Source organism: Vigna umbellata, chromosome 1, assembly GCF_029865625.1.
Source record: "Vigna umbellata cultivar VRB3 chromosome 1, Vumbellata_1.0, whole genome shotgun sequence".
Lineage (NCBI taxonomy): Eukaryota > Viridiplantae > Streptophyta > Magnoliopsida > Fabales > Fabaceae > Vigna > Vigna umbellata.
Window position 1 is genome coordinate 80856391 of NC_142165.1, and position 72089 is coordinate 80928479.

The window sequence follows — 72089 nt, forward strand, 5'->3', positions numbered from 1 at the left end:
TTGTTTTTGACAAAATCAATAGGGAGAGTACCGTTTGGGTCTCTTGAGGAGCTTAACTCTGGGTAATAGGCTTATTCCTTTTGTAGCTGCCTTGATTTCAATGAAACAGGATCAATGATCCTTTCTTAATTCCCTTTTCTTCTTATTTCATTACTTATCATTGTGGTTTCTTAGGCCTCACAAGTTATTACAAGAAATTTGTGCAGAATTATGGAAACATTGCGCGCCCCTTAACAGAACTAATTAAGAAAGATAATGTTAGTTGGAATGAAGATGCCTAAAAGGCTTTTGATGAGTTGAAGAGATTCATAAGAACTGCTCCATGTTTGTGTTTGCCTAACTTTGAGAAGGAATTTGAACTTGAGTATGATGCATCAGGTACTGGTGTTGGGGCCATTTTGATGCAGGGCAGACAACCTATCTCTTATTACAACTCTAAGCCCCAGAAATCTGTCCAAGTCAGCATATGAGAAAGAGTTGATGATTGTAGATTTATCCATCCAACATTGGAGGCCATATTTGCTTGGGCAAAAATTTAAGGTTTTTCTGATCAGAGAAGCCTCAAACAACTTTTGCAGCATCACATCACAACTGGGAGTGAACAGAATTGGGTGGCAAAATTATTGGGGTATAACTTTGAAATAGTTTATAAGCCAGGTTGTGAAAACAAAGGTGTCAATGCCCTGTCTCGAAGTAAGGATGTTGTAGAGTTAAGAAAAGTTGTCACTAAGCGAATCTGGATAGATTATCCTGCGATAGTTGATGAGCTGCATAAGGTTGGGGATTTATTGGAGATCATTACAACACTGGAGGGAAGAGTTGAGGGTAAGTATGCAAGGTTTAGTTATCAACAAGGTGTACAGTATAAAGGTAGGTTAGTTATTTCGTCTCAATCACCTTGGATTCCTGAATTGTTGAAAGAGTTGCATGCATCTCCCCAATCAGGACATTATGGCTTCTACTAAACCTATAGGAGAGTTACATCAAACTTATATTGGAAGGGAATTGAACGGAGATATCATGAAATTTGTTCAAGAATGTGACACATGTCAACGTCAGAAATATGTAACTGTTGTCCTAGGAGGATTGTTAAAGTCGATGCCAATTCTGAAACAGGTATGGGAGGACATTAGCTTATACTTTATTACAAGCTAGCCAAAATCAAAGGGTTTTGATACTGTATTGGTGGTGGTTGACAAACTTACAAAATATAGTCATTTAATTCCAGTAAAACATCCATATATGGCTAAAAGTATTGCTGAGATTTTTATCAGAGAGGTGGTTCGTTTACATGGGGTACTGAAGTCAGTGGTAAGTGACAAAGACCCAACGTTTATAAGTACGTTTTTGAGGAAATTGTTCAGGCTACAGGGGACCGAGTTAAGGACGAGTTTAGCGTATCACCCACAGACAGATGATCAAAAACAAAAGTGACCAATCGATGCTTGGAAACATACCTTCGTTGTTTCATCGCTGATAAGTTGAAAGTGCGGATTAATTGGTTGCCATGGCCAGAATTGTGGTTTAACACCACTTACCATGAATCTATAGGGACTACACCCTTTGAGGCAATTTGTGGAAGGCCTCCTCCAAAATTATTCAAGTTGTAAGAGGAAAGGTGAAAGTAGAGGCGGTTCAGTGTGAACTGATTGACATATATGAAGCCATTCATCAGTTGAAAAGACATTTGGTGCGTTCCCAAGATCGTATGAATACACAAGCGAATAAACACCGACATGAGAGAAGTTTTGAGATAGGGGACATGGTGTTTCTTAAACTGAAACCACACAGGCAACATTCCGTTATATCTCACATCAGTCCTAAGCTTAGTGCAAGATATTATGGACCTTTTGAAGTCATCGAAAGGGTGGGAGAAGTAGGTTGAAGTTACCACCAAATTCGAAAATACACCATGTGTTTCATGTTTCTTTGCTCAAGAAGGCCATTGGGGAGTATAAAACAGTAGAAGGGCTACCAATAGGTCTGGAAGAGGACCAATCAAATATGTTGATACCCCTTAATGTGTTGGCTACTCGAAGCATACTCAAGGAGGAAGAAAGGGTTAACCAATGGCTAGTGCATTGGCTGGGAAAAACAATAGAAGAAGCAACGTGGGAGGATGAGATGTAAACGAAGGCTCAATTTTCAACCTTTAGTCTTGAGGACAAGACTATCTTTCAAGAGGCTTTCAAGAGGGCGGTATTGATACAACCCAAATATCTGATGGGCCAGAAAATACGTTAGGCCAAGAAATGAAGGAGCAAAGGAAATGGAGACAAGTTTAGTTAGGAGGAAAAGTAAGGGGACTGAGGTGGACACAAATTAGTAGCATATTAGTTACGGAGAGAGAAATCGGAGGATCTTAGAAGATTTCCCTTTTTGTGAGATTTTCCGTTTTTGCATTTATAGTGTCAGAGGAGTGTATGTGTGGACATTCTGTTTTTGACAAAATCAATAGGGAGAGTACTGTTTGGGTCTCTTGAGGAGCTTAGCTCTGGGCAACATGCTTATTCCTTATGTGGTTGCCTTGATTTCAATGAAACAGGATCAATGAAACAGGACCAATGATCCTTTCTTAATTCCCCTTTCTTCTTATTTCATTACTTATCATTGTGGTTTCCTAACAACATGGATATGGAGTTTTGAAGGGGGAAGAGAAACACAAATTAGTTTCCAAATAGTAGAAAATTTGTAGCATCTGGCTTATATTTATGATATGCATGAGTGGGCCGAATATATAAACCTTCAAGATAGATTGCTATACTCATATTATATTCACTTACATCTTTGCGTTTAGTTTTCATGAAAGTTACATAAAAAAATATGCTATTAATGTTAAAGCCTAGATTAGATACTCACATGTTGTTCCAAGTGTAATAAACTGACTATAAAAGCTAGCAATCATTACTAATAAGTCATTTAATACACAATTGATAACCTTCTTATCACAGCCTTTGTCTCGATACGTGCTATATCCATCAAGATACACTACTATGTGCACAAAGACACAAAACACTGAAATCAACCAGTAAACAAAAGATAAACATCAAGTAGTTGAAATTAACAGCACCAACTGCTACGAGGGTTGCCTTAAAAAGCTCCTAAAGATGTTTCCCCTTTCATCTTGTCATAGACTGTGATGTTACAGGTGATATTATAGCTCCTTGCCCTTGCCTTTCCCTGTTGGCTTCCCAACCTATATTTCAGTTCATTGCCCTCACAACAAGTTAGTTTTATCTCTTATCCTTTGAAATGGGAGAGGATTGCTAAGAACACAAAGGTGAAGTTTTATGCTTTAGTTTTCAGCATAATAAGGAAAATTATACATTGATTATCAAAACTTTTAGAGTAAACAATCACACCACAGCCTTGAACTTAGATGTAAAATTAGAATTCATTTATATTTTAAACTTTGATATATTTTGGTCTCAAAACCTAAAAATTGTGGATGCAGTTTGTCCAAATGAAAATCCTACAATATCATACTGATTTCAAACGCATTATTTAGCAGAAAACCCATATGGTGTCTGACAATTCACTAATATTCTTACCCTCAATACATCGAAATCAAATTTTGAGTGGACATGAGATAAACAAAGAGATCTTAAAGATGATGAGATGCAAAGTATATTTGTTAGCCAAAGTTAAAGATAGCATTACCTATGCTCAAATCAAATCCACGGTTTTTAAGTTCTCTATACTCTTGACATAGAGCACAGGTTTCACAGCAGAAATGAACTAAGCAATCCATACATGGAGCCTCTGGCAAGTCATATTGTGCCCTCATTTTGGACCTATAATAGCATGAGTACAAGCATGCAAGCCCGCTCAGAGATAGCAGGGTAGCATAAATAGCCCCATTACAAGTGCAAGCTGCATATATAAAAAGAAAAAGACAAGAGAAATAGCAGTACATATATCCATTATGAGTCATCACCTTGAATATATATTGTACTCATGATTAATGCAGAAAAACTTACTTCTATTGCCTTTATCTATTATTTCTGCTATCAATCCGAATGTAACACAAGGGCAGAAGCAAGTAACCAAACCTTAGACAACAACAAACAACCATACTATGTCAATTGCTTGATGTTTGTACACTAAAGAAAACAAAAATAATGAACCCACATGATTGATTCATGAGCTCTTAGTCTTACAGTTTCCAGGATCATCAAGACAACGACAAAGACCAGTTGACCATCGCTGTGTCCTGATCACAGGACCCCTAACACTGTTGCTGATATATGGAGGTGCATAAGATGGTATATGGGGACGGCCATAAGTTGGAGGAACCACCACTGGAACAATATAGCTTGGATGGCTGTGTTGAACTTGATATGCCTCGTCATGTTCATCCACTGCAGGATACATTTTTCTCAGACTTAGCTAGATTTACGTTACTGCAATGACACTCTAAGGAAGGCAAACTTTTATGGCTTATGTTAGTGTATATATAAATGGGAGGAACTTAATTTAAAGAGGGTACTCCTCATTTTACTTACTAGCTTTGGGGAATAGTTTTTTGTTGTGTTTATTTTAATAATCAGAAGTTGCAAAGAAAAGTAGCAACTAGTTATGAGCATTGAATATCAGCATAAATAATTGAACTTTATAACGTAGGTGCTTCCTCGAAAGTCTTACTGCAAAACGATAGGATGGTAACATGATACATCGTGACTTGGACATGGTCAAGAACATCATATTCATTTTTATACAAGTGTGAATACAAAATATTTTATCATTTGCTATGATGCAAGCTTTAAATTTAGGCACCAATGATTACTTGGCACTGGTAGCATACGTATCAAAAGGGATTGCAAGACAAAGATAGTGATTTAAAATAAATAACAAGTCAATTCAAAATAAGTTATTTAACAACCAAAAATGTTATAGTATGCTCAACAACCGAAGGTTGTAATCTTACAGTGTTTTCTGTTCAACCAGACGAAATTATAATATCTGCAACATGTGCAAGAGGAGAAAAAACAAAGCAAAAGAAACAAATTACGATGTTGAGGGTGGAATATAATCTTTGCGCCTTAGACCAACTCGGTCATCTCAACTTTACTATGTTTACTATCGTTAAATCGTAAGATATCTCAAACAATCTTACATTTTTAATATTTTCTTTTTGGCCTTTTCTAATATCGGTGAAACCTGAGGAATAGTTTACACATTGACTTCAATATACATTTCTAATAAATTCTAACTGGTATGTAAAACGGTATACCATAAAGTTTCACACCAAGAGATATATTCAATTAGATTTCAAAAAGATTTTAAGAATTTTTTTTATAAAAATATATTATCTTATCCAATCAAGATTTTTAGTTTTAAACATTAAAAATAAAGTTTTATGATATTTAATCAAAGATTGTCATTAGAAACAACAAAATTTAGATATATTTAATTGATATCAACACTAATAATCAGATATCAAAACTATACAAATCAGTAGATTATTTTATTTATTGCATTACTATGAATTTCACGTCGTTTTTCCTTTTGTATGTATAAATGTCATTATCATTAAACAATCTGGCTTAATTATTTTTTTCAAAATAGTGATAACGTATTACAATATTTTTTAATAAAATTTAAATATTCTCTTAAGAAATAATCCTAACCTTTTTACTTACGATAACTTTTAGAAATAACCTTTTTAATTATAGATAAATATTTAAAAATTACCCAAGTTGTTTTTATATCCAAATATGAAGGTTATATATATATATATATATATATATATATATATATATATATATATATATATATATATATATATATATTATCAAGTCGAGCTATGAAGAATTTTTAAACTTCTTGTAGCAAAAAGATTTTTACTCTTCAAACCGATATGGTATAGGTTTATGTGTTTTTAAGACTAGAAGGGGTATGTATGTAGAAGACACTCTAATATCCAAGTTGGTTATATGTGTCAGATAACTATAACTGTTAATAGGCCTAGGTGATGTAGAAGACACTCTATTTACCTCGATGATGTATTATTTATAGGGTAATTATGACATTTGTAGATCCTCGTCTATATAGGCCTAGGTGGGTCCAATGATCCATTTACCTCATGATCTAGTTGTTTGATTAAAATTTTGCCAAGTTACAAAGTAATACGCCATCAACTTTATTAGTCCGAAAGGTTGTCGGACAAACCGACTATACAGGTTGGCATGTGGCCGAGTCGAAGAAGTCAGACAGGTCGAAGTAGTCAAATCATGTATATTCTTTTATCTCTTTTATCAAGTAAAAAGTTAATTAACCAAAGTACATTCTTGATTAATTGTTGCTAAAGTTTTTACCACTAATCAAAGTACATTCTCAATTATTAGCAAAAGCTCATTCAATCACATGAAAGCTTCTAACTTTAATCAAAGTAAATTCTCAATTAAAAATAAAAATCGTTGGACTCATATGATTGATATGTTATGTAGATTTAACATCATGCTAACTTGCTATACTACAATAAAAATGTGAATTACCGAAGGCTTATAACCGACAACCTTTAGGCCTTCGGAAATGTATTGGTGAAATTAAATACCGAAATTATGTGAACCACATCTTCGTCCAGCCATTCTCGAGAGATCCACCCGCACACAACTCTTTTACTCTCGAACCTCCCCTTGTCTCCGATCCATATTTTGAGCTTTCGCCTCAAATCTTCATATGTCATCCATGGTTAGTCTCTAGATCTTCATTCTCCCGTACATTTCTCCCTTACCTTAGCCTAATCCACCATAGAATCCACTTTTCATCGATTAAATAACCTATCCTCACCGTTCTATCTTCACTTTTGCCCGAAAACCTCTTTTCGTTCCATTCCATCGATTCAATCGTGGAATCCTTTCTCTCCACCGATAAAACATCCCAAATCCCCAACCGTAGAATATACACCGATCAAACACTCAATCTAGGGTTTGCCTTCGTTGTTTGTCATCCGCTGTTCTTCTTCTTCTATTAGCTCAACCTGTGCCAGTTCCATGGTTCCTCGTCGATCCGCCTCGACCTAGAGCTATCAAGTGGTATTCAAAGCCTAGGTTAGGCGCGTCTGCACAGAGCTAAGTATTTTCTTTGCCTTTCCATGTTGTCTTTGATTAATTATCTTGATCTGTTTTAGTCTTATATTGAAACTTTAGCAGATTGAAAAATACAATTTTTTTCTTATTATTGTCAATACCCTGTATGAACTTTCTGTTATGCTCATGTGAAAAGAATTATTTTGAGTGCAGTTTCTCATCTTGGTTTCTTTATTTTTCTTGTGTTTTGGCCGATGAATTTCCTGTATGAAATAAAAAGAAAATCGTTGGCTTTATTTGCTTCTTTCAAACATGATTTTTGTCCTAAAGTTAGTAAGAAAAAATGTTTTAATCTCTTTGATTTGGAAAATTCTTCTGAATTTTGAACTGGTTCATAAGTTTCGATGGCAAGGATGCTTATTATGGATTATGGTTCCCACTGTACTACAATAATCATCAGTATAAATCATATCTCATTGTTCATTTTACATTTGTTTTATTGACAACTTGCTTATTATTGATGATTTTTTATTGTGTCTAATAGAACTAATTCTAGTTGTATATTGCACCTTCAGTAGATGTAGATGAAGGGTCAACAGAGTTTTCAGGAGGTGAAGAATGTGTGAGTAAGAAGAAAATGGTGAAGGTGAAGAAGATGCGAAAGAAAGGGGAAGTGGGAGGGTTTGTTGTGTGGCAGAAGAAGCCAAAACTATGGTGTTTGAAGCTGGTTGTTTCTGGGTACAAAATCAGTGCCAGGAGTGATGGGAAAGTGGCATGGAGGCAAACACCTTGGCACCATTCTCATGCTTCTCGTGGCCCACCAAGACCACTCAGGCGTTTACTTCAGGTAATTTCACTTTAAATTTCACCGTTATCTTTATCCTTTTCTTTTTCAGTTTTTTCCCCTTTAATTTGAGTTCTTAATCATGATTATGTTTTGATATGTTATATTCTAAATTGTGTTCTTGCAGTAATACTTGTTTCATCTTTGATTGTATTAAATTTGATTTCCTAAGTCACTCAAGTGTGAATCTGAATTGAATGTGTTCCCAAATACGTTGCATTCCCACTTCACATGCTTTCTTTTTCTTCTAGCAATTAGAATAAAGGTTTAGCCCTCCCAGAATGCAATGGAGTCTACATTTATTAACAAAAGTCAACAATTTAATATGTAATGCAAAACCAACATTGAAGAAGGAGAAGAAATGCATGTCTATCAATATGTACAAAGATTGTTACCAAGAGAAGTACAAGAAGATAGACTAAAACTCTGTTAAACCCTGTCATGTTTTTTCTCTTCCGAAAACCAACTCTCCAACAAGGATAACACACTTTTGTGTCAAAATGATGTTGTGTTGGTTAGAAGAAGTAGAGAGATCACATATGTGAAGAGTTTTTAAGCTTCAACAGGGACTTATATACTGAAATGACAAATAATAAAATATTAATCAAATAATGTTAAAAGAATTAAATGCCCATTAAATAACTTATTTATTTATTATATATGATTATAGCAGTTTGCTTAACTTCCTAAGATATTTTCCTATTTTAATTTGTATATTGTATGATGAATTATATTTCTCTATAAATAATTAATTGCATTAATTGTGATGCACTATTTTGTGTGTGTTAAGATTATTTTATTAAAGGAGGTAATTGTAAGTATGAATTTAGTATTTGCATATTAATTAGATGGAATGAAATTCATAATTATAACAACAAAAATGATTCCTTTGTAATTAATAATTTGATGTGTCATTTAATTTTTTGATGATTTCCTTTGTAAAATGAGTCCTTTGTAAGTATGGCTATTACCTTGTTTTGTGTATGTTTACTACAGTGATGGTTGAGAAGTATTCTCAGTGTGTTCCATGAAAATGGGTCGTAGATGACATGTCATCTCTCTTCTTTTTTGGTATTGAGAATTTCATTAATAAAAAAATGACCTTGCATCCCTCATCAATTTATGACTCATGTTTTTCATTTGGTGTTTCGATGTTAAAACCTTAAAAAGTGTAGAAAAATTTTGTTGTTGATATTCTGGAAGTGTTTGAATTGGTTGTGTAAGTGTTGATGGATGTATGAGTTGTCTAACAATATTAGGCTATTGGTTTTTACAGTTTTACTTGATATTTTGGAAGTCATTGAACTTGATTCTTTTGGCTCTTCAAGACTGGGAGATATGTTCTATTTTGATTTAGGCTTTGTAGAGCTGATTGGGAAGGGGAAATATTCTATCATCTTGTCCAATTCAACTTTTTGATATTTTCCACCCAGTACTTTTTAATTTTTAATTAACAATTGTAATTAAATTTTGTAGTAGGTCGTGGCTGTGGCAGGGCGGATATCGTGGAAGGGATTTATATATCAAATGGACCAATTCAAGCAGCTACATGAGGCAACTAGTTGGTTGGCATGAGTGTAGTGCAATTGACTTGTTTAGGGAAGCAAAGCCATGTCTAATTTTATGTATTCTTTTTTTTGTTCAATTTTCTTCATTTCTCCCCTTCTTTTTCTCTAGGGCCTGAAGAACTGTAGGGCATTTTCTTCTTAAAGTTTTATGTAGACGTTTAGTTTTGAGACTGCTGCCACATAAGACACTCTTTGTTTTAGACTTTGGTCAATTGTACTTCTGTTTTGGACCTGAATCTCATTCTTTAATTTTTATTTTCTAGAGAAGTGTTTAAATTCATGCATTTTCCTTTTCTGATATACTTTTGCTTGTCTTTTAAAAAAATATAATGTTCCAGGGGTGTGTGTTTTGATTTACCTGGACGACTTTCTTAGTTTGTCTCTGCCCTTCGGTAATTACCGAAGGGCAAAAACCGTTGGTAATGGTTAGCGACAAATGATTTATCGGCGACTAGCTGACCGTCACTAATCCGTCGGTAATAGGCATTACCGACGGCTTTTTTGTTGTTTCCGACAAACTCGGGCCGTCGAAAATGCCTCCATTTTTGTAGTATAATGTAAAAATCATTACTTTTACTTGATTAAGAAGCAAAAGACATAGATAAAAATAAATCACAACAAGAACAAAAAAGAACAAACAAATTTATTCATTTAACCTTAGAATCCATTTAAGAAATTACAATAGAATCAACCTAGAGGCTTAATAATCCTTAGAGTGTAGAAAAAACATGAAAACTGAAAAAGAGAAGGTGAAAAACATGAGAGAAGAGAAAGAGAAAGAAATTTGAACCCCCAAAGGGTTTCTAAGCTCCACTAATGTGTTTCCTTAAGTCTCTATATAGAAACTAGATTGGACTTTGTTTTAAACTTTTCTGTTGTTGTAATCTTCTTTATGATATTTTTGATTGTTGTGGAGATCTAAATATATTTCAGAAGATATTTACTAGATTAAAAGAGATTTGGCATGTACGACTCAAGAAAATTATGGTATTAAGAAATGACATGATTGTGAGACTTGAAGCACTATTTGGTAATTGGGTTTAATGTTTAGATAAAGATTTAGGTTTGGCCAAGGTATGAGAAAACTTACCATTGTTTGTTTTCTTATTTGTTTGTATGATGAATAGGGTTTGTTTTTTATTATCTTGAAAGGTAATGTATTGATGCATGTGGATGTATGAGAATATGTTCTGCATGGTGATAGGGGTTATATTAAAGTTGTCAAAATGAGTCACAACCCGTGGGTCAACTCGGCCCACCACGGGTTTGAGCCAAGTTGAGTTTGAAAAAATTGTATTTTTTTTATGCGGGTCAGATTTCAACCCGGCTCATTTAAACCCGACTTATGCAGGTTGAACTCGTGGTGGGCCGGGTTGGCCCACCTACCTAATATTTATTATTTTTTTTTACTTGAAAAAATTATTTAAATTTCTTATTTTCAAAATTAATTAAACACCCATGGTGGGAGTGAAATTTGGGTGTGAAATTTGTTTAGATTTGAACTATAGAAAGTTTGTAATTTTTTTATTTAAAAATATTGTAATTAAGTGAGCTAGTGAGCCAAACCGTTTACCCACCAACCCGTGGTGAGTCAGGCCGGGTTCAAATTTTTCTGACTCGCTAATAAATGAGCTGGGTTGGGTTGGCTCACTAAGTGACCACTCGTGGTGGACCGGGCCGGATCGAGCTGAATTTCCCGTTTTGACAGCTCTAGGTTATATCATGTTTATGTTGAATTTTCCCCATGAAAGTATGTATGTTTTTGTTGGATTATCCCATAATAGGGTTTGATGCTAAGGGGGAACACAATTATGTTAATTGAGGTTTTATCATGCAAATATATGTCATAAAGATAATAGGTTTAATACATTATTTGGTCCCAACTTGTAGGGGTTTGGTTCAAAATGATCCTACCTTTTAGAAAAGTTCAGTAACGTCCCATATTTCGTTAAAAAATGTTCAAGTCGATCCTTTTCGCTCACACCGTTAAAAACATAACAGTGCAAATGCTACAGTGGCCAAACCTGAGTGAATTGTGCGGTTTGATGAATAGGTGGCTGAAAGAATTAAATGCCGAGAGAGAAACGTAAATGGTTGTTTGAAAAATTAAATGTAGAGAGAGAAACGAAAATGGCTTTATCACTCAATATATTATTCCACCCTATATCACCATATATCACCCAACAATGCACCAGTTTTATACACCCACCTCCAGATCACATCCTATATCATCCTATATCATCCTATATACTATTACACTCAATAATAACTCAAAAATGATATAATTTTCGAAACCCATAAAACTAGATATTTCACTGTTAGGACGACATCAATATAACTAAAACAAAGATCATTGCTTATTAACAACAAAACCGTGACCATTAGATAACCTCTGCACCTCTTTCATCAATCTTTATATCTTCAAAGAAAATTCCTTTAGCTTCCCTAGACCTATTTTATATACCCAAAATTTAAAATTTGCACAACGAAAACCTTAGCCTATAACCCTTCACCATTCTTATAATCCACCCATGCAATCCCAGGAATATCATTTGCGTACTTTACTTATCAACAAGGGACGTAGCAGCACATGCACAACAACAATTTCATGCACTTGGTATTAACCATATTATGATTTCCCTCCCAAGATAGGTACCACGAAAACCATTAAATGCCAATATCAAGAACCCCTTCTAGCTCTCTGGATTCCAACGTCTACACTATATAGGAAGAAAATATAATATTTTTCTTCATCTTACCATGGCCCCCACAGGCATTGAAACTCTTCACTTGCAAAAAGAAAACATGCACTTTGTAGAAATTTTTGAACAATAAATATATGTTCTCATGGTATCAACTCGTAGTATAATATCTGAGAAATATATACTCTTTGTATTTTTTCTGAATTACTTTCCAGAACACACAAATAAACAGACAACACTTTAAATTCTCAAACTTACACAACATGCAACTCACAAAGTACAACCCATTTTCTCTCTTTCTCTCACGGTGATGCATAACTCACAAACAAACACATGACTCAATAATACATGCAGCAACTCCACTCTTTCTCTGGTTTCTCACGGTGGTGAACCTTTCTCTCTTTCTCACACAAATATTTAAAGTTTACCCAACACACTCATACCATCATGTGATGACAGTACATTACTCCACATTTATACTACTTCCATACATTTAATACCCATCAAACATTCCATGCAATTACAAAATAATAATTTATTATACCCATAAACCCATGTTGGTATCTCTATTGAGAACACAACCCATCATCAACGCACTCTATTGTCATATTTCACTCATACAACACGTTAACACTTCCTACTCTTATTTACATTCTTAACCTAGCCAACCTATGGCTACCCTCCAAAGATTCACGATATGCACTTTTCCCTTACTACAAAACCACATGCACTATAATCCTTCAACTCGTGCATTCATATTTTGAGAATAACATCCCAAACCATTTTTTTCCTTAGCAACCCACAACCTTCCAATTGGGTATACTATCTATCCACATAGCTTCTCAAGATTAATAAGTTTCAAAAGAAACACATCATGCTCAATCAATACATCAAAAAGTTAACTCCCCTTACTTGGGTTTTCTAGTGAATTCTTTAAAGGCCCCTTGGTTCCTAGAAAATCCTGTGACTACAACAAGGGCCCCTGGACAACTCCTTGGTACTCACAATCTTCTCCCTATTACTTATTACGCTCATAGTGGAGGACAAAAAGTGGTGGTTTCTCTCTTGCACACTCTCTCGAGTTGTTCTAGAATGTAACTTAGGGTTGTTTCTTATTTCGCACACAAGCCGCCGGAGGCCGCACATTCTTCCTCCCCCGCTACCGTCGTCGTTGAGGATACCCAGCTAGTGGCTCCCCCACGCTCTTAGGTATCGCCGGATTCCCTCCACTACCCACCGAATTCTCATTTAAGATTCGTGGAGCTTATAATATGATGGCAAAACTTCCCAGGAAGTTGTTGGAAACGGGAGTTATCTGCTCTGCGGTGATTGTTATGTGAAGAGGGTTAATCCAAAGGTGAGGATTATTGAGGTTGACCCTCTGATGCAAATGCAATGGCATTGTCATTCCATCATGATCAGAGAGTGATTTTGGACCAGGTTGGAGGATTTGCAGATGGTGTGGCTGTTGAGATTTGTACCTAACATATCATTTTTATTTTTTTTAAATATTTACACAGTGCAACCTCTTCAAACGTGCCACGTATTCATAATGCCACATTGCACCGTTATGTTTTTAACGACGTGAGCGAAAAGGACCGGATTGAACATTTTTTAACGAAATATGGGGCCTTATTGAACTTTTTTAAAAGGTAGGATCACTTTGAGCCAAACCCCTAAAGTAGAGACCAAATGATGTATTAAACCAAGATAATATGATAATCATATGTAGAATATTGGGTTTGTTTGGATTATAATTTGCATAATGAAGGGTTTTGGATGATTCAAGTGATGTAATGTATGTATTAGGGTTTGTTCATAAAGGTATGTAAGGCTTGAATGCACTCATGAGGTCTTGGGGGATTTTCCCTCATGATTTAAGGTTAATGTATATGTGTTTGAACACTTGAATTTTGTCCAGATGGGTTTCAATTTAGCAATAATCGATTATCACTAGTGATTATTTGTGCATTGGTTTTGAGTATGATTTCGGAAATAATCGATTATCATGGATGATAATCGATTATCCCTTCATGCGTGATGAATTTTGGTGATTTACTGTGAAGAATGAATGTGGAACAAGCTTAAGGAGTTATGGATTTTGATGATAATCAGAGAATAAGATTAATAATTGTGTTTAAGGTTAGTTTTGACTTGTGATTGAGATTAGAGCATGAGTAAGCGTTGGGGTGTACCGAGTATGTGGTTGATGAACATAAGAGTAGAGGATAAGTCTACTAGTTGTACCCAGTAAATCCTGGTGCTATCTGCGAATAGGTGCTTCATTTTGCCTTGTGTGCATCGGAAGGGTTGTTTGGATATTGAGTCTTCCTTGTGTGGAGGTGATGGTGTGTTCCTTTTTTGTGGTAGGACTACATGTTCCTTAACTGGATTGCAGGACTACTCGGACGTATTTGTAGGGAAAACTACATATTGGTTTGTAGGAGAGACTACAGGTGGGTGAGGTAAGGTACAAGTGAGACTGATTCTTTCCACTATAGTGTTATGGTACAATGATGCTCATGGTGTTGTTCATGACTAGGATAGTCATGATGGCGGTGTATCTATGATGATGATCCTGGTATTTGAGACGCCCAAAGTGATGTTATGTTGATAGTGGTGTTACTATAATGATTATAGTAAGTAGATAGCTTAGACGCTAATCAGTGGATAAACCAATGGTCTATGTGTGAGATGTTAGTGATAACATCAATGTTCAAGGGTCAAGGATCGATGATCGAGGATTGAAGATCGAAGATCGAGAATTGAGTAATTCATTATGATTAAGTTGTTATGTTAGAGGATTAAGAATCTTGTTGTTATAACTATTAGGTATGAGGTGATTTATATTCAATGTGTTTATATCTTATTATTATTATTATTATTTTATCAGTAGCTCACCCCATATGTGTTTGTATTTTTGTGTTGTGAATGATATTATTGGCGATATAATGTGTTATATGTGAGTAGATGATGTTACATATGATTTTGAGGCATGATAGATTTGAGAGATGACGATGGACAAACTTGGAATTTTTATTTAAAATTATTACGTTTGAACTTTAAGGCAATGTAGTTGAAGTTATTTTTTTCCTTCGTTATTTCATTCGATAAGTATTTTGGAACTATTATGTTTTGAATAAATTATGTCGTTTAAATGTTAAGGTTTTGAAAATACGTTTTTGCGCTATGATAAAGTTTTAAAGTTTACCGGTTTTTTAATAACCCGTGACACGTTGAAATTTGGGACATTACATGACAAATATTATCTTTTGATATTTATTGATATAATTAAATAAGGTAATTATTTAGTAATATCAAATAAAATATCTTAAGATATATTTTTCCCAAATTATCTTTAATCATAAACATTTATCAATTATCAAAACTTTTAGTAGAAAAAATGGAGAAAACCTCAAGATCCAATTTTTGTTGCTTGTTCCCTTTTCTTGGCTTAACCAAATTCCTTCACTTTTTCATGCTATGCTTGGATTAATTTCTTGTGGACTTGATTATTTGCTATTCTAGAATTTATCTTTAAGGTGTCATGACACTTTAACCAATTTATTTTTACACCTCCATAAGCTTAACTTAGTTGCAGCTACATTAGCATACCTCAAAATATCCAAAGAACATTTATGCAATTAAAAGTTATGTTTATCATGTTTTTGTGTCTCATGCTCAATAAATCCAATTATAATAAATTCTAATTAAAATATTCTATTAAAGTACAAAAACCAATTTAGAATCCAATATTAAAGGCTAAATGAGGGCATAAATATGCACTCATCAATATTGTTTCGGGTTGTAGGGTCGAGTTCAATAGTCCAACTTTCAGAAGGTTGTTCAAGGGTACAAAGCTATCTTTCAAACCATGTCTTTTCGTAATCGTTCGTCCAAAATCATTCAGAGGGTACCTATAGAAGACACTCTGATATCAAAACCAATTCAATGTTTGACAATTTAAATATTATGGTGTAATAAATGCAATCACCTACCTCAAACCTATATTTATAGATTTTGAGGTGACCTTTTAATTAGCAATGACCTAATTATAGTCCAATTGTTGGCTGAAGAGTTAGATTCCTCAATCGTCCGATTCAGGTGGTTTGTTTGTGCATCTCATTAACGGTTGACCGTTCGAAATGACTAGCGAAGATGTTTGTAATTGGATGAGTAGCACTCACCTTTCAGGTTGTTCGTAATTATATTAACAACTACTAAAATAATTTCTACACCATTTAGTAAAGGTAAAAAGACCATTTTTCCCCTAAGCCAAAATTACAATTAAAATCTTAGTTTCTCCTAAACTCTTTTTCCTAGGAATTGAACCCACATCCATTCAATACTAATCAATACTCCTACCAACAAACCAACACATCACATTGGAAATATTAGACACACAAATCACCAAATTAATAGCATACCAATCTTGTATTGCACTTTATCAATAAGAACATCAAATAATTAACATAACAATTATAATTCTAAGAAACACTTAAACATTAAACACCAATTACCAAACAATAACACTAAAATCTCAAACTCACTTTATTTCTTATTACTACATTTTTCTTAGGTCTTACATTCACCCCTCCTTAAAAGAATTTTCGTCCTCGAAAATCAATCTACTTACCAAAAAGATAAGAATACTCCTTCTTCATAACTTTTTCTAACTCACAAGTCATTTCCTGCGTAGCTTCATCCCATAACACCTTTATTGTGCGAATGTCCTTTCCTCGCAACGTCTTAGTTTGCACATCTAACACTCGTACTGGTCTAGCTTCAATGGTTAAATCTTCTTTAACTCGAATGCCATCCACTTCTAACACATGACTTGGATCTAATATATACTTTCTCAATTGAGACACATAAAAAACACTATGCAAGTTTCCTAACCAAGGTGGTAGTGTTATCTCATAGTTTACTAGATCAATCCTCCTAAGTACTTGATATGATTCAATAAACTTTGGCGTCAACTTCCTTGACTTAATAGCCCTCCCAACTCCTGTTGTTGATGTCACATGCATAAACACATGATCTTCAACTTCAAACTCCAAATATCTCCTCCTTTGATCAGCATAAGACTTCTACCTACTTCATGTTGCTCTCATTTGTCTTGTATCATTTTCACCTTATCAGTAGTATAACAACTCTGGAACCGACATAATAATGTCTGACACGTCCTACTATACAGAGCTTCAAATGGTACAATCTCGATGCTAGAATGGTAACTATTAGTGAACTCAACCAACGGTAAAACCTCGTTCCAGCTCCCAAGATGATCCAAGACACAGGCCCTCAACAAATCTTCCAAGGATTGAATGGTCTTTTCAGACTCTCCATCGGTCTGAGGATGATAAGTCGAGTTCAATCTCAACTGAGTACCCAAAGCTTTCTACAAAGTCTGTAAAAACCTAAAGGTAAACCTCATATCTCTATCCAAAACAATACTTGTAGACACTCTATGCAACTGTACAATCTCACGAATATAAAACTAGGCCAGCTTTTTTAATGACATATCCATTGATTTATTGGCGAGAAATGAACACACTTAGCCAACCTATCCACAATTGCTCAAATGGAATCATATCCTTTAGATGATATAGACAAATGAGTTACAAAATCCATAGATATACTATTCTACTTCCGCTGAGGTATTTCCAACTACTGTAACATTTCTCTATGTTTTTTATGCTCCACTTTTGCCTTCTGACATATCAAACAAGATGATACAAACTCAGCTACATCTTCACTCCACCATAACAAAACCAAGAAAATAAAGTTCACAAAATAGCAAAATTGAACATGATCCAGAGTTAAAAGTTATTTTTCTGGTTGGTGTATTAAATGGAATCTTGACTCAAAAAGACGTTGGGAAATATGGGAAATAACGCTCATTTTGGGGTCATTATGGTTTTCATGTAAAAACCGAGAATTTTGTAGGTTTCCAATTAATTTCCCAAACAATTCAAGAACTTAATTTTGAATTAAGGGTAATTGACAAAAGATTCAATAACAGGTCACAATAACTACAATTAAACGTGAATCAAGAAAGACTAAAATTGTGCTGAAAGAGTGAGGTGCAGAATATAACATGGTAATAATAAAATTGAATTGTAACTAGGTAAAACATTAAAATAAACGCAAGTAAGTAACCAGGTACAAAGGCTGGAAATTAAAATTCAGAAAGATAAAGTGCAAGAAAATAAATTTGCAATAGGTAAAACAGAATCAACATTGAAACTAAGGGAAATTTTTTTGGAATTGCATTAGATTCAAGAAGAAAAATATTACAAAGAGGTTTACCCAAGGATCTTGTGATCACTTTGTACTTACAAGACTCCTCTCACGTAGCTCTCCCCTTGTACAGTAGAAGCATTCCCCTCTCCAATGGTTACTTTGCACTCAATAAAGATCAGAATATTAGGTGTTATTGGTTGAACCCTCCACAATTTTCACAAACTCTCTATCTACTCATGGTGAAGACGAAGACTCCTAAACTACACTTTACTCTAAGCAGCAAAAAAGGAGGAAAGAAACCGGGCCGATACGCCAACTCTCTCTTAGATGCTTACACACTCCCTTTTTAAAAGAAAACTAAGACTTATTTTACAAAAGAGGACAAGAATAACAAAGGACCTAACCTTCAGCTCCCAAACTACAACTTTCGTACCAAAGGGTTTTTGCACAATGCCCTCTCAACTAAAACCAAGTTCTCACTCTTTGCCTCTTTGGACTGCATATTGACTCAGCTTCAAGCCTTCACCCCTGCTTGCGTGTGCTCCCTGCTTCAACAACTTTGTCAACCTGCAAAGGGGAATTTCGATTCAATTGGGCGCGGGTTGTCCAATTCTCTATGCAGCTATGCATTTTGGGCTCAAAAGCAAATGGGTTGAAGCCCTCTGATTTGTCCAAGTCAGCCTTTTTTGACTAGAGGCTTTCTTCAATTTGAGAAAATTAGAGCAATGGTTAAAGTCCATAAGTGCAAAGCAAGATTCCTATCTAGGCAAGAATGTATTTTATTTTTTATTTTTATTTTTATTTTTATTTATTTATTTTCTAAAGAAATAAAAAAATTATTATTTACAAGAAAGCACTGTTAAGAAAAGCTTTTTAAAGGAAATTTCATAAAACTCTAATTTTTATACAAAAGCTAAAAATCTATTCTAATCTAAGAAAATTACAAACTAACTAAAACTAAAAAGAAAATTTTATGAAGGAAAAAGGAGAAAAAATGGAGGGTTAACCATGACTTCATAGAAAATTTTTAGAAACTTAACAAAATCTTGAACATGTTTCCAATCACTAGTAGTTGGGGGACCTTCATCACCAAAAAAACCCATAGAGTCTTCATTGTCAAGTTTTTCAAATGCAACTTGAAATTTTGTTGTTGCATTTAACATCAAATATGTTGAATTCCACCTTGTGGGAACATCAAGACACAATAAATTTTTGCAATAAATTTTTTAAAACTCTATGCAATCTCTAAACTTAGTCAATCTTTGTGGTGAAGACCTTTCAAATCTGACAGCATTCTTAATACTTGTTATTGAATTGTGCAACTCTTTTAAGCCATCACTCACAACTAAGTTTATGTATATGAGCACAACATCTCATATGAAAAAATTGTCCATCCATTACTAATTAATCCACCCATATTCTTCAGTTTGTTTTTTAATATATAGCAGCCACATCATTAATGATACATTATCAACTGTGAGTATGGACACATTACTAACTCTTCATTCCCTTAAAACTTCTTCAACTTTCCTTCATATTGTTTCCCCTTTATAATTAGGTATGACTAAAAAAACTGATTATCCTTTTTTTTTATACCTTTAATCATTGCCTATGAAATGTGTAGTGAGTGTTAGGTAGTTTAAATTTTGAATTGATGTCCAACAATTGGTAGTGAGTGCTACTCTAACACAATTTGACTTAAAACCTAACTTTTTCATCATATACAACTGAAAACAATCTCTAGCTATTGTAAACCATGATGGGACAACAAACAAAGGTTGTAATTATCTACACAAGTTCTTAAAACCTTCACCTTTCCACCACCCTGAATGGTTGTTCATCAACAATAACAATATAGCAATTGCCTTTCGAGGGTTGCAAGAAGACTGTTACTATCACCACTTTTAAAGGTGAGAGTTGTTTGATTGGAGTCATTAGTGGCAACAATGGATATTTAGAACATAACCTTTTAAGGTGATTAAGAAGGTTAGATGTTTCGTGTGTCTTTGGATCACATCTAAATTGCTTACCATAATGATTACATGTTGCAATTGAATATGTGGATGTCGTGAAGTGATCCCAAACAACATAAGTTGTTTTCTTACCACTAACATTTGGTTTTCTCTATTTTTGTATTTTTGGAAAGAGGGACATTATGGTCCACTCCTAAAGGTTGAAGTTTAGTTTTGTAAGATTTGGCTCGTTATCTTGTTGTGAACTTGAAGCAATTCTTGACGATGTCTCTCCAGTACATCTGTAAAAAAAGAAGTCATCGTCCATCACTACCAATCATATATTTGTGATTTATTATAGAGAATTCTATCTATAAAGTTAATTGTTTAACCTTTCTAATACTGTCCAACAATATTGTCAGAGAATAAAGAGTTTGTGAGAAGGGATCAAATTTCTAGTAGATATATTTTTAAGAAAAAAAGTTTTAGTGTATAATGGATAAAATTAATTAGTGAGCATAAAGAAAATGAAATCAATATTTGAAGAAAACCAAACAATCAGCGTTTGAAAAACTCATGTGCCTTGGGTGTCATCATAAAGAAAAGGAAATCAATGTTACATTACAAAGGTTTTGTACCTCCACTGTCCACGACGACCACATTCAAAACCTCTTTCCTGAGGATGCCTCTTCTGCTGGCTCCCCCTAAGTGTGCGTCGCCGAACAGATCCATTGGCCACTATTGAAGGATTAGATTGTCGTGACCCAAATGAGGAGGAGCTTGACGTGGTTTTGGAGAGCTGCAGCTGCAGCTGCTTCTCCGTGCAAAGGGTTTCGGAGAATGCGAAGAAGAAAGGCCCTTGATGGAGCATAGCGAAATAGGTTTCAACGAAGGATTTAAGGTTGGGGAAGAAGAATGAAAAGCAGGGGCATACAACTACTAGAGTTTGTTCCAAAAGAGAGTGTTTCTATTCTTAAAAAAATATAATAATAAAAATATTACTCGGGGTATTTTCAAATATTTTTTCCTGATTCGTATCCCTCATTTATACCCGTTTTATACACCTTAATTTATCCAGTATCAATCAGGCAGAAACCTCCACCATGCAAAACCACTCATAGAGACGAAAGAAGATTGTCCTCTCAGTCACCAATGTAGGGAGAAACGAGCCCGCCATGACAGTTGTTAGAGAAGAGAATGAAAACTACTGTTCAACTCTAAATAAGGTCAACTCTGAATAAGGTCGATTCATATTTTATAAGTGGGTATAAATCTTACCTTAAAAGCTGTTTTTTGAAGTTGAGTGAGGCTTAAAATACACTACTAACATGGTATCAGAACCATAATTAGAGCCTATCCTAGCAAGTTCTAAGTGAACATTCTATTTTTCTATTCCATCCGCTATCGGTCGTTATCGGACCATCCAATTTCTATTATCACCAAACCTCGTAAATTTTGGCAATTTACCCGTATTACATAAAAAGAAAAATTGTTTTTAATTAAAAATAATGTCACTGTGTAAGTTTTTTACGTTAAATTCTCCGTTGTTCGAAGTTAAATCCGTGACGGAAATAACTCTTTTCACTGGTTTATTCCGCATGACCTAATCTCTTTGGTTAACCAATGATAATTAAGTTGGCAAAAGAAGTCATAAAGATGAGTTAAGTAGGGTTGAACATTTTCTTGCCGACCTAATGAAGGCTATAAAGTATCGATTCTCTTTTAAAATGTTGAGATTCGAATGTCTCGAGAAAATTGGGGTAGATTCTCCTCTAGACTGACCTTAATTACGAAACCGTGATCACTTGTGCTAGGGCTTCAACAACTACCAACATCCGTTCACACGATAATAATCTCAACCCCAAGAAAAAAAAATCCCCTATAGAAATCAAGCTTTTCACAATTAGTTGTCAGGTTTAATCAAGTTCTAACTGCACTGTATGTATTATCGGTTATGATTTACATGTTAAAAAATGAATTTTTAAACTTAACTCAACTTTACAAGATTGGTTTATAAAATAAAGTTTGCATTCATTTATATAAATTAGTCTTATCTTTAATCTGAGTTCCAAACGTAGGCTAAACTGATAAACTGATAAAGTAAGCAATAAGAAAAAATAACCATATTTGGCAGGATTAAATAAAGCAATTAAAAGTTTACACGTCCCTTGAGCAAGATAATCCAAAGAGATTACTGTGTTACGTTTTGCGCAAGATTCATGCATGTCATGCCAGAATAAAGTAGAGGGTCTGTGGATCTGACATAGTAAAATGAGCCTCGAGCATTGAGTGTGTGTATATATGATATTGGATTAGATTAGAATAATAAGGACTAAAGCTCGGTTGATTGGATGGTATTAAAATAGAATAATAAGAAGTAAAAGCATCATTTATCGGATTACAAGAGACAAAGTTTGCTAACAGGATGGGAGACAAAAAGGGGGACAGGCTCTCAGGCCTAACTTTTCTCCCACCAACATAGCTATGTGCTGCTTTTCATTAATCTTCTGCTAACTAACAAACATCAATCTACGATGCAGCATGCGACCATTTGTCTTAAGCTCAATTGCCAACCAATATATAAAACCTAGTCCACACTCAGAATGTGGATTTCATGTGAACAACACTTGCAAAAACAAACACGTGAAGCTCAATACTTCAACTCAAAGATTCTTTGCCGCATCAATTATTAGTCTTGCATTGTTTCCTTCTTGTGCTTACAACTAGCTTTTCCAATATTTGACAGAACAAGAGAAGAATATAATACAGACATGCTAAACAATCTGACTTAACCCACATGACCCTGGGAATTCATATCATCAAAATGTTAAACAATTTCCTCTGTATAATATAGATAAAGGAACACATTTTTTTAAACATTTTCTCTGCAATTGGTCAATAGTATATATCATTTTGAGAAAGTGTATTACACTCATATTCACGGTGCCGAATTACTCATGTAACAGTTAAACACTTAAAGGTGAAGACCCGCATTCCTAGCATAAAAAGACAAATCTAAACAACATGTTATATCCACTAAACACACACACACATAATAGAATCCCCATCATTATAAAAGGGCAAGGACCTGCATTTGGAAATTAACCCTTCAGACTGACCGAAAACAGAAGATATAATATATATATATATATATAAGTTTTTCCCACATTTGTTCCTGCTCTATAATCTCAAAGTTCTGTAGTAGTAGTATGGACCCCAGAATCTCCTTCTCCTATGATTTTGTGGTTTCCCAGCAGGCAATCAAGCATGAAAATATATACACAGAAGATCCTGTCTCTTCAGATTTTGAATTCTCTGTGAAGAACAATTCTATGATATCAGCAGATGAAGCTTTTTTCCAGGGCATGCTGTTGCCTCTGAAGAGTAGTGACTGCTCCAAGAAGGTGACTTTGAGGGATGAGTTGCTTGCTAACGATGACTATGAAGAGGAGTTACCAAGATTACCGAAGAGTTCAAGTCGGTGGAAGGAGCGATTAGGCCTCAGGAGGGTTTCATCTAAGAAAGATAAGAACAAGAATGACGGGTTTCAGCAGAGAGTTGGTAATGAAAAAGGGTTTACTTCGGGACAAGGAGACAAGACTGTTAGCTAAGACAAAATGGTACGATAATGTCAACCATCTTCATATTCATATTTTTTAGCACTTTATCTTTTGCTACTAAATATCCTTGTTTATACACTTTTCAATCTTATAATTGAGTAAAATCCCATCTCAGGAAATGTTTTATGAAGGTGGTGTAACTTGTAGGAGCACATAGAAGAAGCATTCATTTCTCAAAGGATGGGATGACATTACTAATATCTAAAGACATGAATTGCAAGAATTTTGGTCTGACTTCCTTCTCAACCCTTTTAAATTTAACCTAAGTTATGTGCCCCACCTATGTAGTAGAAAGAAAGTAGTAAGCATTTTAATCTTTGTACAAAAATTGCAGTTGAAGAACTTCCATGTGTCAATGAGTATTTTTCTTTGTGTAGTACATTAGTAGAAGTGGCTTTTGTTTGATAGAAAGTGACTTGCTAGTTGTTATTAGTACCAGTACGTAATCAAGCATCTTCTTCTTCTTCAAGCAAGTTCTCTACATCTTATACTGCATATTTAGATTTAAGTTTACAAACTTTAGTTTGAATAAAATTTAAACTTGCAAACTGAGTTGACTATAACTCAGTTCTTACTTTTACCAAACTCAAATTTTATATACAATTTTAATGCGCGATATAATAACCTTATTTTTTAAATGGTTTCGGGTGCAAATGCCTTGTAGCACTGGTTTTGCTTACTCAAAAGCTATTTTTGCTAGAGAAAGACAACCAACCTCAATCATTGATAAAAAAAAAATACCAATTACTATCATACACTTACAAAAACAATAAATTTATTAAATCAAATTCCTGAATTTTATCAATAATTAAAATGTCATACTTTCCTATTTAAGGAAAAGTATTTAACTTAATGTGTTAGAGGAAAATGAGATTCAGTATTATCATGGAATAAAATAGATTGATACATATAATTTCTCTTAAACAGAATTGAGAAGCAAAGTAACTAATTACTAACTGAAAACTCATGTTATCACATAACATAATTACAAAAACCTATCCATAGGTGTAAGAAACTAACTACTGTTATAATTAATAGGTTTTGAAGTTGTGAAAGGAATAGTTAATAGAATAGAGAAAATGTGAAGATAATAGAATGTGAAAGTAGTAATTGGAAAAAGTATATTTTGTAGTTGTGTTGCATCAAATGTTAGTGTATATATAAGTATTTTTAAACTCGATTTCACCCACACAATTATTTTAGAAAATGCTAGCTAAAACTTATGTAGAATGTTATAGATATTTATCTATGTAGAATGTTATGGAATTTTGCTTTCTATCTTAGGCTTTTCTATATTGTTTTAAAATTTTCATTACATTTTAATATTTCCCCTTAATGCAAATTAGGTATAGCATGCAGTAATTCAAACTTAGGTCTTTTCTTCAAGAACTCCATAATTGGTAGATGTTCCATCTTTTTTATGTCACAACAACTATTAGACCTCTTATTATGTCTAGTCGTGTGACTAGAGCAATTGTCTCATTCTAGTCAATTCCTTGTTGTTATGTGTAACTTTTAGTGACTAATCTTGCCTTGTGCTTTTGTATATTTCTATTAGGATTGAGCTTTCACTAGTGCAGGAAAAGGATACGACAACGGTTGTTTTTTACAATCAATAGTGGCTCAACAAACAAAGTATATTAAGACGTGGTAAAAAAGGGTGGGTCTAGCATCGACTATGAACCGAACCAAAAGGTAAAAAAAAATTAAAAAATTGGGTTTTTAGCAGCGATTAATTAAACAACCGAGACCATAAACCCTTTTCTGCTTTAGTTATTTGTACAATCATTGTCATAGGTCCAAATAAAAAATATAAAAAAATAGGTTTTTGGTTGCAGTTATATGAATAATCGAGGCCATAGACCCTTTTTTACTTTGGTTATTTTTACAACCGTTGTCCTAGGTCCAAATATATAAAAAAAAATCTTTATTGTTTCTATTTCATCTTACACATAGAACCTACATGTCAAAACCAGCAACCACAACCCAGAAACAAACCAGTTTATAATTTCTAAACAAAACAAAAGTATAAGCCAAAATCAATGCAATTATAGGCATATAATTAATCACATATCCAACATACAAAAATAAACAACATATTAGAAAAATATAGGCTTAAATTAAAAATAAAATTTCAAGATAATAATAGAAACCTGTGAAATGCGAGCTACAATGGATGGACACCACGCTTTGGAGAAATATTAACAATCTCACCACAATGTTACCGTACTTGGACACAAATATCAACAACAGATTAATATGATGAACAAACGCAAACACAAAAATGAAAAAATAAAATAACAACAATTCTGCTCACCATAGAAGTAGAGACGAAAAAAACGCGATGGCAACAACGAGCAACCGATTTTTTTTGGATGCCACGGATTTACAAAAACCTGTAAATTTTTAACTTTCTTATAGCGCAGAAACATATTTTTTTAAAAACCTTAACCTTTAAACATGCATAACTTATTTTAAAACATAATAGTTCCAAAAGCCTTATCCAATTACATTATTCTAAAAGTAATTAAAATGATTAAAGAAATAAACCAACTACAATTACATTGTTTTAAAAGTCTATACTAAAAGAACTTTTTAGAGAAACCTAAATCTTTCCCCCCGTCATCTCATGAATCTAACATGCCTCTAGAACATCTATAATATCATTTGCTCACGTGTACACATTATACGATCATCATCGATAATTTTATTCACAAATCCACAAACACAAACATGTATAGGGTAAGATACCTATAAAACAATCATAATAACAAGATATGAACATACTGATTATATCAACAATAATCAAACACATCATACATAACAGTAACAACAATAGGATTCATACTCCTCTAACATAAACAATTCAATCATAATGAATTACTCAATCATCAATCCCTGATCCTTGAACCTCGATCATCGATCCTTGATCACTAGTCCTTGTCCTCACTAACATCTCACACATAGACCCTTGGTATATCCACTCATTAACACTTAAGTTAACTACTTACTATAATCATTATAGTAACACTGTTATCAACAAAGCATCACCTAGAGCATCTCAAATATCATAATCATTATCGTAAACATTATAACACCCCAAATTTTGGGATATCACGGTTACGAGCAAGAATTTAAAATTTTAAAACATATTATCATTACGGAAATCCAAATTCAAGAAGTATTTACAATTAACCAAAACTAAATCATAGTTCCAATTTACTACAAAATAAAATTGCCAATAAAATATTTTATTTAAAATAAACTCGTAAATTTTTCAATTCTCTCAATTCGCTCGTCGTGTTATGTCGCATCCAAATTATTTTCATGATCATATGCTTTCATATAACGATCATATGCTTTTGTATTACGAGCTCCCAAATGTTATTCTTCCCAATCATCTTAATCTCTTCTTCCATAACCTTGACTCATATACTTCTTGCTTTGTTGCATCTTGATAGCAATTAACCTCAATCATGGTCATATTGCAAGTTTTGTATATGTCTATCAAAGATCTTACTCATCTTTGAGTAGACTTTGATGAAGAATCTTCTTGTTGTTTTTGTTAAGGTGGAAAAAACGTACCTGAATCTTCTGCCTCTTCTTGAGTTTCTTCTTAAGATTGTTGCATTAGAACTAAAATGTTGCTTTTAATAACTTTCTCTTCTTCCCAATTCTAAGAATCATTTTCATCAACCTTAACATCTCGACTAATTATCAGCGTTTTGTTTGTAGGTTATAAACTCGATAGCCTTTTGACAATGTGTTATATCCTAAGAATATTCCTTGATAGTCTTGTTTTCAAGCTTATGCCTCCTTGATCAAGAACATGTATGTAGCAGATAGATCCAAATACTCAGGTGTTTATCTAATGGATTTCTTCCACTCCAAGGTTCAATAAGAGTCATGTCTTGGACTATCTTGATTAGATATTTGTTTATAATGTAAATTGTAGTGTAGACTGCTTCGGTCCAAAAAGTGTTAGGCATACTTTTCTTATTTAGCATTGGTTTTTCCATCTTCATGACAATGTGGTTCTTTCTATCTCGATCACTTCTAAGTAATTTTATATATTTTTGCTTTGCTTCTTGATGACTGCATATTTATGTCCACATTTATGCTTTAAAATTAAATTTTTTTTATGAGATTCAGGTGCTTAAATGATTGATTTAAAGTGAATTTGTGATGATTGGAATTGTTGGGTTTGAGAATTAAAGAGACGTAAAAAGCGAGTTTTAACGCATAAATTATTCTTGGATTTTCTAATATTTATTTGTGCAGCTGAAATTAAAGCTTTATTGGTCTAAATTGCAAATTAAGACCCAAAATCATAATTTGTTTGAAAAATAATGTACAGATGGGCCAAACAGACAACTTTTACCCTTGCACCTCCCAATTTCCCTACATACACCCCTCTTCTCTTAACTAGGCCCAATACTAAGCCAAACTCCACCAGATTAGGCCACGTGTCCAAATCCTCTACACACAGATCTAACCATTTGTCACGTTATTAATCCTCTGCACACTAAATAGACCAACCACATGCTGCCACATCATCATCTTCTTCCCAGAAACCCTAATTCCCAAATCCAAACCCTAGGTCATGCACAGCCGCCGCCAATAGCAACCAAAGAGTCGCTGCAAGCCTCTCCATTACTATTCTCATCATCATCGCGCCACCCATTGACGCAACCATGCTCACCTTCGTTGCGTCGCGAGAATCGCGCCTCGCCGTCCCCATCATGTGTCGCCGATACCGTTCCGACAACACCCAACACCAGCGTCGCCGCCGCAGGACCACCATCATCATCCTTGTCGAAGCGCAAGCCGCCACCATCCAGAGTCGTCGTTAGATTCGCGAGTTCCTTCTCCATTCGCGACGCCTTTCGCATCTTTGTCTCCACAGAAATCGTAGCAAAGCACCCCCATCCTTGTGAGTTCATCTTCATCACCATCTCGCACCTCCATCAAAACCGCGAGCTCCGCTACCACCTGCAACCAAATCCAGATCACCACCGCAAGCAACCATCAACATGCACCTGCATTCAGAAAACTAGAGATCCAAAAATCGCATCAGCCACAATTTTCCCTTTCGCGGCGCAGGCGCAGGGGCAAGCTCTTTTCCCAATCTGAAACCTAATTTGGGAGAAAGGGGAATTCCACGTGGCAAGCTCTCATTGGCCACGCCCTCTTTGGTCAAAATTGGTCAACTGATTTGAATCTGGTCAAGGTTGGTCAAACAGGGGTTCAGTTGCAATTTTGAAAAATTCAATTGGGGTTAAAGCGCAGATAGAGGAAATTTTAGGGCATTTGTGCAATTTTGGAAAGTCAGAAAAGCTAAAAGATAAAATTCAGTTGTTGAATTAATTTAATTTGGGAATATCAACAGAAAATATATTCCAAATAATGTTATAATTATCTAAATCTTTTAGTTATTTGGAAGATATGAGATAAAAGATTCTGTCAACTGAATATTCAGAGTCCAAGCTCAATCAAGCCCTATATAAAGAGACCCAAGGGAGGCAGAAAGGGGACTTCATTCATTCATTCTCTCATACTCCTCTCACTTTTCTTTCATCTTGTATTCAACTCCATTCATGGAGAGCTAAGCATCTAGGACTATTCTACTGTAATTCCATGATGGATTCTGAGGTTACGTTAAGTTAATGCAATTGTTTATTTTTATTACTGATTTAAGTTGTTCTCTCTCTATGTCTTTCATCTCTCTATCTTGTTAAAAATAAAGATTTTTGCATCATAATGTGTTTGAATCTACATGCATATTGATTATATGAGTTCTAGGGTTTCTAGGTTAAATTGAGAATCTACTTTGATTTAATTTAGGAACTTTCATAGGATTAAATGGTTTTTACTATCAATTGAGAATGTACTTTGGTTGGTAGTAATAATTTCAACTATAATCAATTGAGAATTTACTTTGATTGATTAACTTTTAACTTGGTTAGGAGATTTAAGAATAGACATGATTAAACACAATAGAATTTGATTGAGAATGTACTTTGGTTGAATTTATTGTGAATAATCTAGAAAGGTTTTGCATTTGATTGAGAATTTACTTTGGTTAAATGCATGCTCGCCCTCAAATTAATTAAGAATGTACTTTAATTAATTTGAAACTTAAAAAATAATCAATTGAACAATTATCCGTGAATAACCGATGATGAATCTATCTTGGAAAAGCGGTGGAAGTAGCCTATTTAATCATAACTGTTTTTAAGTTTCTTATTTGTTCTTTAAACATTCTCCAAACATTACTTTTATTTTTATTGCATTGCATTCATAAGATTGAAATATTGAAAGGCAATTCCGTATTCATTGGGAGACGACTCAGGGTTACTTTAACCCTATCTACTTTCTTGAATACTACTTGGCAATACTGAAGTTGCCTTGAAAAATAGTATTAATTTGATAGCTTCAACGACAGCTTATCACTTCTGTTGTAATGATGGTGTTCTCATTGGTCTAGAAATTCGAGTGTTGATTAACTTCAGTAAGTCTTTTGCTTTCTAAGTTGTTTCGGTAGAGAACAGTAGTCTATGTTGCTTTCCTTAAAGACATTCTTCATAGGCTTCATCACTATCTTTTAAGGACGGAAGATTTCTCATCATATTCTTTTGATATAACAACTTCAAGGCATGGAAATTGAAGTGGTCGAATCTTCAATGCCATAACCATGAATCATTGACTTGCCCTTTCATGGCAATGTTAGTAGCATATTTTAAATTTATTGGAGAACCTTCGTTCCCCTCTTCAACTTTAACTTGACATGTCTCTCGCATTTAGTTGTCATAGATAGAAGATTTATATCTTTCAAAATGAAAAGTATAGCCTTTCTCCACATTTAGCCAATGCTTAAGAAATTTTCTATAATATTGGGTACTAGTAGAACGTCATTAATGAGTCTCGTTCCTTTCTTGGTCTTCACCATGACAGTGCCTTTGCCTTTAGATTCCATCATTGCATCATTCCTCAATTGTACTTCAACTCTAATAGAGTTATCAATTTCTTTAAAGATGTTTAGATCATTAGTCATGTGATTACTACACCCATTATCCAATTTACTTGTTGATTTTTGTTGCGACAATTTTTTTCTATGTGTCAAAATTTCTTACAATACTGACATTGAGGTTTTCAGTATGCCAACAATCTTTTTCCAAGTGATTTATCTTTTTACATATGGCACATTGAGGATATTTTCCTTGATGGGTCATAAATAAACTTCTAGAATTTTCTTTATTTCTATCATTTCTTCTTTTGATACGTTGTTGTTGAATTTATCAAATTAATACTACTTTACAAGGCAACTTCAGTATTGCCAAGTTAGTAATCAAGAAAATAGATAGGATTAAAGTAACCCTGAGTCGTTTTCCAACGAATACAGAATTGCTTTTCAATACTTGATTCTAATGGAGACTCTGAAGGATTAGTAAATGTTATGTAATGCTTATACATAAAACTGAAAAACTATGCTAATGAAATTAATGTTTGAAGAATGTGAGTCTAGTTGAAGAACAAATACAAAACTTAGAAACAATTATAACGAAATAGGTTAATTCCACTCCTTTTCCAAGATAGATTCAACATTGGTTATCCACAGATTATTGTTCAATTGATCATTGTTTAAGTTTCAAATTAATTGAAGTACTTTCTCAATTAATTCGAGAGCGATCTCACAATTAATCAAAGTAGATTTTCAATTAAAAGCAAGACCTTTCTAGGTTATTCACAATGAATTCAACCAAAGTACATTCTCAATTGAATCATATTGTGTTTAATCATGTTTATTCTTATATCTCCTAACCAAATTAAAATTTAATTAATCAAAGTAAACTCTCAATCAATTATAGTTGAAATTCTTACCACCAATCAAAGTACATTTTTAATTAGTAGCAAAAACTCGTTTAATCATATAAAGGTTCCTAATTCTCAATCAAAGTATATTCTCAATCAAACCTAGAAAACCATTGAACTCCATATGATCAATATGCATGTAGATTTAAACACTTTATGATGCAAAAATCATTACTTTTAATGTGATTGAGAGATGAAAGACATAGAAACAAGATAACTTAAATCAATAATCAAAAGAAACAAATACATTTAGAATTCATGATGAAATTACAGTGGAATAGCCCTAGAAACTTAGTCGTTCATGAATGGAGTGAAATACATGGTAAAATAAAATAAGAGGAGTGGTGGAGGATTGCTTCCAATGGAGGAGTCTGAGTGAATGAATGAGTTATAATTTTTTCTTCCCTAGGTCTCTTTATATAGGGTTTGATTGGGCTTGGATTCTGAATATTTTATTGATAAAATCTTTTATCTTATATCTTCCAAATAATTAATAGATTTAGATAATTATAAAAATATTTGGAAGATACTTTTTGTTGATAAAATCTCTTATATAATAATGTAATATCTCCCGATTATCTTCTAAATAATCCAATATCTTCAAGATATATTTTATTACTGTCGAGATCTAAAAATATTTGAGAATATCTTTTCTAAATTCAAAAAGATTTAGCCAATATTATCTTTTGATATTTACTGATATAGTTAAATTAGGTAATTATTTAATAATATCAAATAAAATATCTTAAGATATATTTCCCTAAATTATCTTTTATCTTAAACATTCATCAATTATCAAATCTCTTTTTGTAGACAAATAGAGAAAATCGCAAGATCCAATTTTTGTTGTCTCTTTCGTCTTCTTAGCTTAGCCAAATTTCTTCACTTTTTCATACTATGCTTGGATTGAGTTCTTGTGGTCTTAATTATTTTCCATTATTGGATTTATCTTTAAGGTGTCATGAAATTTTAACTAATTTATTTTCATACACCTCAATGGGCTCAACAAAACTATAACTATACTAACACACCTCAAAATATCCAAAGAATATTTATGCAACTAAGAATCTATTTTTATCTTGTTTTAGTATCTCATGCTCAATAAACCCAATTATAACAAATATTAATTAAAATATTCTTTTAAAGTACAAAAATTAATTAAGAATTCAATATTAAAGACTAACTGAGAGGATAAATATGCACTCATCACATTTACTTTTATTTCCTTCATATTCTTTATTCTGATATCATAGTTTTAGTTTTGATTGAAAGGAATTTTCTACCAAGTCTTTTTTTACTCCTTTTCAATCTTTGTTCATAAGCTTCAAGAGAGTCCATTGGTTGTGTTATTAACAATGTAGTCAAATATTTTATTTGATTAATTGTGATTGCGATTGAATCAAATTTTTGGAGAATAGAAATTAATTTTTTTTCAACAATTTTTTGTCGGAAATATTTTCTCCACATGCTCAAATTTGACTAATTTTATTTTATTCTAGAATAATATTCTTGAATGGTCTCAAATTCTTTCATTCTCATTAATTCAAAATCTCATCTTAGAAAATGAAGTTTAACATTGTATACCTCATCACTTCTTTAAAACTATTCTTATATTGTTTTCCAAGCTTGCTTTGCACTTGTGACACTTATTATTTTAGGAAAGATTTGGTCATCAAATACTTGTTAAAAAGCATATGAAACCTTTAATTCTAGCTTTGACCCTAGAAGAGGTTTAGCGTGATGTTTGTTACCATAAAACTTCTTATATACTCTTTGTTTCCGCATAACTCTATTGACCAAAGTAGATGGAGCAAAGAGCATTTCTTCTCCCATCCTCTGAATCGTTCTCACCAGATTAAGATACAAAGTAAGAGGAAGGTTAAATGGGGTGTTTGCTTGTAAGTGGCAGATGATATATTTACACAACTTGTTCACGTGTCCTTTTGATCACTCCTTTGAAATCAAAATTATGTTACATAGTAGTTTCCTTATCAAGTTTGAAAACTATGACACCTCTTAAATTGTACGTTGTATCTAACATCTATCAAACACCGACACGTATACAATATCACAATATGTAGTAGTGTAGTGATTTTCTGAAATCTTACCTACTTTTATATATGTTTCTCTTATTATAACAATAACGAATATATATTACATAATCAAGAATATTTGTCAATTATATATATATATATATATATATATATATATATATATATATATATATATATATATACACACACACGTTAAGAATATGTGTATTTATTCTCACGTTATATCTTCATATGATGTGAAATTTTCTAAAGTTGTTAAATTATCTTTAAATGAATCTTGATTAAAGTATTTTTTTTAATGATAACCAAGAAGGAAATGAAATGTCTTCAATAAATTATATCTTTATTTTACGTTTGGGATGTTCGATAGATGAAATAGTTCACTTTAGTACTATGTGACAATATATTTTAATTGTTCTATTTGACTAATCCTATTTACAGATATTTTGAATATAGAAATGTTAATTGGCAACATTTTGAAGATTTGAAGTGATCGTCTCAGCACAACATAAGGTGAAATTTACAGGAGTGGTCATCTGAATCAGATTCACCAGATGTTGAGTTGCCAGTTGGGATGTTGGAGGTGATTCAACGGGAACAATAGCCAAGATTAAGCTTTAGAAATATGTTAAAAATGAGAACGGAAGTGAAAAGTACGAATGAATATCATTCAATCAATCAGATGAGTTTCTCTCACAGATCTAAGATACAAAAGAGTAACTAATTAGTAAATGAAACTTTCACAACAAAGTAGTTGTAACAGAAACCTATACAGTATGACTAAAAATAAAACTTTAAAGTTCTTTTATTTAAAAGATATTAATAAAAATAAATTATGTAAAAGATCAAAACACTAAATATATTATAATTTCAGTTTACTTTTATTTTATAAATTATTAAACTATAGAATATTTATTAAAAATGAGAAACCTGTCCTCCCGTCGTTAACCCTTAAACCTCAACTTTCAAACATTTCAGAATCTAAATCCCCATACATCATATAACATAGATCTGTATCCTGCTCGATTATATCCCAACATTGTAAAAGTTCACCAAGGGACACAGCTCTTCAGCACAGACCTTTCTAGCAAAAGCATGACTTTTGTTGTAAAGAATTTGTAACCAAAGATCAAACTAGGCCTTCTAGCATCGCAAGATATAATAGAAATCTTACACTCGTAGTACCTATTCAGAATAAAATATTCACAGTAAAAAAAAATTAATTAATTTACAGTAATAAGCAATTATAATAAATAAACATTATATTACATGGGAAAAACATTGGCAACACAAAATTGCCACATTATTGAGAGACTGCATTATCAACAGCTCCGGTAATAACCACAGTAAAATTAATGGATTGGACAAAGCTGGGTTTGAAACACGATACACTATTTACAACAAATAAAGGCATTATACATAAATATCAATTTTTGCAAAGAATGATATTATGTACATCTAACTACATCAATTGGGTCATTGTACCTATAATGACAACCGTTTGAATAAGAATAAGATTAACAAGCAGCATCCATATTTACAGCATATACAGTTACTCAGAATCTCTGATAGAAAAGAATCATCTGACTGGTTCTGTAACTCTAGATCTGCAGCGAATGCACATATTTAGAACTGGAAAATGAAATACAAGCAAGACTATACGCATAAATAAATGCTCAATTTACAGCATATGACAGACAAATCTGATTCACAGATGATTTTATTAAATAAAGTGATATTTCAAAACAACAAGGTTCAGGAATCAATGGTTATATCAACAGGTATCTCGTACATTTTTCTGAAATCGATACATAATGAGAATAGTATGAAGAAATGTTAGTCTCATAGCATCCATCAAGAGATAATATTGAAAATTAACAAGCCACCAAAGATTCCTTTTTAAGCCATACTTCAATTCATAGAGTACATTTTTTTCTTATCTTTCACCAAGAAGGGAAGCTCAACTCACATGATACACAAGAGACTGTCCAGCAAATTAAAGAAAAAAACTTCTGAATCTGCTTGGTAAGGGAAGCAACAATATCAATTAATCAATCCTCACATAATAATCTGCAGGGTTAAATATATATATATGTTAAACGTTAAAATTGTAATGTCAATTTAGTACGAAGACAAAGTAATGTCAGTAATGGAACCATTAATCAGTCTTCTTCCCAGGGTTGTGCTGGACAATATTTCTCCATGGACTCCTTTTTACGTTCTGGATCTAGGCTGTAAAGGGGGAGGGAGGAAAACACTGTTTATATCCAATTTTGGAAAAGTCAAGGAGTTACATTAAAGTCATGTCAGCTTTATCACAGACCTATTTCTGAATCCAAGAAGAGCACAGTGTACAGCACTTGCACAAGCTGAAGCGGGGGCTATAGCAGCAGCAGGAACAGCTCGAACAGCAGCAGCCAAAGCAGGTCCAGCCCCTGAACCTCGCTGAAATTTTTTTAAGGGACTCTGAACTAACACAGCAGCAGATTTTCCCAAGCCATCACTAAGGCTCTCATAAGCCTATAAAATCAAGAAAAATAACCTTAATGTAGCCAAGGAAATAATGAACACAATGAACTTTTGTCATTTGTACAAGCATCCATGATCCCCAAGGGAATGAGTAAATAAATCAAAACATAGATTATGTGATGCAAGCAATTAATCCAAATGGTTTCAACAAGTATAATGATATTTAAGAAAATAAATTGAATACTAATTTTGCTACAGGCAACTCCAGATCAGATTATTCATATTGTGTTCACAGAAGACACATTCTATTATCTGTCCCTTCACTTAACACGTGTTGAAGAAGTCAAACATAGACCAAGACCAACATATCATTCTCAATAATTTTGACATTTCACCTGTTGAATTCCTTCTTGGGCATCTTTAGGTTGATTGGATCTAACATCTGTTTTTAGTTTGTCTTTTACAGGCAGTGGAACTGGAGAAGGTATGCTTGAAAGAATATACTCCGCTTGGAGGAGAATGTCGTGGGCTCCCGCAGCCAGATGAACTCCAAGTCCAACAGCTTCAAGGGAAATACTTCGAAGAAATGCAATTGTACCTACAAAGATTTTTTAATATTACAATGAAAACTGAACCTGAGTAGAGCAACGTAGCATTAGAATTTACTGTCCCAGAAAACTAAGAAAATAATTCTATAATCATTCAAATGGGTAGAAAACTGAATTCACTAACGGAAGGTTCATAAGTGCCAACTGGCATCATAAGGAACGCTAAAACTGATGGGTTGCAACTGGACACTATTTATTTACTAGTGAAAGATTGATTATGTACAAATACAGGGCCTAACATGTCCTGCAACACCAAAGCAAACTATTACAAACAAGCAAACAAACAAGAGTAAATTATGCAAAATATTATTTAAGAATAAAAAGGGTTCTTAGCAACAATATTTATAGTTTGGCAACAACCAATCAACTAGTTAATAAGTAATTAATGTATGGTTAATGAGAAACCACTTGTTATCTTATTAATCAAAATAATTAAACTTTAAACTTCTTAAAATGTAAATATAAAACATTTTTTTATATAACCTATGCAATCAGGAAATCTTTATGCAATTAAAAAAAATGTCCAAACATTTATAATGAAACTCAAATAAATAAACATGTAAATTAGCCTTAGTCAAACAACAAACTCCAAACTAATTAAAAAATCATGAATCAACTAATCCCTAATTCTGATGCGAGGGATTAGCATCAATATTCAAAAACTAATTGAAACCAAGATAAAGGAGCTAGCTCCATTCAACTATGACATTCAATCCATGTTAGATTCAGTGAAACCGAAGTCTGTTGTACACAAAAAGAAGAAAATAGTTTCATCAAGGATCTCAAATTAGGATACTGTGAATCAGCCTTAAGTGTAGATAGGATCCAATTGCAATGTATAGGTCTTGAGTCACGCATCGAGTGTATGGTATAATGGGATTCACAAGACCTCGAGCTCTACAACTACAATGGTTAGCTTTTATAGTATGGTTATGCCAAGGTTATCATCAGTTTGTACCAGCGTTCTCCACCATCTCTCTCAATTGCAATTGAGTAGCACAGGAGGTGACACCAGTATTGTAGGATTCACTTGGGATTATAGTCTAACGGCTGGCATACAACCACACCTTTGGGGCAGCAAAGTGTGATCCAATGTTAAGATCTGATTGCAAGATATAAAATTGGAGTCCTAGATGGGAAGTAAGGGCAAGCGTGATGTTTATAGAAATGTGAGCTCGCCAACTACAACAGCTAGCTTTTGTGGTGTGATTCTTCTATGGTTAGTATCATGTTCAATATCTAAATAAATTTGCAGAAATGTTAGTACTATGTACAGATCACTAATAAATATTTTGACAAATTATACTGCTCTAGCTGCTTATTTTTTATTATCTTGTGCAAAATTCTAAATTATACAGGTAAAACTAGCAGAAAAATATCTACCAACAACCTACCTCTCTGCACACCCTTGAGCACTCTCCGCTCCTTCTTGTAGCTCTCTACTGGTGATGAAACCAGCTTAGCAGCACCAGCCCCAACTGCAATCAATGATCGTACAGTAGGAAGCCCCCGGAGTATTTTATGAATCTACATATTGAACAATGTAAATATTATAAATGAAGAAAGCTAAAAGGTAAACCACACATTTCCAAGGAATATAATCCAAGTTAGCATACCTGATTCTGAGATATATCTTCCAACCAATCCCCTACAGTAGTTTCACAAACACTGGCCCAACCGTAGACCCCAGAGGCATGAACATGTTTCAGGTTAAGCTCAATCCCCTGGGATAGCATTCAAAAATATTTATATTTACTTTTTGCATTAGTTGCCGAAGATAAAAAAGGGTCAACAATGTTTTTTACTCAATTTTCAGGGTGCACAACCAGGAGAATCATTGCAACACCAAATAATATTCATGAGTCGACAAACACATCAAACTCAGTTTAAAAGATAATGGTCTATAATTTGAAGAATATCTTGAAACAGAGTTGTCATGTACATTCTTTGTGAAATATTATGCGAAATATTATTTAAGAATAAAAGGGGTTCTTAGCAACAATATTTATAGTTTGGCAACAACCACTAAAATAGCAAGCCTTGATGCTATACTGTTTAACAATGAGCCCATCAGGTGATAATATAGGCAATTATAAAACTAAAATATGAAAGAAAAGAGGACAGCCTGGGGTATAAAGCTGGGCTGGACTTTTTATCTAAATTTAATCAACAATAAGAAAGAAAGAAAAAAATTGAAGAAATTTTACCTTCCAAGGGACAAGATTTACAAGCTCTACATACTTTCCATTCCTTAAGGCTGCTAGATCTACATGAGTTGGACTGTAATCCACCCGAACAAGAATAGGCCATATATCTAGCTTCTGAAACCAAAATAAATAATGAATACAATAATATTACCAGGTAGAAGAAAAGCTTTTGAATTAATGTCTTAAATATGCTTTAAGACAGGGATTAGACCACAACACGTGTTTCTTCAACTTCATGGGAGCAACAGTTCAATTCCATGCAACACACTTTCACCAAAGTGAGGAAAACGGACTGACTGGTATAGTAATTGGGATTTCTGTATTTCTTTAACACTTTATGTTGCCGTACAGAACAATGTACAGTCCAAAAATATGGCAAAACATGAAATTATTATAGAACACAACTTGCCTGGAAGTAGGGAAGCAGCGCCTCTGGTGCAACTGAATGAAATACATGATCTTTATCTTTCTTAGTCTTCTCAGGCAATGATTTTGAACCCTCCAAATCTTGAGAACTATTAGGAAACTGACCCTTCAATGTGTTTTTTCTCCCAAAGAAGTCAACAAAAAAATCAAGCTGGCGCTGATGGAGATGTAAAAGCAGAGGTAAAATAGTAACATTTAACCTGAAAAGGAGAAAGAAAAGCATGAAATATACGACATACTTCGTGCTTAATATTTCCTATATATTATTTTAAAAGTTGTAGGGATCGCTGTAATTAAGTGGACTTTAGTTGTGAAGAAAGACCAGGATATCTAATATCCCGGTGTATATTTATTAACATAAATACATAGCCATGAAAGTTGTGAAAAACACAATGTAACTGCCATGCCTTTAAAAGCTATGAGGAAACTAGAAGTCGAAAGTCATCACCACTTTACCTAATAGTTGAAGAAAGTTTAAGCAATTGCTAAACCAGTCAGCCTATTTCACTCAACTAATGGTAAGGTTTACAAAGGCGATACCATCTCCAACAAAAACAGTCAGAATGGCACTTTACCTGTACTCCTCGAGGGGAGTAAGAGGATCTGGTCTAACTGCATCCAAGTCCAATTTAAATGCTTTCGAAAATGATTCCCTAGGATGACCTTTTGATTGATAATATCCTAATACCTTCCAATTTAAAAATAGAAATATTAAAACCTATAACTTGTAAGTTTAAAGATGTTTGAAGTAAAATCATGTAATTTAAATCAACAAAATTTTCAAAGTTACCAGTTTCCAAGGTGCATCATGGCTTCTGTCATACAGATAAAAATCTTTAACAGACACAGACATCTTAGATACATGTAGTCCACCAACTGGATATATATCATACTGAAATTTCATCCCAGACAATAAAAGTTCCAAGCAAATAGATGTGTCTCTCCCAGAATGCTGCCCACTTTTCTCAGAGTCAAGCCAGTCAGAACCACTATACATTCTCCATCTTATATCAATTTTCTTAAGAATTACACGTCCACAAGTCTCACCATGTGTTGAACTATCATCAGATGAAAGCATGCCTTGATGATCTACAGCCTTTTTCATTCCAGGTTGTTTGTTTTCCTCTGCAATGTGGTTTTCTAATACTTTCAGAGAGGTGCCTCCATACCATCTACCACTTCCTCTTTCAATCTCTTTATGTTCCACGTTCCTCAGTTTGTGTCTAGAAAGCTCATCACAATGAATACCTAAAGATAGCTCTGAGAGAGGGCGCAAGTCAGACAAACAATAGCTTTCTATAATCTCTGGAAAACAACCCTCTTGCAGAAATGAAGTATCACTACCTTCAGGTCCACGCACACTCACTGGCTCAGTCAAAGTTAGTTCATGAGAAAGAACTTCGGGCTTATGCAAATTCATCTGACCAACTTCAATTAAGCTTCCGTCAAGTGGAATCCCTGATTCAAAAGGAGAAGATTGGGGTGTATTATTGTTGTTTAGTTTAAATGCATCTTCACATATTTCATCCATCCAGCCAGCTATTCTTGATTCATCCATTGAAAATGTATGAGGGGAGCATTGTTCAGATATTGCAGACATCGAGTCAAATCTGCAGTTCTTATTTTCAATTTTTAATTCGTTCCTTTGTTGTGCCTTTTGAACATTATGCCACCTATTCTGCAAATGCACGATAGATTCCTCCACGTCAGGAGCAAATAATTGCTGAAGTTGGGCAGCCAAACGAATCAGACCAGCAGTTGTGTCATAGCAAGTTTCCAAATTAACATGAGATTTAGATAATTCCAGTTCCCAAAGAAGACTGGTAGTACAGTTTGTTTTCAAAATTGCCTCCATAAAAGCCTCCTGAGAAACTTTAACATAACCAGTTTTTTGAAGATGTTCAACACTATAAATGTCAGACATAGAATTCAGTTCCGAATTTAAATGAAGTAGAAGCCCCAAATCATGCACTCGAATTTCGAAAACATTTTCAACTGTGTCCGCTGAAGATGAATTTGAAAGAGTTAAGCTGGAAGCAGCCAACAAACAGGAAACACATTGTTCACTCATATCTTCTTTGATAAATGAACAGCTAGACTCTGAATTCAGTTCACTATGAACTGCAGGATTCTTCAGATAAGGCTCATAGCTCAAAGCAATATCAATCAAGCACAAAACAAAATAAGTTGTGTGAGAGTTATTATGTTCCTCCTTTGAAACACTACTATCTCCTATACCTTCGGTATTAGAAGCAGGTAAACAGAAAAAGGATGAAATTGCATTAAACCAATCCAAACGACCACCTACAGCAATAACCGTACCACAGCTGACCGTAATGGATGTTACAGCGACAGAAATCTCAGGATCAGAGAGACAGATGACTTCAGAACCAGCACATTTGGAAGATAATGTATTAGAACCTCCTCCATCACCTCTTTTCACAACGGAGTTGCTACAAGTAATCAGAAGAAACTCGTGATCAGGAAGTCCAGTGACAAACCCCCACAACTTGCCTTCACCATGAGCTAACCGGAAGAAACTTGCAGCCTTAATGCCACCAGTATTGGTGACCGATAGCACCTCAAACTGTTGAACCTTCAGCCTGAACTGACACCAAATTCCAGGAAGTTCACTCTTGATTGCACTTTTGGTACTCTCAGATGTATCCCTATCGATAAGAATTTCAAGAGAATCACATTCCATAAATACTGATGATTGTGACACAGAAGATTCCTTTTCAACATTGGCTTCCTTAGAAGCCACACATGTCAATGCATTCAGTGTTTGATGTAGAAGATGATGTATGCCTTTATATTGAGAATAATTCATATTAATCACAAGTTGAGATAGATGGACATGTATGAGAAAGGATGAGCTTAAAATCATCTCTTGTTGAGTTTGAGCTTTCCATTCTTCCAGATCTTTCACTGTTGATACAGACACAAACTCGTGCCCCTTTCTTCCAGTGTCCTCTTTGCCCCTAGTTTGCTCTGAATTAGCAAATAATCTGGCTTTCTTAGCAATCCAAGGACCAGTAACTTTACCCCCTTGCAAAACAACACGAAAAACAGAGAAACGTCCTCTTCTATGAAAAATAGAAAAGAAGCAGCTAGCAGAAAATTTCTCATTCTGCACATCATAGGAGATGATTCCACCATTCTCATTACTTGATGTGATCAAGTAGATGTCAAGATCACAGAAACTCAATTGAAGAGATTGAGCAGATACTGAAGGAAATCTTTTCTTCGAACTTGCATTTGAACTTTGACTATAAATTGGAGTGCATCCATTGTTCAAAGGTGATGATGAAGTAAAATCAAGAGCAATGAACTGTTCCCAGGGAAATGAATTGTTATGATCTCCATCCCTTTCGAAAGGAAAACACAATATCACTCTTGCATTAGATATTGATATATCACCGTGCAAGCACTGTGTTGGGGAGAAAGATCTCACACAGGGACTAGAACCTTCCTTCATATTACTCTGAGATGGTCCACACTTGTTATCTAAGGCTTCAGATAGAATTTCCTTTTCTTTGTTATGCATCCCAAGTGATTTCTCAACTTCCTTTAGCAGATTCATGAGCACATTAATTACTGAAAAGATTACCCAAAAACTAAATGGGGGCAAGCTCAGTGAGAATGATGTGTTTCCTATGAGACAACCATCAGATGAACTTGATTGCACTGAGAATTTGCAATTCATGACACCAGAAGTTCTAAACAGTGTAACTTTCAACAAACAATCATTGTTTCCAAATGGAAAATCTGTCGCAACAGACCCAATTAATGAATGTGAATCTATATTGTAACAGGTAGAAGAAGGGAGAGCATCGAGGACCTTAGCTTGTAGGTGTTGAACCAAAGCAGTTTGATTTTTAGCATCAACTCCAATGTTACAAAAATTAGCAACTTCTATATGACTCACCTTTGCATCTAGAGTCATTCCTTGAGGGCATACCTATGGGGATTACAATGCATTCTAAGTTAGAGGAGGAACTTATTCAAAAACAAGTATCAGAGTAGATACAGGTAAATAGGTCTCTCAAAGAAAGCATGAAGCCATGGGTAAAGATTTTGCAAAGGGGTTTGGGGAGAAAACATCAAAGCAAAATTTACCTGCAAAGCCAAAACGATGTCATTGCACTCTGCACCAAGATAATCAATTTGTAACCCATCCTTGTGACCAATTTCAGTGTCAGAAAATTTTTTCTGTTCATCAACACAGCAAGACAAAACAACAGATACTCCAGCAAAAGTTGCGCTGAAATTGGTTTCCATATGTTGCTGTTCTGTTTATTAATACCATAAAAAAATTAGTGAATAACAAACTATCAAAAGGAAACAGCATATATTTTGTGTGCCTATTTATTCAGCACAAACATTAGAAATAGTCGTTTAGCTCCATATGCTTACTTGTATACAGACATTAAAAAATGCAATATGCAGGAGTGAACTGCATACAAAAAGTTTAAACCAAACAAATTGAAGATATAAAGTTTCCATAACAAATAATAGCTTGAAAAGTAAGTACCAGATGGAATATGCAAAGATCCAGAAGCAAGGCTGGATGCAGCAGTAATAGCACTAAAAACTGAATATGTCCAATTCCACATTCCACTGTTTCCTAAAGCTGATTGAGAATTTCTCATTCCATCAAAACATTCAAAAAACTGGTCCACACTGCAGAATCCCAATAACAAAATTATCAACAGATTAAGAGTCAATAAAGATAGGGAAGACCCATGAGCTGCTAAAAATACTTAGTTGATTTAGCTACCATGTACATAATAGATGTCCTAAGGAAGTGATATTTCTTTACGTTGTTAACATTAGGTAAAATTACCAAAGTACTTTAGGGTTTACTCAGAGTAACCATAAAGTTTAATTGATAACACAACATGAATTATACTTTCATTTTAAAGTTTTTAGACTAATCTGTAGCAGATACATCCAATATAGATGTTTGAATGAATTTCAAAATTTTCTATTAGTTTTCTCTGAGAGAAGAGAATTAATTGATGACAAATATTTAATCAGAAGGTAGCATAAGAAATTTTTCTATTCAACAACATGGAGCAAAAGAGAAAATATGAGATTGCCATGTTGTGAAGTTAGATGGTCAAACTAAATAAGATTTTCAGAATTGTCATTTGTCAAGGTATCCAGAGAGTCTGGCAATTTATTTCAATTAAATGTTTCTCTAATAATAATAACATTTAAGAGGGAGAAAGGAAAGGACCAACCTTGCCCCAAAATCGAGTTCTTGAATACCATCCTTATTGTGACTTGTATGAGTAGATAATGGTACCCAATCAGATATAACATTAGCTGCAGGAAGTAAATCTTCAGCAAGGGTTTCAGGTTGGATCAAAGAAGCGCATTCAACTGACAAACTGCCATCGGCAGTTATAATCTCACTGGAAGCACTGCTAATAGAAACTGAAGTTGATGAATGCCGTAACAATGTAGAATTTAACTGGGCAGATCCTCTTACATTGTGATTTGTGCAACCTTTGCCATTCTTGTTCAGATTCTTAAGAGTTTCCCATGCTTGCAATAGCCATTTAATAGAGCTAGGCTGAAATCTTAACACTATGGGATCAACATGAGCAACGGCATCCACCTTGCAAATGTCCAAGGAGCCATTCTTCCAAGGAATACTTAATTTTATACTTCCACTAAATCCACCTTTGTTCCCAGTCATGACTGGACATGTTGCTATATTTGACCCCAGAACAGGTTCATCACATCCTGCACTTGATTCATGATGAAAGTAGAAATCCTCATTATCTATTTGGAGAAGCTCAATAACTGCTCCATGAAACTTTACAAAGTTTGTTAACTGGCTTATGCCAAGGACATCAACATTCAAATCAGCGTCTTCAGACAGACTAGTTCCACATTGTATTTCAGAAATCTGAAGAACTAAGGTATGATGACAATGTGTCTTATTTTCTACATTATCAACAGATGGATCAAATGCAACAATTACATTTGTTACTGTAACATGGAAGCTTGTGAGCAACCACTTTATCATTTTTGCAATGGTTTTCACACCTTCGTGAACATCCATTGAAGCCAACTTCTCAGCATCATCTGATATTCCATGCTCAGTCCTCGTTGAGCTGTATCCATAGCGATGATTATCACTATTATCCATGCCACAAGTGTCATCTTCACTTGTTGACACTTTATCTAAGCATGGAGAAACTACTAATTCAAGCCCATTCACTTCAACCTCACAACCTTTACCACTCCAAGGCATTTTAATTAACAGGTAGCCAATTGAACCTTCTTTGATCATTATGGATGATTTCTTACCAAACTGATAAAACATTTGCAGAGGAACGTAATAAGTCAACAAAAAAAAAAACTAAATAAATACTGTTGATGATTTTCAGCTGAGAACAACTCCCAATTCTATAAAAGCAATCTTAAGAGTTTACTTTGTAATAAAACTTAAACCCTACATTAAGAATTCACATTTTTCCTATAACAAACACCTTTTGACGTACTTAGGTCCCATTTGAAATAGTTTATAATCTGGCTGTCCATAAACTGTTTTCAGCTTATTCCAATAAGCTCTTAAGAATAGTTTATGAAAACAGCCTATATCTTGTATAAAACAATTATATGAGTACTTACTCAGTTAGACCTTAAGTTATTTGACCAAAAGGATCCATAGTCCTTGTGAGAGAAGTGATGCATGTATGAGAAGCATATCAAGTGAACGCACTATATTATCACAAGAGATTGACGGAAAACCATTTTTTTAGCTTCAAGGCCTTGCCTGACCCTACCGACGCTACTCATGTAAACTTTAATTTATCATCAAAAAAGGAAAAAAGAACTTTGACAGAACCAGAGTGGACCGTTAAATCTCAGCTGGCTGGCCAAAACTAGAAGTTACAGAAAACCACATGACTTTACATCCTAAACCTTGACCATACATACACGACCGAATGAAAAGAACTTAATCCTCTCCCTTCTATGTGTGTTAATAAACAACTAATTCAAGTTAGACTTCCTTCCGGGGTGTTGGCAACACACTATTTATTAAAATTCCATACCTTCTTTCAATACTACCAACCAAACCATCAAAGAAAAGGCGGCGAGAATAGCACGAATACCTTGGTGTTGACGAAATCGACATTGAGAGCGAGATCGGAGAGCTGAATGGTTCCCTCAGAGAGTTGGACGTCGAGCTGGTCGAGGTCGAGGTCGCCGAGAATGAACTGGCCAAGTTTCTTCTTGAGGAAGAACTTGCAAACCCTCTTGAGGGCCCACCGCGAGAAGGTGGCCTCGGCGGATTTGGCAAAGTTCCGCCAGGGGAACATGGCTGCGGGAAGGAGAACTGGGCAGAATTAGGGTTGGGATAGAAAATCAGGAGGGAAAATCGGAGGCAGGGATGTTGGGAGGTGGCGGCGACGAACCATAAAGCTCCATAAGATTGGCACGCAACCACGAGATTGTAGGAGGAAAAGGAAGGATGGTTTTAAATTAAATCAAAAAAAAAAATCTACTTCTTTTTCTTTTTTTTTTCTCCCCTTTTCTCCTCCTCTTCCATCAAATTTACTTTATCCGTTTCAAAATCAGTTACTTTGCATATAAATTCCGTTAACAATAACAACCAACAGATCATAAATACAACTATTAATTAATAAATAAATTACTATAAATTAACAATTCTCATACTATTTTATTGTCATCTAAATTCTTTTTTTTTTTGTATTTTATTTGATTTATAATAAAATAATAATAGCAGGACCCTTAACCATTAAATCATAAATACATTTTTATTTTTAATATTTGTAATATGTATATTATCATGATTTATTTTATATTTAAATAGAGCACTTTCAACTTATTTATGTTATATGATAGGAAGATATAATTAGAAATTTATATATATATATATATATATATATATATATATATATATATATATATGATCTTTTCGTATATATTTTCTTTTGTTGGATTTACTCTTTTCAGTAATTTTTTTATGTTAAAATAACTACTTATCATTTTTTTCTTTTAAATGACAATTTTTTAAAATATAATCATTTTTTTAGTTTGATATTTTTAAAGTTAACCATTTTTTAAAATAAAATAATTATATATAATAAAAGGTTACTTATAAAATAAAATAAAACGGTAATATTCAAAAAATTGTTATTACTAGATGTAATTTACTAGTGTCATGTATAGTCTATATATGTATAAAGAAAATTAATTTCACTTGTCTAACATATAACGCATATAAAAATAAATTATAGTAAATATTGTTTTATTATTGTATTTCAGATTTATAAAATTTTATATACATATAAATTTTACATTTCTTTATAACTTATTTTCCAAAATGAAATTTTAATTTACATTACTTCCTCCAGAGGAATGCAAATTATTTCATAAATATATCAAATTTTTCAAACACTAATATGGTTTTATGTATGGATAATCTTCTACACAATTGTGCTCTAACACATTATTATAGCATAACAATCTAAAACACACAAAAAATAAGGTAAGTTAACATGAATAATCACATATAGACAATTTATAATCATACAATTTTCTACACATTTATCAACAATTCATATAAGTATTTCTCTACCATGCATTTCATACATTATATTATGACTTACTTCCAAAAGATTATTATGCATTGAATCGAGTATCTAAGATTTTGCATATCATCCTCTTCATTTTCAAGTGTTAAATTACTCTAAAGAACTAAAGTCTTCTCAAGACTAACTTCTCCTTAAATGATATGATAAATTTTTACAATTCTACTATACATGACTCTTTTTCATACCATACTTCGTAACACATAACCCCATCAACTTTTACTTTCTAATTATATTCTTCTATGTAAATCAAATAATTAGTAGAGTTTGAATAATTTCTTTACTTGACACTGCTAATTTAAATACATATTAATAATGATTTTCTTACTTGAGAAACATTATACCAATTAATATGTCATAACATTCAACTTCATACACAATGGATTCAGACCTTGTGTCTTGACTCTACTTAACTTCACATATATATATATATATATATATATATATATATATATATATGTGTGTGTGTGTGTGTGTGTGTGTGTGTGTGTGTGTATTTTTGTATCTATAATGAATTTTGGCTTCTTGTGAAGGCTTTATTCAAGCTCACACTAAAGAATACATCATTTGTAAAAAGTTTTTCTCTTTTTATTCAATAAACTGATATTGTCATTTAATAAAGTATCGTCTAGTGAATATATTACCTAATGAATGCACTTCACTAGATGACTTAACACTTAAAAGAAAAGGACATGTCTGATGAGTGTATGGTCTACTCATCTTATAAACTTATTAGTATCTTAGTTTGACATGATTGGCTTCTTCTTAGACTTTCTCTTTCAACTTTTTCATAATCATATTGTTTGATTCTTAGAATAATTAAACTTAATCTAAGTAATCTCAAACTCACACACTGGTACTCTATTATAGACAATTGTATAATACTTTTTTCATTAACTATAAAGTATTCCTCAACTATATTTGATGACTCATTATATTTGGTTTCTATTAAAATTATATTTTCGAAATAAAGGTTTTCTTGTAGTTGAAAATATTTTCATATATTGCCACCATTTTACTCAATTGATATAATGGAAATTCAAGCTTTCCTCGTTCCTTACAATCTCATACGAAACAAATTTGATCAAAATTTACTCAATTACAAATATAATACAAACTTAAACATTTCATTATATTAATCACATAACAATTTATCACCTAATCAAAACTTCTCATAATCAAACGAACAATCAAAGATTAAATCTCATCATAACGAAATATTCTAAACACACAAATACCATACAAAAGAATTAACCCCACTTACTTGGAAGTTAGTTATTCACTTCTTTTTACTTCACCACTAGAGCTCTTCACAAAACGTTCTAGTTCACACAAAATAAAACTCATTAGAAATATGAATATTTTTACCTATCACAACTCATAAAAATATTCATCTTTAACTCGAAAGATTTATACATCGACAGGTCATCACTTACATTAATAAGTCATCACTTACACTAACTGACCACTGCTAAAGTTAAATTAAATGGTGAAAAACGAATTTATTCTACTTTCAACTCAGATAGGATAGAAAAGATAACATTCTTTACCAGGGTGGTGATGATCACTCTTCATCTTCAATCACAAAAACAAAACAATCATAATTTTAGAGAAAAGCGAGAGAAAAAATATAACACCCCGATTTTTGGGATGCCACGATTTTACAAAAGTTGGTAAATTTCAAAACTTTATCATAACGCGAAAACGTATTTTTTAAAAACCTTAACCTTTCAACATGCATAATTTATTCAAAACATAATAGTTTGAAGAGCCTTGATCAATTACATTATTCCAAAAGTAATAAAAATGACTAAGGAAATAAAACAACTGCAATTACTTTGCTTCAAAAGTCAATACCAAAAGAACTTTTTAAAGAAACCAAATATCATGCCTTAGGAACATCTGCAATATCATTTGCTAACATATAACACATTATACGATCATCGCTGATAATTTCATTCACAAACACACAAACACAAACCTGTATGGGGTAAGCTACCGATAAAATAATCGTAACAACAAAATACATACATATTAATTATATTAACCATAATCAAACACACAACAAGATACATACCTTCTAATTATGTCAACCATAATCAAGCACACGACAAGATACATACTTTCTGATTATATCAACCATAATCAAACATCTCATACATGGAAGTAACAACAATAAGATTCCTAATATTCTAAAATAACAATTCAAACATAATGAATTATTCGATCCTCGATCTTTAACCATTGATGTCATCTCCAACATCTCACACTTAAACCCTTAGTCTATCTACCCATTAGGACCTATACTAACTACCTACTATAACCATTATAGTAACACCGCTATTAACATAGCAACACTTGGAGCATCTCAAGTACCATGATCATCATCATAGATACACTACCATCATGACTATCCCAGTCATGAACAACACCATGAGCATCATTGTACTACAACACCATAGTGGAAAGAGTCTGTCATTCATGTATCCTACTTCACTGACTATAGCCACTCTCATAGCCTCCCCTACATATATGCTCGAGTAGTCCCGCAATCCAACTAAGGAACATGTAATCCTGCTACACAAGGATAAAGAACACACCTTCACCCCCCAAAAATCAGCCCGATCCAATGGTGAACGACTTCACAACAACGAAAACACCAATGCAAGTTTTATGTTATGCAGGAATGACTTCTTCTCTTCCTTTCTCTCTCACTTGACTTTTGCCTATCTTCAAATGACATTAATGTGCCTTATTAATCTGACCAATCTCCACTAAAACAAAGCGAGACATAATGGTCCACGTCATTTAGTCTATTCACTACATAGGAAGGGAGGCCAATAACCCAACACTTACAACGTATATTTGCATAAAAACCCCCAAACATCATAACTTTGTTGTCTCTTAACATCAAACCCTCTGTTGGGATAACACAACAAAACATACATAATACATTCATAGGAAAATTCATCACAAATATTACCAAAAACCTATTCTCATGCATACACAAACTCTTGCCCAACAATAACAATAAATAATGATAATCATAATCATATAACACATATCAAACAAGTATTTTCATGCAAGTAAATCGAGAATGCATAGCATACAACAAACAATGGTAAGTTTCTCCATACCTTAGCCAATACTAGAGTTTTATCTAACTTCAAAAACACCACAAATCCTCCCTTGCACTAAGGTTTTCTCCAACTCTTCCTCTTTTCTCTTAGAAAACATCTTATCTTTCCGCTATCTTTCTAATTTTTGTTTTTTTATTTTATTTTAGGGTAACAAAATGCATACCTCTTTTTTTTCTTCTCCATTTTTTATTCTTCTATTCTATCTCTATCTTTTTAATTTTAATAAAATCTCTCAATTTATCTCTAAAACCACTAAGATTTCCTCTCTTATTCTCTCTTAACTACTTTTTAAAATATTTTCAACCATCAAATCTTTTTAAAATCCATGTAATCTCTTAAAAGTTCTAACAATATCTAATAATGATTTTCTCTAATAATAATATCTATTTTAATCTTTAAACCCACCAAGATTATATCTCCTATTTTCATTTAACTAATTTTTAAAATAACAAAAACTAAATCTTCTAAAAGATTTACATAATATCATTTCATTTAATATCCATATTATTTAATTTGTATGCTTTTCCAAACACTTGAAGATTACCAAACACTCCCAACTCATTCTCATATAACAGTACTCATATTGTTTTAAGAAACTCATCCCTCACAAACCACCAACCCACGATTAAGAAAGCTTCATGCATACCTCTTACTGATAATATGACCACCATCATCCGTTGCGCTACTCTAATTCTTCATACTTCCTTACTCATCACTTTACTGAAAAGAACACTTCGTTCATGACAACTGTAACCAGAAAATGATCACCCTTGAAGAAACAGTGGGTTGTGCTCACTCACCTCTCGCTCAACGCACCAAGTTTGTTCACTTAGCTAAAGCTCATTTGCTTAGCGCACCAAGTTTGTTCGCTCAACGAGACTGCATAATTCTACAGCACAAAAAATGTAGAATTTGTGCATCTCAACCACTCCTGACCACTTTTATGCACCATTCCCAACTTCTAACACTCCTAGATTGTATTATACCATCAATTAGACTTAGACAACTTCATACACATCCTCAGCTCATTTTTAAGTGACTACTACTAGGTTCTACTTCATAACTGACCAATATTTCACTTTATAGACTCAACTTGGATTCTACTAGTTTTAACTTGGTTTTAAACAAGTTAGGGACTATAACAAGTCCCAAAAGATTCAATAATACCAACCAAAATGACCAATTACTCACAGAACCTCTAATTCAAGTTTTCACTAGTCCAACCCCAAGAATTTAGTTCTAAACCAACATTGACTCTATCTAATTACCACCACATACTCATAACTCATATTCTTTCCATTTTAAATGTTTAAGCAAGTTATAAAATAGCCTCTAAACACTCCCATCTGCATCAAACCACTTTACTATCCTTCTCTCACCATTTCACTACCTAAGACCTCTTTTTTCCTTCAAAACATTACCGAACTTCAATTATAAACTTCACTTCCACTATAGCTCAGATTTCAATCCCAATATACATCCAACAATTCCCAATCTATCTCATGATAGTACCTAAACAATGGTTCACTCTCAAAAGCCTCTATTTCTCAAACTCACTCATGCAAGCCCCTCCTCTTAGACTTAAAAACTTAAAGATGTAACCATTTGTCATCACAACCACCTTGAAATTAGTTTCTAATACAACACAACTTCATCAACCACATTCACAACAGTATAACATATCAATAACACACAATTATAACTGCACTCAACATTATACCATCCAAATTAACAATTAAACACACTTATAAAACACCCAATCATAGTAAATTCTTCAAAATCAACAACATTCATAGAAATACCAAATTATTAATATAATCATACTAAAGCAAGAATTCTAGCTTCCCTTACCTCTCAAACAAACTGCCCAACTCTAAAAACAATCTGCCAATTACTTGAACCACAAAGAATACCTAGACGAACCTACGAAACACCAAATTTAAAACAAATAAAGTCCTTAGAACTCTATATGAATCAATAACGTATAGGAGATGCATGATTTCACATGCAACAATACAAATATTCCTCTATAACAAATTTAGGAACGAAAGGGGGAAAATGAGTCAAAACTTACTTACTCTATTGAAAAAATTGATCGGATAGGAACGTAGACCTCGTTGCCGTGGTTGATTAGGTACCCTCCTGATCGTTAAAGAAATGACTCAGGAGCTAGAACTCTTAGAGAGAAGGTATAGAACTTTAGAAAAATGATTTCTAGAGAGATGACACATTTTAAAATAATGAAACTCGTTTATAACAAAACTATTTATAATAAAACCGTTTAATATTAAAATAATTGAGTCTCATTGTTTCTAGACTACCACCACTTCTAAAAATACCATTTTTTAGGGTTTTACAACAACAATAATAATAATAATAAAAATATGAATAATAATAATAATAATAAAAGTTTCTTCTTAAGTAATTTAATATATATAGCCTAAATATTATGTTTACAAAATTTGAAATAAAAGTTTCTGTAGATATCTATTTATTTAACTTAAAAAGAACTTTTTCATCTTTTTTCCATCTTTATTATTTTATTAAATAATACTGCTGACGTGTTTTAGACAAAATCTATTTCCGTATATAGTATCATATATCGTTCATTGATATCACCAATCTCGTCATTTTTGTGACAACCGATCGTAGCTGCCGAAGTGTAAACATAGCAATGGAAATCAAACCTGGTTTGTCAGCACTAGTTACTGGTGGTGCCTCCGGAATCGGTAACTCCTTCTTCTCCTTTTTGTTATTCATAATCTTATCCATCACTCTTCTCCTTCACTTCGAAATTATCGAATTCAAATAGTTTAAAAAATAAGCTTCAGTTGACTTTTGGAACCGATTTAGCGAGCTATGTTCGAAAATTTTGCCACTCCTGAATTTAATTAACACAAACTGTTAAATGTGTTGGCGCTCTTTCGAATTAAGGATCTCATTCCTACACTATGACAGTTTGTTGCGTAAGCACTTCGTTCATTGGTGCCGTTTCATAAAGAATCGGTATTTGTTTAATTGGGAAGAGAAAATATAGCAAACTACATATGAATTAGTTTGTTTAGATATTTTTTTTCATAAATACTATGATTTTTTTATGAATCAAAATTTATTTTCCACCATTTAAAATCCATTTTGAAAGAGACTACAACCAAGTTAAGCTTAAGAAAGCTAGCACGTCACGACATTTTGATGCATCTGCAACCAAAATATACGCTCGATGAAATTTAGTTGTATAACGTGATTCACTTGTACCATTTTAGCGTGTGATGTGATTCTATGTTTCTGGTTTTTGTATAGGCAAGGGTCTTGCCTTAGCTCTTGCAAGGAAGGGTGTATTTATCACTATTGTGGATTTCTCTGAAGCAAATGGAAGAGAAGTTGCAAGTCTCGTTCAGAAAATTAACACCAAGTTTCATTCGAAGTTGGAATTTCCCTCTGCAATGTTTGTGAAATGTGATGTGACTGATGCAAGTAAGTGGGTTATAATCTATTAGCAAGCCATTGACCTGGCTTCTGGGTGCTGGAAGTTGGAATTCTTTTCTTATATTATAGACTCTTTTTAAGATCCTTAGCAAATCTTCCTTTGTTCTTCAATAGAAGTTTAGTCTTTCCATTTGGTGTAGTGAAGTAACACCACTTAAACATGAAAATATGTAGTTATGGAGACTCGAATGGCAGAACGCATATGATAAAGTTTCATAATCTGTAAATGAATTCTGTGTTCCAAGTTCCAATTTCTAAGTTTTAACTATTATGAGGTGGGATCTACACACGCAAACATACAAGCATTTGCTGTTTAGATTATCTTTGGTGTACATAAATGTATATTAATTCATAATTATTTACAGGGGATTTAGCTGCTGCATTTCAAAAGCACTTCTTGACATATCGAGGTCTAGACATTTGTATTAACAGTGCGGGGATTGGTAGTTCTACACCATTCCGTAGTGATCAGACAGATGGCACTCGAACATGGAGGCACACTGTTAATGTGAATTTCACTGCTGTTATTGATTCCACTCGCCTTGCGGTAAGCTTGATAAGTTACCTCGTTTATCCAATATCCTTCGATTAATTATTTGCTTTATGCTGTGAAAAGAAAGTTGTTTCACGATCTAAATGACATAAATATTATAATTTGCTCCCGCATAATCACATTATAGATCACATACTAGAGTTCACTATTTTTTGTTTAAATGAGAAGAAAGGGGCCAAAACCATTATTTATTGTTGGAACTCATTATCTTCATTTTAATAGATTAAAGCCATGGAAGCTGCCAAAAGGCCTGGTGTGATTATCAACTTGGGTTCTGCTTCCGGTCTTTATCCAATGCTCTTTGACCCAATATACAGTGGCTCTAAAGGTTTGTTATTTACCAGCTTTGATCAGGGTACACTCTTCAAAACAAATTTTTTAAAAAAAATTGCCGGACAAAAGAGCTTAAAGACCTATTCATTATACAAGATTACCTAACTAGCTAGACGAACTGTGAAAATTATATCATGAATAGTGATATCTGTTTACAGCTGTCAGCGGTATTACTTTACTAGGCAATGTTATCTGATACTCTAAAACATCGACCACTTATTAAGATTTTCATCTTTTTTTAAACTTTTTGCTGTTTCAAAATTTAATTAAGAATGGGTTTTGCTTTGGGTTTGCTGTTATCCAAATCATGAAATTTTGTGATTATCTTCTGATCCTGAGTTGCACCTCCTTCTGCCCCTCAAATATAACTAATTATATGTTCCAAAAATAGAAAACGGAAACAGTCACTGATAGTGAAATCTCCTTGTTGTGGCTTAACATATATTTAAAAAACTTCAAATAAAGATAAAAACATGTAATATAGCTTTTGAATGAGATTTAAATAATGGTTTCAAATCTGTATCTAAAGAATTTATGTAAATTAAGTTACTGTATTGCTTCCGAAAATGTTAAAATATACTTCTGCAGGTGGTGTTGTTATGTTTTCTAGAGCACTTCGTCTATACAAACGTCAAGGAATTCGAGTCAATGTGCTTTGCCCTGAGGTAAGATCGAATTTGAAGAATGGATGTTCTTAGTTATATTATTATTCTTCAATCTATGGAAATTCTTAAAAAGTAGATTTTAAACTGTACTCAATCTTACAAAACGTGAGGTTTGCATCCACTTATATATTATAAATTTACCATATCTTTAGTTGATATGTAATCTTCAACACACCTCATGCCAACGATTAGACATTTTGAGCATGAAACTGGATATTTGTGAGTGATTTGATAGTGACACACTAATATGTGGTGTGATAGGTGTAATAAATCTTACTAGGATAAACTTTGGTACCATCTTAGAGATTTGTAAGGTGAGATTTACTCTTATATTATAATTTAACTATATCTCTAACTATTGTGAGAAATATTAGATACTTTGTTGAAATTGACTAGAATTTTTCTGAAAAAATTTCCTTGTGAGATGGAATAGACTAGTACTCCTGGGTATTGATTTTGTTAAATCATTAATGTGTTTCGTTATTTTTTGGTTCTGGACCGAAATATTCAAATGCTATTTCGGGTCCCAAGTTCCAAGTCGCAACTAATTTGAGTCGAGTTACAAGGACTTACTTAGGGAAAGTAAAGCTTCCCATCCCGACGTTTTTTTTTTCTGTTCAAGAGTCTCAAACTTGAAAGCTTGGTTGGAACCAGGACCATTGCCTTTCAGACCAACATGTGTTAAATGTGTTTTGATTTTCAGAACAAAATTTATAGTAACTCTTTGTTAAAATGAGCTATAATGTTCAAAGTTTGGTGCAGTTTGTTGAAACTGAGATGGGATTGAAGATAGATCCCAAATTGATCAACTTGATGGGGGGCTTTGTACCTATGGAAATGGTGGTGAAAGGTAAGTCCATAAATTTCATTGTTCTCTCATGTGGCTTGAGCAAAAGAGAGTGGCCGCATTGTTCCTTAACTTCGTAGCTTTCTAAATCACAAATTTGTAACTGCTGCTTTGCATGCACATCTCTTTAAATAATATAACATGCTTAAGTGCATCACTTCTATTAAACATATCTAGAAATTATCTTACATGATTAGTATTGTATCTAAGTATTTTATAAGTATCTTGGACAGTATTGTGAGAGTAAATTCTGCATTATGTTTAACTATTTATAAATGTTTAACCCTGTGTGCTCTATATATATAAGGATTTAGCCTATGCCTCTCTATTATTTTAACAATTTGACCAAAATAAAGTATACAAGTGAGGGACAACTATCATTTCATGAGTTAGTTTTTGGTGTGGAGTTAGTCCCAATTCCTTACTACTAGATGATATTAGAGTCTATTACTCATTATTGTTAAACTTATATGGCCACTGTTATTGGACACTTATCAGCCTACACACAAATGTCTAGTTTATCATACTTTCTATTCAATATATCCAATCTTTGACATGAGCTTGTGTTAACATTGACCAGTGATATACTAAGAGTCTAATTTAGTGAGATGGGAAGAGCAAATCTCACGTCATGAGTTAGTTTTTAGAGTTGAATTAGGCTTAATCCCAAACTATTATAATATATTTCCTCGTTTGATTAGATTTTAAGTTTCTTGTAAAAATATTATTTGGGTTTAGTGCATATTTTGTATCTATCAATGATTCTATTTTGTTTGAAAATTGTGCCGTTAATAATATTGTTTCTTATGTACACATGAATTTTGATATGAAAGCATTTTAACCTCTCAAGGTGCTTTTGAGCTCATTACGGATGAAAGTAAAGCTGGTCATTGCCTATGGATTACAAATCGTCGGGGTATTGAATACTGGCCCACATCATCTGAAGAAGCAAAGTACTTAGTACGTTCCTCTCGTTTCAAGAGAAGATCCGATTATAAAGCTCCATCAATTAAACTTCCCGAGACTTTTGAGAAAATGTGTGTATTTGAACTGTCTCTCTTGTTATAAATATACTGCCTCCGGAGGATGTTTATTTTCTATTTCCATAGGGTTAGAAAGGGACCATTTATATCTTCTAATTGACGGATCTGATGACTATTTCTTCTCACAATTTAGTTAATTGAAAGATGCTTTATTGCTTGCAGAGTTGTCCACACCTTGACTCATAACTTTCGGAATGCAACAAGCATTGTGAGAACACCACTGAAATTACCTATCAAGCCGAAGCATGTTCTTGTTAAGATAATTTATGCTGGTGTGAATGCTAGTGATGTAAGTTCAGATATCTTTCTAAGAGGACTTGTGTATGCATATTGTTTAGTCTTTTTTTTCTTTCTTTCTTTCTCAATTGTCTCTCTTAAGAGACATGTCCGTGCTCTGACTTGCTGAAGAACAGCCTCGACTTTGGGAAAAGATACAACCTTCACTGTTGAACTTGTCAACTGAAGAATTATGCATTAGCTCAACACATGCATGTTCAAGTCAGAAACTGAACGGCTTACCACAAAATACACACTAATCTAATAAACACGTGACTTTTCTGTACATGTAGAATAAAACAAGGCACTGTTTATTTATTGTTTAAGTATGTTACAACTCTTCAAGTATGTTAAAACATCATTAATTTATCATGTTTGTAGTGTGTGTTCGTGGATAAAACATGTGGAGTCTCATGATAACAGGCCCTCATTTTTGAATCTGTACATGTTTGACGCCAATGACTTGGAAAAATACAAAGTATCTATATTGAGTAATATTAGTTTTTTTTTACAATATAAAGCTTCTCCCCGCTACACTGTTTTTCAAGCGTTATAACCTCTAATTATCTAGAACATATATTTTAATCTATAATCTATAATTCTAACAAGTGTGAACAATGTAGGTAAATTTTAGCTCAGGCCGCTATTTTGGTGGGAACAGCAATGATATTGCTTCTCGTCTTCCATTTGATGCAGGATTTGAGGTATAGAAATATCCCCATTTGTAGATATCATGATATGAAGTATACCACTTGATGCAGTGGACTGCTACTTATATTTGTACATTTTTTTGTTATATTTTAGGCTGTAGGAATAATTGCAGCAGTTGGGGACTCTGTCACTGACTTGAAAATTGGTATGCCTTGTGCATTCATGACTTTTGGAGGCTATGCTGAATTCATAATGGTGGGCAGTGCTTAACATAATGTTAATATTTTTTATATTAATTGGATAAATATTGGAGTTTCCACGTACTACGTATTTATTAAATCATACGAGATGATGATACTGAGGTGATTCTTATGACAATGTAAGCTATTGATGATGTCTTGTTACATTGATTAGATTCCTTCAAAACATGCCCTTCCGGTGCCTAGACCAGATCCTGAAGTTGTGGCCATGCTTACATCAGGATTAACAGCCTCAATTGCGCTAGAAAAGGTTAACTAATATAAGATTTTTCTCCTTTTGTTCAGATATGTATCCTTGTTACTTCTCTGTTCATCTTTCATATCAATGTAACTCAAGTTTTTCTATTATTTACTTTATTTCAATCTTATATTTGGTTTCAGCTTGTTCTGACCCTAGTTTCCTTTTGTACATTGAAAAGGAAAGACGGATGGAATCTGGAAAAGTGGTCCTTGTAACTGCTGCAGCTGGAGGAACTGGGCAATTTGCTGTTCAGGTACTTCATAAATCCTGTGCCACTTTCTCAACCATATGAACCTCTTTTACATACTCTCTTGATTCCCTAATTCCAAAGATAACTGACATCTATTTTAACACTAAAGATTGCATGGCGATGCCAACATGTCCCCAGTATTGGTGTCATGAAACTCTCAGAATATTGCTGCCTTATAACGAGAATTTGGAGGAAGCCAGATTCTTCCCTTGTATACTAAAAAGCCATCCACTTTCTTCTACTCGGTAGGGGAGGAGGGATTGATGTCGCATTTATCCAACATGGCAAGGTAAGAGGAATCACTCTGAAACTCCTTCTTCAATTCGTCCAAGAAGACAAACTGCGGGATAGTCAATAAGAGACAAGAGGCCGACGTGGGACATTGTGATCGATCGAGACAAAGCATCGCCCACAACAACTTGGACAAATAATGCTGCTGATCAGGGGTCTGGATCACTTGTGACATTAATTCCTTCAAACTCTTTTGGTCCGTTTGGATTACAAAAATATGACCAAGAAGGTATTGTCACCAATGCTTGACAGTGCAGATAATAGCATGAAGTTCCCTTAAATATGCAGATGCACGAATCATCCGAGGACAGAATACCTTACTGAAGTAAGCAATGGGGTGACCTCCCTGTAAAAGGACCGCACCCATGTCCGTGCCCGAAGCATCGGTTTGAACAAGAAACGATTTAGAAAAATTGGGCAATGTTAGAACCAGAGCTATTGTCATTGCCTTCTTCAATGCATCAAAGACATCCTGTGCTGCATGTGACCAATGAAAATTATCCTTCTTAAGAAACTCGGTGAGAGAGTGAGCAATGGAAGCATAACCCTTCACAAACTTCCAATAAAACCCGGTTAGCCCAAGAAACTCACTTATGGAAGCATCTCCAAGCTCCATGCTCAAGCATCTCCAAAACTCAGAATGATGGTGTGGATGAGTGAAAACGAAGGTGCACACCAGGTGTTTGATGGAAGGTTTAGTATGTGTTTGGTGTATGTTTGAAACCTCTCAAACTTAGAATGCCTTCCAACGGGAAGGAAGCTAGAGGAGAAGGTGTTGGATAAGCACAAAACGTTGAACTCAGACAATAGAGGTCTGGAATAATCTCAACAACACTTCACTATCAATTTCCAAGTTGATTTTTAAAAAGGAGACAACCTCTCTTCTATAGGTGAAGAAAGGGCTCCATTTTTGAATTGCAAAGTATCTATACATCACAAATGAAGTGTGTTGGAGAAGCTAGGGAGCTTGGAGCTCACATTTCAGCCAAGCACATATTAAAAACGTGATAAATGTATAAAGCTGGCTCGCATTGACTGGGCGCACGGTGCAGGTGGCTGAGTGCAGTGTTCATTCTGGAAGCTAAATCCCTTTGAAACTCCAATCCGGAAGCTATTTGCTTCAATCCGGAAAACACTCTTTTCTTCTCTTCCTTTGCCTCCTTTGTTTCCTTTAACTCACCAAGCTTCTTTGGTTGATTGTCCATGGTCTCCAACTTTTATTTAAGGCCTACAAAACAATGCAAATGTTCTTTAGCAAAACAATGTCAAACCTAGTCATTCCCAATATGTATAAGTCCACCTTAAAAACATGCCCCTGTATAAGCAATTCAACCCCTGTAGATAATTTAGTGCATAACAGAACTTCGCCGCTCCCCACCATAACTTTCAAAACTGGAATTGGGCTACGAGATACGCCCAAAATAGTAGCCACCGTTTCTTGGATAAAATTATGAGTACTGCCCCCATCCACCAAAACTGTTGCCGGAAATTGGCCCACCTAATCTGAGACCCGCAGCGTTTCGGGAACCCCAAAGCCTGATAAGGCATTCAAGCTAAGCTGGGTCGGATTTGGGTCATTAGTGGTAATGGGTACTAAAAGAGTTGGCGGGTTGGGTTCCATAATTGAAGCATGCAAAGAAGAATCGCCTGAGTCATCATCCTCTTCAGCAACCAACATGTCACGTGCAGGACAACGATGGATGTGTGAGAATTTTTTGTCACAATTGAAACACAAGCCACGCTCACGTTGATCATCCATCTTCACCTCGGTTAATTGTTTAAAGTGTGTGCGCGGAGGAGGAGCAAGTAGAAGAGGGTGCAACTGCTTCGGAGGAACCGAAGGAACCAGAGGTGGAGTGAGCGGGCAGGTCAGTGGCGGCAACGGGCCAGGAAGACCACTACACGGCCGAACTAGACGAGTCAGATCATGGAACTTTTCCTCATGAAGGCCAGCTAACTCAAAAGCTTGAGATAGCGTTTGAGGCAGTTGAGAAAGTACCTCACGACAGATTTCCGGTTTTAACACAGAAATAAAGCAACTCAAAAGAAATTGGGGTTGCAACCCAACAATCCGATTAGCAAGAGCCTCGAACTCACTCAGATTAATAGCAACAGAGGAGGTTTAAGTTAGCTTGAAAAGCTTACCCTGAGGATTATCGAAGGCGGTGGGCGCGAAACGAGTCTCTAAAGCTTGCAGTAATTGTGGTCATGAGTGAATCTGTCCATTGCGGTACATCCATTGAAACCACGCAAGAGCAGGATCGTCAAGGTAGAAAGACGCGACAGTGATCCGTTCTTCCTCCGGTGTGGAGTGATAGTCAAAGAACTGAGAGATCTTGAAGATTTAGCCATGCGGGTCAGAACCATCAAAGCTGGGAACATCGAGCTTGAGAAAATGGCGATGAAAGGAATGATTAGTAGGTGACGAAAATGGGGGAGAAGGAGGTGGAGAAGGGGGGTGGTTTTCAAGGGCTGAGAGTCGGAGATTCATGTCATCCATTTTTTTCGACTGAGTCTTGCGAACAGATTCAGCCATGGTGGAAAGCAACGAGAGCACCAAAATGTTGGAGTATGTGAGTAGTCTCTGTATTCGAGGACAGAGAAACCTCCTAGAGAGAGAAAGAGGAAGAGAAAATACTTTTTACTTGATTCCCCCGTAATAGAACTTACAATCATATATATAACCAACCCTTCTAACAATATTCCCTAATGGGTAACAAACATGTGCAATGCAAAAGGTTCTTGAACTTTGCTGACTCATTAGCTAATAGTGAATAAAATCATCCTAGCCTGTAGGCATGTGACTCACACGTTTGGGCCTCTCACGGCTAATAATAGTATTGCTTGGAGGGGGTACTACAACATATACTCCCTTGATTCCTTAATTCCAAAGATAACTGACATCTATTTTAACACTAAAGATTGCTTGTTTTTTTTGCCATTTCTTTAAATTCTTGGACATGAGGTCGTACGTCTATGAAATGGAGATAGAAAAAAAAAACAGAGATAGAACAACCAGAAACTGCAGAAACATTAAAGACAAGTTCTTAATTGACTTTATTATGAACAACTTTGTTTCTGCTAATGTGGTAGAAAACACAAGGTACAACAATTGAGGTATTTTGAGAGGACCTTAAGCTCTATTTACACTCAAGGAGCATTTTCCTGATTTCCACCTTGAGGACAATGTACATCTTGAGGAGAGGAGTGTTGATAGGAACTCGAAAATAGTTAGGCCCAAACCCAAAATATCTAAGGTGTATTGATGGAATAGGGCAAACCAATGGACCTCTTACTAGAGGAATGATCCGAAGAATGTAAGAGGAGCTAGAAGAGGAGGCATCAAAAGCTAAAGAATCATGGCAAGTTAATTTGGAAAGCAGAGGACCGCTTAGCGCAGCTTGAAGTAGCCCAGTGCAAGCCACATGGTGCCTCACATTTTACCTTGCTGATCAAACTTGCACCCAGCGAAGACTAGGGCCACCCAACATCAACGATGTTCTAGAATAGTCATGTTTTTCGTGCTTTATAAATACGTGTACAAACACTTAGAAAAACGTGCATCCATGTGTCATCTGATATGTGAGGTGTGGTTGATGCTTGTGCAAGGGGGCTGAATCCACTATAAATTCAGCACCCTACCCCTTGTATTTCTCACTTTTGAGCTTATGTAAGGAAATGTTGTTGAGATCACTCTAACCCCTTTCTTGCTTTGAGAGTCATTTGTCCAGAGACTTTCTTAGTCTCCTCTAGCCTCCTTTCTTGGTTAGGTTGGTTGGCTAGGCCAGTTTGCACCAAACACATGCACCTTACCTTCCACTTTGCTTCATCCATTTCTTCCATTTCTGCTGCATCTATCATCTTTCCCTGCTTCCGTTCACTGCACCTTTTGGATGGTTGTTCAAGAGCACTTGGAGGTGGCCATCACGTATGTTAGACAGAGAAGGAATGACAAAGGGGATCAAAATGGCATGAGAGAGAATGAGAAGAATCCTTCCATGTAACAAACTGCTAAGCCGACACAGTAGGAGAGGAGTGATTCTATTGTATGGGTATAAGGCGTGGGAAGATAGTGGCAGGGGAGGGTGGAATTGGCTGGAAATTAGGAGAGACTAGGCACTCTTTAACTATCTAGAGTTGTACTGTTCTTTCTTATTTCTGGTACCATAACTTTCCCAATTCTGTTAATGATAGGGGCTGGAAAGTATATAAAAGAAGAAGGAAGAAAGGAACCAAACGGCTAAAGGTAATGGGGAAGGAGTCGAACGGAGGCGAGGGAGATGGGGCCGAGCGACTACATGCAGAGGGAGCAGGAGAAGAACACCGAACGGATAAGGGAGTGGAGGTGAAGAACCGAACGGTTGAAGGAGTGGGGGAAGGAGCCGTTCGGCTAAATAATGGAACTGGTGTCTCGGTTTGGGAAACATAACTGTAACCACAATTTTGGAGGGAAGAAACTATTATAAATAGAATAATTGTCCTGTTTGCAGGATAGGTTATATTTTACTCGTATAGTCAGGGCTTTAGCCTGAGGAGGGGGATTAGACTCCCGCAGTTATCCATACACATCCATACTTGTACATTGACTCTTGATACTATTAATGTGCAAATAAATCAATACGTTTCATTCATTCTTCTGTTTTGTGTTCTTGTTGTGACTCGCGAGAAAGGGGAAATTAGGTTTTCAATTACGGAAACCTAACAATTGCTGCGACCTGTCGGATCCAATTGAGGGAGAGAAGAGCAATGGAGGGCAGATTCGATTGAAGATTTAATGTATTGGAGAACCAACTGGAAAACATGGAGATAGTGGTTGATGGAATAAAGGCGGAAAACGCAGCGCTGAACCAAGATTCAAAGGCGATTCGACAAGACTTGCAAGAGGTCATGCGGATTCTGGGAGTAAGGGTGTGCAACCAGGAGGCGCGGTCGAACGGTAGTCAAGCGTCAGTAAACGGAAATCGAGGGACGAGGCGGGACGACGAGATGGGAGGAATAGAGGGGGAGCGCGGCGAAGGTAATGGCGGGTGACGAAAACGGGTAGAGTTGCCCCTTTTCGAGGAACTTGATCCGCTCAACTGGATCAATCGTGCAGAAAAATTCTTTTAATTACAAGGCGTTTCGGAGGAAGAGAAGATCCACTTGGCTTACATTAGTATGGAAGGGAGTGCGGGGTACTGGTTTCGGTTCTGGAGGAAAAAGTCGAGAAACCAATCGTGGGAAGGATTGAAGGACGCGATGGTAATTCAATTCGGGGGACGAAACAGGGGTACTGTTTTCGAGCGGCTGGCTGCGACCAAGCAGACGGGCACTATGGACGAATTCGTTCAGGAATTTGAGGTACTGGTGGGCCAAACGAGTGGGTTACTGGAAGAGCAGTTGTTAGGGTATTTCCTTGCGAGGTTATAGGGGGTGATTCGCGATTAGGTTCGAATACTAAATCCTTGCGAATTGATGACTGCCATGCGCATTGCTAGAGATGTGGAAGAAGCTCGCCGGAGTAATAAGGCGGGAGGTTGGAGCGGAAGTAGGAACCCATCATCGGGGGGACGAAGCACTGGAGGAGAAGGGACTGTTGGCCGAATAGAACCTAACCGGAGTGGAATGAGTAGATCCGGAGGAAACGAAAGTGTCGGATCGATAAAAATGGAAGGAGCACCTGCGGGTGTGGCGGAAAGGACAGGGGCGATAGGAGCATGTGATAATAGGGGAAGAGGGATGAGAAACCTGCCATACCAGGAATATTTGAAGCAACGAGAGGAGGGTCGCTGCTTTTGTTGTGACAGACCTTTGGCCATAGGTGCCCAGAAAGAAGCTTGAGGGTGACTATATTGGGTGAAGATGAGCTCGAAGAGGAGGAAGGAACGGAGGCTGATGTGGATTAGAAGCACATGGAGCTTTCGGCTTTCTTTGCAGAAGGATTAACTCAGTCCAGGACGATGAAGCTTCATGGGAAGATAAATGGGAGATCGGTGCTACTTCTGATTGATAGCGGTGCAAGCCACAACTTCATATCTTAGAGGTTAGTGGAGGAGTTGGCCTTAGAGGTGGAGGAGACCAGGCAGTATTAGGTGAGCTGGGAGATGGGCAAAAGAAAAGGACCTAGGGGCTTTGCAGGAATGTAATATTGGAGATAGGAGTAGAGATAGAGGAACAGTTTTACCTGTTCGAGTTAGGAGGGGTTGATGTGATATTAGGAGTCGATTGGTTGGCAAAACTGGGAGAGGTGATGACTAACTGGGGAAGACTAACTATGGCCTTCAGGCAAGGAGGGAAGCAGGTAACGATCCAGGGGGATCCCACATGGCCGAAGAAGTGGTTGCGCCAGAGGTCCTGTTCAAAATGACAGAAATAGAAACGGTAACTGTAGTATGGAGCCTGGGACGTATGGAGGGAGAGGAAACCAGAGAATTAACTTCTGGGCTGACCATAGCACAGGGAGAAGAATCGGAGAACATACTGGAACGATATAAGGAGGTGTTCCAAGAGCCTAAAGGACTGCCCCCAGATAGGGAAATGGTGCATAAAATACAAACCAGGGACGAGGCGTTGCAGCAGATCATATTTCATTTGATGAGAGCTCAAGAATTATTAGCCAAACATGCTAACCGCAAGAGGAAACCAGCAGAGATCAAAGTTGATGACTGGGTCTACTTGAAGATTCGGCCCCATAGGCAGTCTTCTATGGCTATAAGGTTACATCCAAAGCTTTCGACGAGGTACTTCGGGCCATTTAAAGTGGTGCAACAGGTGGGAAAGGTGGCTTATAGGTTGTTATTACCAGACACAACAAGGATACACCCTATGTTTCACATGTCGCAATTAAAGCTGGCTGTAGGTACAAAGAGGGTGGAAAAGGAGTTACCAGAGGGCTTGCAGGCCCTCATTTTGGCCACTACGTGTGTTGGGCAGAAGACAACAGCAACAAGGCGAGGATGTGGTGGAACAAATATTGGTTGAGTGGCAGGAAGGTGGAGCTGATGGGGCCACGTGGGAGGATTTTGTGGCAATACAAGATCAATTTCTCGAACTTAAACCTTGGGGACAAGGTTAATTTTCAGGCGGAGGGTAATGATAGGGGCTGGAAAGTATATAAAAGAAGAAGGAAGAAAGGAACCGAACGGCTAAAAGTGATGGGGAAGGAGTCGAACGGAGGTGAGGGAGATGGGGCCGAGCGACTACATGCAGAGGGGGCAGGAGAAGAACACCGAACGGATAAGGGAGTGGAGGTGAAGAACCGAACGACTGAAGGAGTGGGGGAAGGAGTCGTTCGGCTAAATAATGGAACTGGTGTCTCGGTTTGGGAAACATAACTGTAACCACAGTTTTGGAGGGAAGAAACTATTATAAATAGAATAATTGTTCTGTTTGCAGGATAGGTTATATTTTACTCGTATAGTCAGGGCTTTAGCCTGAGGAGGGGGATTAGACTCCCGCAGTTATCCATACTTACATCCATACTTGTATATTGACTCTTGATACTGTTAATGTGCAAAATACGTTTCATTCATTCTTCTGTTTTGTGTTCTTGTTGTGACTCGCGAGAGAGGGGAAATTAGGTTTTCAATTACGGAAACCTAACAATTTTCCTCCAAAAACCCAAAAAACTAAACTCCTGACAACCTAAACCCAGATTATATATAAGAGTCTGTTACAACATGTTACAACTGTAGGAGGTTACAACTACCTCCTTATTTATTTCTCCTTTTATACACTCTACCAAATCTATGAAACACTCATGATAGACTATCTCTTTCTTAAAACATTTGACATTATCGGTGGACTGTGTAGTAGCAAAATCATTTCATGCATAAACAAAAATGAATTAAAATTACAAAGCTTGCTTAAATCTATTAGTATATAGTTTGGTAGGTGCTTGAATCTAGATTTATTAGTTTAAACTTCTATGTAATTTCTCTGCATGAAAGTTTCTTTACCTGACCTTAAAATTTGGATTATTGTGCAGGTGGCAAAATTAGCAGGAAATAGGGTGGTTGCAACTTGTGGAGGTGGGGCAAAGGCCAAGCTTCTGAAGGAGTTGGAAGTTGACAGAGTCATAGATTATCGTAATGAAGATATAAAATCTGTATGTTTTAAATGCTCTGATTCTTTTGAGAGTTCTGCTAACCATAACTACTTTTGTTGTGATTGTTATTAAAATGGACAAGTTAAAATAATATCTTTTGTAATCTAATTAGCCATTCAGATGGTTGTTGTGTCCTTGTAAATAACTTCTTCCCTGATCGTTGGCTCCTTAAGACATGCATGCATATATTTAGACCCTAAAAAAGAGCATTAGTTGAAATCAACACAATTACATTATGACAAACTTTTTCTGGTCCTTTATGTATGTACTAATTGAAATATCCAACAAGTTGTTTACTTTCTTACAAATTCTATTCTTTTATGGGAACTGCTTATATTATCTCTTCTATTTTATTTAATGAGTTTTTCACCCATTTACCAGAATATCCCTGATACTATTAACTATCTAGTATTGATTGTTGTAATTAGAAGAAATATCTATAGAATTTGTTTAATTAGAGAAAATATTTATAAAATCTTTCTAATTAGAGAAAATAGGTGTATGATCTTCTAGATTATTTTTTAGTACATTGTTTCCCTGTTTTCCTTGTTTAGAAGATTAGATTGCTAAAGAACAATGAATTATAATTGAAGGGACTGAACAATGAATTATAATTGAAGGGACTGAACAGCGATGGAGAAGACGATCCTTTATATACTGACGGCCAATTAAGCACCATAAATTAAATATTTAATGAATAATCACTGTTCAAATCAGGACCGCAATTTAAGTGCAGAGTGGGCATCTTTACTTTGTTGATTCAATTGTAGCTCCAGTTTTTATTGGAACAAATTATGTAAACTGCTTCCAATCAACCATGTTTAAAATTTTCACTTAATTTTTCAGGTTCTGAGGGAAGAGTTCCCCAAAGGTATTGACATCATCTATGAGTCTGTTGGCGGTGACATGTTAAACTTGTGCTTGAATGCTTTGGCAGTTCATGGACGACTCATTATTATTGGCATGATTTCTCAGGTTTTTCTTTTTTCTTATCATGCCACTTTTTTTGTCCTTTACAGCACTCCTGAAAATTTCACTGTGACTATAACAAACCTAAAAACTACCCACTACTCTCCACACTCTTTTTTTTTAAGAGGTAGTATTGACTCATTAATGATTCTTAATTGACGTAATACCTTGGATTTTATCCTCATTATGTATAGTGAAAATTAGATTTTAACCTTTTCTTATCAAAGCCACAAATTAAAAGGAACATGAAATTCTGTAACTCATCTGAGATGTCTGGAATGAAATTTGGATGTTAGCTTGGCTACATTACATGTAATATCGAATTCTTTTTACTTCTAGTCTCCCTGTCCCATTTATCTGTTGTAGACTGTTGGAAGAATGTATGAAGCTATTACCCTGTTTTAGTCCCTCGATAGTAGTGTGCTTGATTATAGATTGCAGTAAGTTGTTTCTGACCTCTTAAGAAATGTAGTGTTGATGAACAATATTGATTTCATTTGTTATGTGCATTCATTCCAGTATCAAGGAGAAAAGGGTTGGACACCATCAAAATACCCTGGCCTATGTGAGAAGCTCTTAGCTAAGAGCCAAACTGTGGTATGTAGCAATATAGGCTGCCCTTTTAATTTTGCTGATTTCTTATTTCATTGTTAATAGAAGTTGTAACTTACGCAGCTTTATTATCCATCTCATTCTCGAGTGGAACATTTTCTTGGTAGATAAGTTGAGCCTTTAAATCTGAATCGTGTCATAGCACGGAATAATGAGATGTTAAGGGACAATTACTTGTTCCGATAACTATATCTTGATACACCAATAAATTGATACAATCAGTTGATGCCTATAATTTTGCTCTCCTTCCCTTTTCTTTACAATACAAAGTTTACTTCCTTTTTTTAATGAGCACAGTACTCTTAAAAGCAGGTCTGTCAAGTAGTTATATGGTTATGTAAACATCATTTTCCATATAATGTTTGAATTTTTAACCATAATATATAAAATTTTGTACAAGTGGTATGGCCAACTCATCATTCACTTGTTTAATTGTTCTAAACTGAACGCTTTTCGTTCCAAAACTTACAGCTCGCATGCAAAGTTCCATTTTATTTTTTTGATTTATTTATTCATACATAATTCCAACTTTTCAGGCTGGCTTTTTCCTGGTTCAACATGGTCACTTGTGGCAAGAACATCTTGACAAGCTATTTGATCTTCACTCTACGGGAAAGCTAAAGGTTATTCATACACATTCCATCCATATCATGATCAATAAAATTCTCGTTATTAACGTTTGCCATGCCTTTAACGTTTCTATTTCTTAACCTTTCTCGTTTCTTCATACAGGTTGCTATTGATCCAAAGAGATTTCTAGGTCTACATTCTGTTGCTGACGCTGTTGAGTATCTCCATTCGGGTAGAAGTGTCGGGAAGGTATTTACTTAACAAATATATTGCTATACTTTTTTAAGTTGTTTAGTGACTATTCATTAACAAAATCTAATAATATAATTTGTCTAGGTTGTTGTCTCCGTGGACCCGAAATTCCTTCCTCTAGAGGCCAAATTGTGAATCATCATCCCATGTCAAATGACCTCACAGATTATGTTCTAGCACTTTCAAAGTACAAAAGGATAAGCTAAACTTGAAGCTCTTGTACAATTATTGTTGTCGAATGTTTCTGAAATTAGTTGCATCAGCTCAATACCAGAGCTGAAACATCCGCAATGATTTATCTTTTTCTGGATTACTTGTGTGACCGAGTTTCAAAATCGGTAAGAAATACCAGTTTACGTTTATGAAATACCGTTCACATACACGAACTCGGCGAAAACTGGCCACTCTTTCCCTCTTTTGCTTTGTTGCTACTTCTGAAGTTGAAACTGTTCAATCAAATAATTGCTAGTTCGGCACTAATGTTTAAATTTCCTTTAAACCTGCCGCAAGTTATTCTCACATGACTTAATTTGGCTCTTGAAGTTTAAACTTGCCTTAAACCTGCCCTCAAATTCTTCTACAAAAAAATTGCGATTCTTGGAAATTAAGTTGACACGTCAAAAAAGTTGAGAATCTGATTTAACCCCTCAAAGATGAGAAGCGTAACGTAAATGATCAAACAGACAAAAGTTACAAACTAACCACGTCAGTCCTAATCATGTAAAAAAGTATATTGTTACGAGCTTTCATAACTGCCTTAGGTTTGTAAGTCATTTCCTACATTTATTCTCACCTATATGCTATCAATCAATAATATACGCCAACCACCTTGGTCAATCAATCCTGATTTCACCAAAAAAAATGCAAAACCAGTAATTAATCAAATTATCATGAATCAAATATTTAATATAGTCTTAATACATCATCATACAACGCTGCTTTACTTTTACGAGAGCTTCTTCCATGCCACTTAATCATACCATTCTTGTCTTTAGAAGGGTCCCTTAAAACACTTCCTTTTGAAGTCCTTCTCATAAGTCTGGTATGAATTCTTGATCATATTTGTGCATCTAGTTATCCACCCCTCTAGCTTTCCTTGCTCCTACCTTCTACAATGGTAGATAGAAGAAAGTTTCCCACTAAAAGAGGCTTACGTCCTTCTTCCTCTACCAATCCGAGAGGTTGCGGTAATAATTTGAGTGGTTGGATCTCTGATGAAGAGAAACAGAGAGAGTTCATCACATTCTGGTAAGAAAGGAAGTTGATACCAATCCAAGTATGTTGATTTGAACTAGTTTCATATTTATGGGTTTCAGTTTCCTCCATATCTTT

General features: G+C 34.7%; 4 protein-coding genes, 1 long non-coding RNA gene and 1 pseudogene across 12 annotated transcripts; 4 read left to right on the plus strand and 2 right to left on the minus strand.

The window, feature by feature from the left end:
* Positions 1 to 2890: 2890 nt before the first annotated feature.
* Positions 2891 to 4495, minus strand: LOC124834375 (protein PLANT CADMIUM RESISTANCE 2-like). The gene is made up of 4 exons (XM_047309047.2): positions 4161 to 4495; positions 3981 to 4052; positions 3661 to 3873; positions 2891 to 3196 (listed from the first exon to the last, which is right to left on the minus strand). The coding sequence occupies exons 1-4, from the start codon at positions 4372 to 4374 to the stop codon at positions 3120 to 3122; spliced, it is 576 nt and encodes a 191-aa protein (XP_047165003.1). The 5' UTR covers positions 4375 to 4495; the 3' UTR covers positions 2891 to 3119.
* A 2060-nt stretch (positions 4496 to 6555) lies between these two features.
* Positions 6556 to 9679, plus strand: LOC148206561 (uncharacterized). 2 transcript variants are annotated; one of them, XR_015783606.1, is made up of 3 exons: positions 6570 to 7077; positions 7607 to 7878; positions 9352 to 9679. It is a non-coding gene; the product is annotated as an uncharacterized LOC148206561 (long non-coding RNA). The 2 variants fall into 2 exon arrangements; XR_015783605.1 differs by having other exon boundaries at positions 6556 to 7878.
* A 13786-nt stretch (positions 9680 to 23465) lies between these two features.
* LOC124819489 (uncharacterized) lies at positions 23466 to 24387 on the plus strand. Its single transcript, XM_047291016.2, has 2 exons — positions 23466 to 23960; positions 24076 to 24387. Exon 1 carries the CDS (start codon positions 23550 to 23552, stop codon positions 23949 to 23951), a length of 402 nt encoding a protein of 133 aa, XP_047146972.1. The 5' UTR covers positions 23466 to 23549; the 3' UTR covers positions 23952 to 23960; positions 24076 to 24387.
* A 10144-nt stretch (positions 24388 to 34531) lies between these two features.
* On the minus strand, positions 34532 to 47136 carry LOC124819487 (autophagy 2). Of its 7 annotated transcripts, none has more exons than XM_088104378.1 (16): positions 46730 to 47098; positions 44843 to 45924; positions 44131 to 44279; positions 43716 to 43888; positions 40387 to 43557; positions 40172 to 40284; positions 39580 to 39796; positions 39171 to 39284; positions 38580 to 38687; positions 38358 to 38490; positions 36751 to 36953; positions 36210 to 36406; positions 36043 to 36118; positions 35856 to 35956; positions 35372 to 35493; positions 34532 to 35071 (listed from the first exon to the last, which is right to left on the minus strand). In XM_088104378.1, the coding sequence occupies exons 1-13, from the start codon at positions 46934 to 46936 to the stop codon at positions 36049 to 36051; spliced, it is 5937 nt and encodes a 1978-aa protein (XP_087960504.1). In that variant the 5' UTR covers positions 46937 to 47098; the 3' UTR covers positions 34532 to 35071; positions 35372 to 35493; positions 35856 to 35956; positions 36043 to 36048. The 7 variants fall into 7 exon arrangements, with proteins under 7 accessions (XP_087960504.1, XP_087960507.1, XP_087960505.1 ...); XM_088104382.1 differs by lacking the exon at positions 34532 to 35071 and having other exon boundaries at positions 35202 to 35493; positions 40387 to 40856; positions 40941 to 43557; positions 46730 to 47099; XM_088104381.1 differs by lacking the exon at positions 35372 to 35493 and having other exon boundaries at positions 35856 to 35904; positions 46730 to 47101.
* A 6850-nt stretch (positions 47137 to 53986) lies between these two features.
* NQR (ARP protein (REF)) lies at positions 53987 to 71137 on the plus strand. The gene is made up of 18 exons (XM_047291012.2): positions 53987 to 54101; positions 54673 to 54846; positions 55224 to 55405; positions 55634 to 55739; positions 56333 to 56409; positions 57172 to 57259; positions 58107 to 58293; positions 58462 to 58588; positions 59199 to 59279; positions 59380 to 59481; positions 59641 to 59736; positions 59906 to 59980; positions 68235 to 68354; positions 69201 to 69329; positions 69843 to 69920; positions 70472 to 70558; positions 70668 to 70754; positions 70842 to 71137. Exons 1-18 carry the CDS (start codon positions 54047 to 54049, stop codon positions 70890 to 70892), a joined length of 1902 nt encoding a protein of 633 aa, XP_047146968.1. The 5' UTR covers positions 53987 to 54046; the 3' UTR covers positions 70893 to 71137.
* LOC148206562 (uncharacterized) lies at positions 65015 to 67784 on the plus strand (annotated as a pseudogene).
* Positions 71138 to 72089: the final 952 nt, after the last annotated feature.

Coding starts and splice junctions, on each gene's coding strand:
- LOC124834375 (XM_047309047.2), bottom strand. CDS start 4,374: ATGTATCCTGCAGTGGATGAACATGACGAGGCATATCAAGTTCAACAC. Junction 4,053..4,160: donor TCTTGATGATCCTGGAAACT/GTAAGACTAAGA, acceptor TTGTTGTCTAAG/GTTTGGTTACTTGCTTCTGC. Junction 3,874..3,980: donor AATAGATAAAGGCAATAGAA/GTAAGTTTTTCT, acceptor TTATATATGCAG/CTTGCACTTGTAATGGGGCT.
- NQR (XM_047291012.2), top strand. CDS start 54,047: ATGGAAATCAAACCTGGTTTGTCAGCACTAGTTACTGGTGGTGCCTCC. Junction 59,981..68,234: donor CTGGGCAATTTGCTGTTCAG/GTACTTCATAAA, acceptor ATTATTGTGCAG/GTGGCAAAATTAGCAGGAAA. Junction 69,921..70,471: donor TAGCTAAGAGCCAAACTGTG/GTATGTAGCAAT, acceptor CCAACTTTTCAG/GCTGGCTTTTTCCTGGTTCA.
- LOC124819489 (XM_047291016.2), top strand. CDS start 23,550: ATGGACCCCAGAATCTCCTTCTCCTATGATTTTGTGGTTTCCCAGCAG.
- LOC124819487 (XM_088104381.1), bottom strand. CDS start 46,936: ATGTTCCCCTGGCGGAACTTTGCCAAATCCGCCGAGGCCACCTTCTCG. Junction 43,558..43,715: donor ACATCGTTTTGGCTTTGCAG/GTAAATTTTGCT, acceptor TAATCCCCATAG/GTATGCCCTCAAGGAATGAC. Junction 36,407..36,750: donor CCCAAGAAGGAATTCAACAG/GTGAAATGTCAA, acceptor TTGATTTTATAG/GCTTATGAGAGCCTTAGTGA.